This window comes from Plecotus auritus, assembly GCF_963455305.1.
Source record: "Plecotus auritus genome assembly, chromosome: 10".
Classification (NCBI taxonomy): Eukaryota; Metazoa; Chordata; class Mammalia; order Chiroptera; family Vespertilionidae; genus Plecotus; species Plecotus auritus.
This window is the reverse complement of record NC_137785.1, coordinates 13,719,469-13,789,151: the sequence shown is the minus strand read 5'-3', so window position 1 is coordinate 13,789,151 and position 69,683 is coordinate 13,719,469. Positions and strand designations below refer to the sequence as shown.

At 53.7% G+C, this 69,683-nt stretch overlaps 4 protein-coding genes across 5 annotated transcripts in view; 1 reads left to right on the top strand and 3 right to left on the bottom strand.

The window, feature by feature from the left end:
• Positions 1-24,200, bottom strand: part of LOC308235733 (uncharacterized protein) — a 27,087-nt gene extending 2,887 nt beyond the window's left edge. For both annotated transcript variants that reach the window (XM_080644786.1, XM_080644785.1), the window contains exons 1-4: positions 24,100-24,200; positions 11,314-11,386; positions 10,935-11,006; positions 3,476-3,692 (exon numbers count right to left, since the gene is read on the bottom strand). In XM_080644786.1, the coding sequence (XP_080500912.1) occupies positions 3,484-3,692; positions 10,935-11,006; positions 11,314-11,338 (306 nt within the window). In that variant the 5' untranslated portion in view covers positions 11,339-11,386; positions 24,100-24,200 and the 3' untranslated portion in view covers positions 3,476-3,483. The remainder of the gene's footprint in view (positions 1-3,475; positions 3,693-10,934; positions 11,007-11,313; positions 11,387-24,099) is intronic.
• Positions 24,201-40,706: 16,506 nt separating this feature from the next.
• On the top strand, positions 40,707-50,799 carry CALM3 (calmodulin 3). The gene is made up of 6 exons (XM_080643389.1): positions 40,707-41,056; positions 46,102-46,132; positions 48,327-48,470; positions 48,587-48,693; positions 48,908-49,043; positions 49,147-50,799. The coding sequence occupies exons 1-6, from the start codon at positions 41,054-41,056 to the stop codon at positions 49,173-49,175; spliced, it is 450 nt and encodes a 149-aa protein (XP_080499515.1). The 5' UTR covers positions 40,707-41,053; the 3' UTR covers positions 49,176-50,799.
• An 8,259-nt stretch (positions 50,800-59,058) lies between these two features.
• On the bottom strand, positions 59,059-61,190 carry PTGIR (prostaglandin I2 receptor; the record flags this gene model as incomplete). Its single annotated transcript, XM_080645430.1, has 2 exons — positions 60,397-61,190; positions 59,059-59,445 (listed from the first exon to the last, which is right to left on the bottom strand). Exons 1-2 carry the CDS (start codon positions 61,174-61,176, stop codon positions 59,059-59,061), a joined length of 1,167 nt encoding a protein of 388 aa, XP_080501556.1. The 5' UTR covers positions 61,177-61,190.
• A 7,163-nt stretch (positions 61,191-68,353) lies between these two features.
• Positions 68,354-68,898, bottom strand: GNG8 (G protein subunit gamma 8; the record flags this gene model as incomplete). The annotated part of the gene is made up of 2 exons (XM_080644205.1): positions 68,354-68,543; positions 68,815-68,898. 2 exons carry the CDS (start codon positions 68,896-68,898, stop codon positions 68,415-68,417), a joined length of 213 nt encoding a protein of 70 aa, XP_080500331.1. The 3' UTR covers positions 68,354-68,414.
• Between the last annotated feature and the right edge of the window lie 785 nt (positions 68,899-69,683).

Below are 69,683 nucleotides of genomic sequence, written 5' to 3'. Positions count from 1 at the left end.
CCCTCACCCCTGTCAGAATAACGATCAACACATCAACAAAAGACAAGTGCTGGCGAGGATGTGGAGAAGAGAAAACCCTAGTACACTGCTGGTGGGAATGCAGACTGGTGCAGCCATTATGGAAAACAGTATGGAGTATCCTCAAAAAATGAAATATGGAACTCCAATTTGACCCAATGATCCCACTTCTAGGAATATATCCCAAGAAACCCAAAATACCAATCAGAAAGAATGTATGCACCCCTATGTTCATAGCAGCACAACCTACAATAGCTAAGATCTGGAAACAGCCCAAGTGCCCATCAGTAGATGAGTGGATTAGAAAACTGTGGTACATTTACACGATGGAATACTATGGAGGAGTAAAAATGAAGGATCTCTTACCCTCTGAGACAGTATGGAGGGACCTGGAGAGTATTATGCTAAGCGAAATAAGCCAGTCAGAGAAAGAAAGACAAGTATCACATGATCTCACTCACATGTGGAATCTAATGAACAAAATAAACTGATGATGAAAAATAGACCCAGAGTCATAGAAGCATGAACCTCAGAGGGAAGGCAGGGGAGGGTGGGTGGGAAGAGATCAAACGAAGAACTTGTATGCATATATACCTAATACATGGACACAGACAATGCGGTGGTGAGGGCCTGGGGGGGAGGGGATGGGAGCGGGATGGAAGAGGTTAATGGGGGGAAAAGGAGGACCTCTGTAATACTTCCAACAATAAAGATTTTTTAAAGAATTAAAAAAATAATTACGTAATAAAAAATAGTTCAGATAAAATTTAATTAGAGCCTAATTTAATGGGATTTTAACCCAACACACTGGAAATGTATAGATGTCTCTTTAGTCATTAAATTGCATGGCCTCTGCTTAAACTCAGTCATAATTTAGAAAAATTATTTTGGCTTCTGAAAGACACCATGTTGTTTTGTTTTGGGTTTTTTGGTGGTTTTTTAAAAATGTTTTTTTTTCCATTAATGCCAGGGAAATATATTGAGCAGCTAAAATATTACTAATAAAAATAAATATGAACATTGTAAATGAAAAAAAAAAAAAAAAGATGCTCATGACCTGGCACTAGCACCAGCCTGATTTGCTTCACAGCTGGGCCTTGCCTGGGCACCTCCAAGCCCAATACAAATAACAAATAGCAGCTGTCTGCAGATCCCTCTGTATCTCCTGCCAGGTGACCCCAGGCAGTGGCTGACTTTCCACCTCCCTGGAGGCCCTAGAGCCAGTGCACCCAGTGGACAGGTTCAGACCATACGAGTTTACAACTTTACACATCCACAAGTGACACACTCAAGAGGCAGACTCAGTGAGCACCAAAGCCCCACTGAAGCAAGTCCTGCTCCATATGGGTGTCTTCTGCACAGCAGTTCTCCCACTGTAGTCATAGCTGGTCCTCACAACCAATTGGCCTGGACGACAACTCCTCCCAGTGACACCAACAACAATCAAGGCTCAACTACAATACTGTGCACACAGCCCATACAGGGGCACACCTAGAGTGCCCAGCTCAGGTGACTGGGGAGGCTGAGCCACTGGGCCCTACAGGAGACCTATTGCACAAGGCCACTCTATCAATTCCAGGAGACATAGCAGCTCTGCTTAATGTAGAAATTAACACAGGGAAGCAGCCAAAAAGCAGAAACAAAGAAACATGTTACAACTGAAAGAAATGGAAGCAAGCAAACTACTGGATACAGAGTTCAAAACCATATAAGGTTACTCAAGGATCTTTATGAGACCTTCAAGGATTTTAGTGAGAATGTCAAAGATGTGCAAAAGGACCAGTCAGAAATTAAGCATACACTAACTGAAGTAAAGAATAAGTTGCAGTAGAGTAGAGGATTCTGAGAATCAATTCAGCAATTTAGAATATGAAAAAGCAAAAAACATCCGAGCAGAAAGAAAAAAGAATTTAAAAATATGAAGATAGTGTAAGGAGCCTCTGGGACAACTTCAAATGTACCAACATACGAATTATGGGGGTGCCAGAAGAAGAAGAGAGAGAGTAAGATATTGAAAACCTATTTGAAGAAATAATGACAGAAAACTTCTCCTACCTGGTGAAAGAAATAGACTTACAAGTCCAGGAAGCACAGAGAGTTCCAAACAAGAGGAACTCAAAGAGGCCCACACCAAGCACATCATAATTAAAATGCCAAGGGTTAAAGACAAAGAATCTTAAAAGCAGCAAGAGAAAAGCAGTTAATCACCTACAAGGGAGCACCCATATGCCTGTTAGTTAATTTATCAATAGAAACTTTGCAAGCCAGAAGGTATTGGCAAGAAATAGTCAAAGAGATGAATAGTAAGCACCTACAATCAAGATTACTCTACCCAGCAAAGCTCTCATTTAGAATTGAGGGTCAGATAAAGATCTTCATAAACAAGAAAAAGCTAAAGAGTCCATCACTGCCCTAGCTGGTTTGGCTCAGTGGATAGAGTGTTGGCCTGTGGACTGAAGGGTCCCAGGTTCAATTCCAGTTAAGGGCACATGCCTGGGTTGCAGGCTTGATCCCCGGTGGAGGACACATGCAGGAGGCATCCGATCAATGATTCTCTCATCATTGATGTTCCTATCTCTCTCTCCTCCCTTCCTCTCTGAAATCAATAAAAATATATATTCAGAAAAATAAAGAGTTCATCACCACCAAACCAGTATTACATGAAATGTTGAAGGGTATTCTTTAAGAAGGGATAAAAATATGAACAATAAAATGGCAATAAATACATATCTATCAACAATTGAATCTAAAAATCAAAATAAACGAACAAGAAATGTAATGAACAAAATAAACCGGTGAATAAAGTAGAATCAGAGGCATGGAAACATGGAACAGACTGAAGAATGTCAGAGGGAAGAGGGGAGAGGGGACGGGAAGAGATTAACCAAAGATCTTACCTATGGACACAGACAGTAGGGTGGTGAAGGCCTGGAGTGGGGTGGGAACTGGGTGGAGGGGGCAATGTGAGGGAGGGGAACATCTGTAATACTCTCAACAATATATATATATATATATATATATATATATATATATATATATATATATATATATATATATTAAAGAACTATAGTTGAAGCTGTTGGCTGCAAGCTCCAAAAGTGATAATGGGGTCTGCTATCTGGGAATGTCTAGTCACATATCCATCGCTGGCTTTAAGGGAAGCTTGGAAATGTAGTTTTCAGCTGGACAGCTCTGGGAGAAATGAAAATGGGCTTTTGATGGATCAAAGGAGCAACCCTACTCCGCAGAGTCTTAAGCAATCAATTTCTGGTTACCGGAAAGCAGAAATGAAAGGTTTTCAGGTACCAGTAGTCCTAATCAGCACCTCCCCAGTGCCCTGTCAAGGGATTCTTCAAGATCTTGTGACCCTAAACTCCTTTACCCTCTTAATGACAAGAGTCCAAGGATGGCTGCAAGGGAGATGTTGTCAGGCCCTTTAAGAGGATGGAGGGTGTACCTGGGGCCTTAGGCGGTGTAGCTCCGGCAGTCCTCAGCCTCCGTCTTCCCTGGGTTCTTGTGGATGACAAAGAAGCCCGTCTTCGCAGAGCAGCACCACTGGGTGGGTCTGTGAAAGACCAGCTGTGACCCACAGCAACTTGCATCAGAGTTCTTGGAGTCCAGGGCCATCATTCCACAGACTCGCCATGTCTGGTATATGACGGTCATCATCGAACCTGGAAATGGGAACCGTCAGCCAGTGTGAGACCCTAGGGGCAAGCACCTGCTCTGGACGATCATGAGTCCTTTCTCACTCCCACTTCTTCCCTCGCTCGAATCCACACTCGTTACTGTGATCTACAAGCCCTGTATGTCTAGCTTCCGCATAGCAATCCAAACTGGGGACAGAAACTGCTTTCTGTTCATTAAAATTCATTCTCTTCTCCCTCCCTTAGTAACAGGATGCTCATGGTCGCCCAGTTAGAAACATCTGCCAGCCATGCCCTGGCCAGGCGGCTCAGTTGGTCGGAGCATCATTCCACACGCCAACAGGCTGCAGCTTCAATCCCAGGTCAGGGTGTATATGGGAGGCAACCAGCTGATGCTCCTCTCTCACATCAATGTTTCTTTTTCTCTGTCTCTCCCTTTCTCTATCTGAAATCAATAAAAACACATCCTCGGGCGAGTATTTTACAAAACAGAAAGCCCTGGCCAGCGTGGCTCCATGGTTAGAGTATCGACCCTTGCACTGAAGGGTCGTGGGCTCAATTCCCAGTCAAGGGCATGTACCTGGGTTGCAGGTTCAATCCCTGGTCCTGGTTGGGGCACATGTGGGAGGCAACCAATCAATGTGTCTCTCACATTGATGTTTCTTTCTTTCTCCTCTCTCTTTCTCTCTCTCTCTTCCCCCCTCCCTCCCTCCCTTCCGCTCTCTCTAAAAACAAGTGGGGGGAAATATTCTTGGGTGAGGATTAACAGAAAGAAAGGAAGGAAGGAAGGAAGGAAGGAAGGAAGGAAGGAAGGAAGGAAGGAAGGAAGGAAGGAAAGAAGGAAGGAAGGAAGGAGGGAGGGAGGGAGGGAGGGAGGGAGGGAGGGAGGGAGGGAGGGAGGAAGGGAGGAAGGAAGGAAGGAAGGAAGGAAGGAAGGAAGGAAGGAAGGAAGGAAGAAAGAAAGAAAGAAAGAAAGAAAGAAAGAAAGAAAGAAAGAAAGAAAGAAAGAAAGAAAGAAAGATCTTCCCACCTCCCTTCCAGAGCCATGAGGTGTGGTTGTGTGCCTAAGTCAGGCCTTCATCAACTCAAGTGATGTGTACAACTTTTTTTAAATGAAGATGCTGGTCCTTGATTTCTTCCTTCTTCCTTTCTCCTGGCTGATGAACAATGACAACAATGGCTCAGTGGTTGAGCATTGACCTATGAACCAGGAGGTGATAGTTTGATTCCTGGTCAAGGCACATGCCCAGGTTGCTGGTTCATTCTCCAGTGTGGGTTGTGCAGGAGGCAGCTGATCAATGACTCTCTTTCGTCACTGCTGTCTCTATCTCTCTATCCCTCTCCCTTCCTCTCTGAAATCTATTAAAAGAAAAGATAGAAGCCATTTGTTGAAGTTGTCAAAGCCAATTCAGTAAATTATCCCACAAAGAAAGGAGTCTACCCACTCAGACCAGCCACCTACTTTCGGACAAAGATAGAGGGGGGGAAAGCTTATCTTAGTTAAGCCACAACATTACTTTTTCTTTCCCGCCCACGCCCCTAAGGCCTTCACCACCCTGTTGTCTGTGTCCATGGGTTATGCATATATGCATACAAGATCTTTGGTTTATCTTTTCCCATCCACTCACCCTCCCCCGTGTTCCCTCTGAGATTCCGAAGTCTGTTCTATGCTTCAGTGTCTCTAGATCTATTTTGTTCATCCGTTTATTTTGTTCATTAGATTCCACATATGAGTGAGATCATGTGATATTTGTCTTTCTCTGACTGGCTTATTTTGCTTAGCATGATACTTTGCTGTCTCAAAGGGTAAGAGATCCTTCTTTTTTACCGCAGCATAGTATTCCATGGTATAAATGTACCACAGCTTTTCTATCCACTCCTCTGCTGATGGACATCTGGGCTCTTTCCAGATCTTAGCTATTGTAAATTGTGCTGCTCTGAACATAGAGGTGCATATATCCTTTCTGGTTGGTGCTTCAGGTTTCTTAGGATATATTCCTAGAAGTGGGATCACTGGGTCAATGGCAGTTCCATATTTAATTTTTTGAGGAAACTCCACACTGTTTCCCACAATGGCCGCACTAGTCTGCATTCCCACCAGCAGTGCACTAGGGTTCCTTTTTCTCTGCATCCTGGCCAGCACTTGTCATTTGTTGATGTGTTGATGGTAGCCATTCTGACAGGGGTGAGGTGATATCTCATTGTCGTTTTAATTTGCATCTCTTGGATGATCAGTGACTTTGAGGATTTTTTCATATGTCTCTTAGCCTTCTGTATGTCCACTTTGGAGAATTGTCTATTTAGGTCCTTTGCCCATTTTTTTAAACCCTTCATTGTTGAAAGTATTACCTCCTTTTACCCCATTGACCTTTTCCAGCTGCTCCAGAAGCAGACACTGTATTTTGAGGTCTTTTGGGTATTACTAACTTAACCTCTACCCTGATATCAAAGTCAGCACAGCTGTAACAAAAACCTAACATGTTTCAGGTTGACTTAATCAAGCAGCAGGCAATAAAACAAAACAAAAGAAAACAAAAAACAGAGATTGCACACTGCAAGGCAAATGATCCCTTTGAAGCTGTGTAAAACCATTTTGGAAAATAGTTCATGTGCTTATAAAGTTTGTGTTTAGAGGACCTTTTAGAAATATTTTTAATTGATTTTACAGAGAGAGAGGAAGAGGGGGAAATCGATTTGTTGTTCCACTTATTTATGCATTCAGTGGTTGATTCTTGTATGTACCCTGACCAGGGATTATACCCACAACCTTGGCGTATCAGGACAATTCCCTAACTAACTGAGTCACCCTGCCAGGGCAGAAATAGATCATGGTAATATATATATAGTAAAATGGTTAACATGGCAAATTTTACGTGTATAATTCAGTAGCATTAATTGCATTTACAATGTTGTATAATCATAACCACTAATTTTAGAACATTCTCATCACCCCCAAAATATACCTATTAGCAGTCACTCCCTGTTACCCCTCCTTCCAACCCCTGGCAACTACTAATGCATTTTCTGTTTCTGAGGATTTGGCTATTCTGGATATTTCATGAAAATAAAATCATATAATAAGTGACCTTTTGTATCTGGTTTCTTTCACTCGGTGTAATGTTTTCAAGGATTATGCGTGTTGTAGCATGGATCAGTGCTTCATTCATTTTTATACTGAACTATTTGTGCATGGGATGGGGGGGTCCCTCAGCCCGGCCTGCACCCTCTCACAATCCGGGACCCCTCTGGGGATGTTCAACTGCTGGTTTAGGCCCGATCTCCATAGGGCCTAAACTGGCAGTCAAACATCCCTCTCGCAATCCGGAACCATTGGCTCCTAACCACTCGCCTACCTGCCTGCCTGATCACCCCTAACTGCTTGCCTGCCGGATGCCCCTAACTGCTTGCCTGCCTGTCTGATCACCCCTAACCACCTCTACCTCCGCCTTCACTGCCACGGCTTCATCTGGAAGAATGTCTGGAAGATCGTTTGGCTGTCCAGTCTAATTAGCTTATTATGCTTTTATTATTATAGACTAGAGGCCCAGTGAACAAAATTTATGCATGGAGGCGGGGTGTCCCTCAGCCCAGCCTGCACGGTCTCCAATCTGGACCCCTTGAGGGATGTCTGACTGATGGCTCCCAACCACTCGCCTGCCTGCCTGCCTGATTGCCCCTAGCCGCTTCTACCTGCTAGCCTGATCACCCCCTAACCACTTCCCTGCCAGCCTGATCGATTCCTAACTGCTCCCCTGCTGACCCGATTGCCCCTAACTGCCCTCCCCTGCAGGCCTGGCCCCCCCAACTGCCCTCTCCTGTATGCCTGGTCACCCCCAACTGCCCTCCCCCAAAAATCCACTAAGTGTTTGAAAGAATCCTATCTAATAAAGAGGTCATATGCAAATTGACCATCACTCCAACACACAAGATGGCCGCCCCCATGTGGTCAAATATGGCTGCCCCCATGTGGACACAAGATGGCTGGCAGGGGAGGGCAGTTGTGGGCGATCAGGCCAGCAGGGGAGGGCAGTTGGGAGGGACCAGGCCTGCAAGTGAGGGCAGTTGGGGGCAATCAGGCCTGCAGGGGAGGGCAGTTGGGGGCAACCAGGCCAGCAGGGGAGGGCAGTTGCGGGGGACCAGGCCTGCAGGTGAGGGCAGTTAGGGGCAATTGGGCAAACAGGGGAGCCGTTAGGCATCAATCAGGCTGGCAGGGGAGTGGTTAGGGGCTGATCAGGTTAGCAGGCAGAAGGGTTAGGGGCAATCAGGCAGGCAGGCAGGTGAGCAGTTGGGAGCCAGCAGTCCTAGATTGTGAGAGGGATGTCCGACTGCCCATTTAGGCCTGGGTGGGATCGGGCCTAAACGGGCAGTTGGACATCCTTCAAGGGGTTCCAGATTGGAGAGGGTGCAGGCTGGGCTGAGGGGCACACACACACACAAATTTCGTGCACCGGGCCTCTAGTCTATATATATAAAAGGCTACGCGACTGTCTGACCAGTAGCTATGATGCAAAATGACCACCAAGGGCAGACACTCAATGCAGGAGCTGCCGAGCTGCGGTAACATGGCAGCGGCAGTTCTCGGGTGATGCACCCCGGAACCAGGGAGGAGGGAGCCTGATTCCGGGGTGCGTCACCTGAGAACCGCCCTCTCACAATCTGGGACCCCTTGGGGGATGTCGGAGAGCCGGTTTTGGCACGATCCCCGCAGGCCAGGCTGAGATCCCACTTGCAGGAGGGACTCTGCTCACTCCGCAGATGCCCTTCCAGCCGCAGCGCCACCCCAGGTGGGACCGCAGGAGGTTGGCTCCAGGGCGTGTCCGGCCCGTCTCGCCCAGTCCTGCCCCAGCGTCCACCTTCTAATTAATTTCCTTTCCATGTGCACAAATCCATGCATCGGGGCGCTAGTTTTATGATAAAAGGAACCACAAGCCTGGCCTATAGACGATTATAACTGCTTGGTATCTTAGAAAAGCAAGCTGACTTCTGCAGCTGCATTTACTTGGGGGCATTTGCTGATTCTGGGAATGAGCAGGAGGCCGAGAATCCAGGCTTTGCACCCACAGAGTCCCACCGCTGGGTGGCAGAGCTGGACTCAGACACTTCGGCGAGACTTGGGAGCCACTAGGACACAGTGTTTTCCCCTCAGGCTATTTACAAAACATGGGGTCTCTGTGTAGAGATGCAGATGGGAACAAAACCGACTCCATCCTCGTGTACCAGATTCTATTTCATTTTTAAATTTTAATGCTGTGATCTTTCACCAAACTCACTGTCCTGCCAGCGGATGTTTATCTGTGTCCCTTAAAATGTAGTCATACATACACGTATTGTTTTAGGAACAGCTGGAATGGCATGACAGCTATTACCAAATTGGTAATACAATCAATGATACACGATCATTCCTCAAAAGAGCATCAGGAGGGATGGCCCCCGGTGCTACCGCCATCTCTGTCCCTTTGTCTTGTCCAGCTCTACTACAGGAGTCACACCACTGTTAAAAGTACAGCATCAGGGGTTTGTTAGGGGAGAATAATTCGCACAGAACCTCTGGCCCTCTAACTTCACTTCCACTTTATTTTTTTTAAATATATTTTTATTGATTTCAGAGAGGAAGGGAGAGGGAGATAGAAACAGCAATGATGAGAGAGAATCGTTGATTGGCTGCCTCCTGCACATCCCAATCCCCAGGCATGTTGCCCTGGCTTGGAATCAAACTGCGACCTCCTGGTGCGTAGGTTGGTGCTCAGCCCCTGAGCCACACCGGCCGGGAGACCTTACTTCCGTGTTAGAAAATTACCCTATCACAAATTGTGTTACAGGCTGTGGCATCACCCACATCATTCTTTGGTCTGAGACACCTTCTCATTACAGCGCTCATCACACATCTGCCCCACCAGCAGGAGATGGAAAACCTAAGCAAAAGGCCTCTGGAAAGCAAAGTGGAACGCACCATGGCCTCACACGTGGCGATCCACCAGAGAAGAGCCCTGGAGTAGACACCAGACTCTCAGATAAAAATCTGGGAGGCCCATGGGTGAGCCAGAGGTAGACGAAGCACTGTCAGGACTGCAACTCAGCCTCGACTTATCACAGTTCCTGAGTGTACTAAGGTGAGCGCCCACAACTCAATTCGTATAGCGTAGGGAATACTGAACCTCTTCTGAAGGAAGAGAAATTATCTAAAATATCTACAATTTTTATGCCCAATGACCAGCACTCAACCAAGCGTTATGAAACACTAGAGGCCTGGTGCACGAAATTCGTGCACTGGGGGGCGGGGTCCCTCAGCCCGGACTGCACACTCTCGCAGTCTGGGACTCCCCAGGGGATGTCCGCCTGTCGGGGGGGATCGGGCCTAAGCCGGCAGTCAGACTCCCTCTCACAGTCCAGGGCTCTCGCAGTCCAGGACCCCTCGCTCCTTACCTAAAATAAATAAATATCCTAAAGGCAGAAAAAAATTACCTAGAAAAAAAAAATAGTTCTGTATCTTACTTACCAATCTTATTTCACCATCCTTTCCCATTGACTATATGAATTTCAGTCTCTCATATCCCCTTTGCATCAGTTTATCATATTCTCAGTCCTTCATGAATAAGTTCAATAAAATATTAAATACACTCATGATTCATTTGCATGATAAATATGCTTTCACACACACACACACACTTTTTAAAATTGATTTTAGAGAGAGAGGGAAACACTGGTTTTGTTGCTCTACTCTTTAAGGCATTCATTGGTTGTTTCTTGTATGTGCCCTCACCAGGGAACCCACAAACTTGGCATATCCGGACGATGCTCTAACCAACTGAGCTCCTCAGTCAGAGCCTGAGAACTATGCTTTTTAACAATTTGAAGGTTATGCTTGGAAAGCCATGGAGGTGGATGAGTGTGCATAGGGAAGAGGGCAGATAATAATACCAGACACCAGAGACCACCTACATCAGGTGAGGCAAGTGGGGTGTGGGAGCTCAAGAACGTGAGAAAACAGGATTGTCAGGAGGGTCAGGGTGATCTGTGATGAAGTACAGAGAGATACTAAAGCTAAAGCAAAGTGCCTGTGGAGAAGGGTATTTTATACATTTTTTAAAATCCAACAGACACTTAAGAAACTAGAAAAATCATGAGAAAAGAGCAAAAATCCCTATCCTCATGGAGTTAAATTCCAGTGGATTATGAAAATCTCTCACTCAACTTTCACAGCCCCTGGATCTTCACTCAGCTCTTTGCCATCCAGCATCCATCACCCCCAGAAAACCACCAGAACCTTACCTGTCTCCTTCTGGCTCTGGGAGTAGACATGCATTCGCCCAGAGAGCAGGGAAAACGGGAGGCAGAAGGCAACTGGAGGAGAGAAAGATGAAGACCTGAAGTCTGAGGCTGGGGTGAGGATAGGATGAAAGAAGGGCAAGTTAAGGACACGTGAGGGTCAGAGAATAGGGTTAGTGATGGGGATGAGCTGGGGATGGAGATACAGTTGGGTTGGCAATGGGGTTGGGTTTGGGGTTTGGGATGGGGATGGCGTTGGAAGCATAGATGAGCTGGGTTGGTGCAGATGGAGTGGAATGGGAGTTGGAAATGGGTGTAGGTTTAGGGTTTAGTGGTAGGTGCTGGGCCTGGGATGGGGAAGATGGGAACACAGACTACATACCAAGAAGGCACAGGACTTTGGCCATGAGCTGTGAGCTGGTGTCGCGCAGGGCCTGTGTTTCTTGAGAGTCTGGCTGTAGTGAGTACAGATCAGTATCCTTTAATAGGCAGAAATGACACACCCTGAAACCATTAATCAATGAGTCACTACATAATCACAACCAGATGATCGAAGTTCTCTGTATGTGACAAGACTTTTGCATCAACGGGGCTGGCATTCCTTCCACACCAAAGAATGAGTTTAGCATTCGTCATTCTTGGCCAGAGTGTCCCTAACCTAGGTATATGGGCTGAATAGTGTTCCCCCAAAAGTCATGCCTACCTGGAACCTAATAATGTGATCTGGTTTGGAAACAAGGTGTTTAAAGATGTAATCGGGTCCTGGTCCGGTAGCTCAGTTGTTCAGAGCATCATCCCGATACGCCAAGGTTGTGGGGTTAATCCCCAGTCAGGGCACATACTAGAATCAACCAATGAATGCATAAATACGTGGAACAACAAATCAATGTTTCTCTCTCTCTCTCTCTCTCTCTCTCTCTCTCCTCTTCTCTTCTCTCTAAAATCAATTTAAATTTTTTTAAATAAATAAAATAAAGATGTAACTACTTAAGACTCTCAAGATGAAATATTTCTAGACCTAGGGTAGACCCAAACCCAGTGGAGATTTGAAAACACATACAATCAGGACCCCACCCCACCCCCCTTTTTTTTTTTATATAGCAAAGGTAGAAATTTATTGAAGAACAAGCACAGACTCCCACGTGGGGAGGGGGAAAGAGTCCCACCAAGTCCCTTTTTCCATGGTTTATAAAGGCTGCAGTTTTTTGTGCCTCAATATCCCCTCTGATTGGTCACCATCCCCTTTGATTTGGTCACTATAGCAACTCCTGAGCTCAAGCCTGATGTGAGGTTCCCTCCTTCTTCTCCCTTATTGTTCTCCTACTCCCTCTGGGCTTTCTTCCTCCTGCTTCGAAGGGGGGGAGGGTCCTTTCCTTTATTCTGTAAATATATACCTTTTGCAGCTCCCAGCTCCCTTGTCTTATGGAAATGTACCCTTCTGCAGCTCTGTAGCCCTGTCCTTTTTTTTTCATGGAGAGAATCGTTGATTGGCTGCCTCCTGCACATCCCAATCCCCAGGCATGTTGCCCCGGCTTGGAATCAAACTGTGACCTCCTGGTGCGTAAGTTGGTGCTCAGCCCCTGAGCCACACCGGCCGGGAGACCTTACTTCCGTGTTAGAAAATTACCTTATCACAAATTGTGTTACAGACTGTGGCATCACCCCTGCCTATTTTTTAAAATTTCCTAAACCTGCCTATTTCACCCCTAAAAACTCGTTTCAGTCTTCACTCCGATTTGGAAACCCCAACTGCCATTGGGGACCGGGGATGCCAGTCTGTCTGACTACTTCCTGCTGGCAAAGGGGTCGTCGTTGGAGGCGGCAGTCAGGGTCCCATGGGAGGTGGGCGAACTAAGGGTCCACGGAAGATGGATGTAGCAGCCTCCATTTGCGGTTCCATGGGGCGGACCACTTGTAGCTTTAGGGCTTCTAAATGGGAGGGTGTGAAAAGGTTAAACAGGCAATGGTTAAAGTGAGTAATAATAAAAAACAGTATGAGCAAAGGTCTGAGAAGAGGAGCTAGCCAATAGGGATGGTATTATATCTTTAATTTGCGCCCAGACCTCTGAGGCAAGAGATTGTGAGGCCTTTCTTCAGCTAAGCTGCTTGCTGCAAGAAGTGTTATTCATGGCACAGACTTCGCCCTGTTCAGTCCAGGGCTTCTCTATGAATAAGGACCATGTGTGCTAAAAAGTCTATAGACTCCTGGATGTCCTTAAAATCCTGACCAGTATTCTCAGAGATTTGAGAAGTTGTCCTGATTTGATTGGTGGTAGTGGTAGCACAAGTTGTCCTATAGACTAAGATTCAGTACATTTTATTCTAAGAGGGATGTGGGAGATATATATTAGAGGCCTGGTGCATGAATTCATGCACAGGTGGGGTCCCTCAGGTTGGCCTGCGGAGATTGGGCCCCAGCTCGTACCCCCAGCCTCACAGCCCCAGCTCATGCTCCCAGCCTTACAGCCCTGCAGTCCCACCTGGCACCCCGCCTTGGCCTGGCGCTGCCCCCTCACCTGCTCCACCATCCCATCTGCGGGACGATTGATTGGGGCCAGGCCGTCCTCCCATCCCTGCCACTCCCCTCCCCCCAACCAGCTCCCTTAGAGCCTGGGAGCTGGGCAACGGCCCCACTCCCTGCCGCCACTGCTGGTCACCGTCTGCGGAGTGATCAGTGAGGCGATCGGGGGCCCCCCCGCTCACACCCCCCTTGACCTGGCGCCTCCCGCTTACCTGCTCCACCATCCCACCACGGTCCACTCTCATCAGGGCCCACTGGGGCCAGCAGCACCTCCACTGCCGCCCGCTGCCAGTGCCACATTGCTGATGCCCACCGTGTTCCACACTGCACCCTGGTGGTCAGCGCACGTCATAGTGAGCGGTTGAACTCCCGGTCAAACTCTCAGTCGAAGGACCGCCCGAGGAGACAATTTGCATATTAGGCTTTTATTATATAGGATATCCAATTGAGATGATCTGACCCTGAATTGGGCTGCTTATAACATATTCAGTAGTTAGGGATTTGGGGAGCCAGGACGGCTGAGAAGTGCTCTATACCAGGGATACAGAAAGGAGCTACCTATAAGTAGAAGCATCTTATGCTGTTTCTGGGTCCAGGACCCTTTTTTTACTCAAAAAAATTATCAAGTATTCCCAAAAACCTTTGCTGATGTGCATTATATTTATATTCTACTTATTTACATTTACCTATATACAAATATTTCATTTATATATTTGTTTATCATATATTTACCATGATATAAATTAAAACTGAGAAATTAGAAAATACGATAATTAATTCTCCTAAATGACAATGATAAATCCATTATATATTTAACACAAATCAGTGATTTTCAAATTTTATCATCTCATGGCACACGTAAGCTAATTACTAAAATTCTGAGGCACACCAAAAATATATTTGATGATCTGCCAAAAAATAGGTATAATTTTAATTGATTTACAAAACAACAACAATAATAATAATTACCTACCTTTTTGCTCCAAAGCGACTTTTTAAAAAATCAGGTGCCTATACCCCTAGCCAGTGTGGCTCAGTGGATAGAGCATCAACCTGCGGACTGAGGGGTCCTGGGTTTGATTCCGGTCAAGGGCACATGCCTGAGTTGCGGGCTCAATCCCCAGTAGGGGATGTGCAGGAGGCAGCCAGTCAATGATTCTCTCTCATCATTGATGTTTCTATCTCTCTCTCCCTCTCCCTTCCTCTCTGAAACCAATAAAAATATCTTTTAAAAAAATCAGATGCCTATACTTGTATATAAGGATTCTGGAACCAAAACATTAACCAATCAGAAATAACCTATTATGTGATGTGACCAATAAGATGCAACTCTATTGTATGACCTATATATTTAAGGTTCAAGACAGCTAGCTCATTCATACCCACAACTATTGAGTTGGCTGTTATCATTTTTATTATTTCCCAATCCAGGGGAAAATATGTCAGTGGCCCTGACTAAATAGTCAGGTATGGCATATTTCTTGTGGCATATGGTTGAAAATTGCTGGTATAGCCCAGCTGGGCTCAGTGGTTGAGCAACAACCTATGAACCAGGAGGTCAGGGTTCGATTCCCGGTCAGGGCACATACTTGATCCCCAGTGTGGGGCGTGTAGGAGGCAGACCATCTATGATTCTCTCTCATCATTGGTGTTTCCATCTCTCTCTCCCTCTCTCTTCCTCTCTGAAATCAATAAATATGTAAAGGCATTTTAAAAAAGGACAGATTTTCATATCTGCTTCTGCATTCAGTCTGTTACATAAATGAGAGAGAAAAGCACAAATAACATCTAAATATCACGAGTAAATGGATTTGATGTCGCAGACCACCCGAAAGTCTTGAGAACACCCAGGGTTCCTCAGAGCACACTTTGAGGACCACTCCCTAGCAATCCTCAGACAGCTGTGACTTGCTGCACTGTCACATCTGCTGGCTCCTTCCATGGGCTCAATCATTAGACAGAAACCCCGAGCTCAGATAGAATCCAGTTCATCACCATTTTGTCTTATGGATTACTAGAGGCCAAGTGCAATAATTTATGTACCAGGGGGGGTCCCTCAGCCTGGCCGGCAATCAGCGCCATCGGGCCATCTCGCCCAGTCCCAATGGGGGCCGTGGGGGCTGGCTGGCTGGGGAGGGACCGCGGGAGGGCTCCAGGGTGTGTCCGGCCCGACTCACCCAGTCCCAATTGGCCGGACCCCAGCTTCAAGCTAACCTACCGGTTGGAGAATCTGCCCCCCTGGGGGGTCAGTGCTCATCATAGCGACTGGTGGAACGGTCGAATGAATGGTGAAATGAATGGTCGGACACTTGATTATATAGGATGGTTTTGAGATGTGGATTAAAAAGTCCTTCTCATTTCAAAGGCAAAAGTATTTTCTCATATTTCTTCTATTCCTTTCAGTGTATTGCCTGTTCCATTGGTCTTTAATATATTAAGAGTAACCTCTGGAGATGTCCGGGAGGGAGTCCCCTCTCTCATCCCAGAGGCCAGTGTTCCACTCTAGGATTGGACGCCATTTCCTTGCTGTATAAAGTCCCCACGTACACACAGATCTGTCCCCGAGTGTGTTTCTCCAACAATTGCAATCGCAACATGATTTTTCCTCTCTACTAATGTGGGGGATTACACTGCCGGGTGTTCTGCCGTGAGGCCATGCCGGCACTTCCCGTCATCACCCAGCTGGTTCATAACATGGCTCTTCTGGTTGATACACCTTTAGGCTCCATCGCCTAACGCTTTCCTTCGGACACCTGCCTCTCTGGTGTGACGGCTCGTTTTCTGTGCCATTTTGGCTAAGTTACGGTGCCCAGTTGTCTGGTCAAACCCCAGTCTCGTATGTGTGACAGCACTGAAATCGGGTGACTAGGGGTCAGATAACTCTCCATAAGGTGGGTGGGCCTCGTCCAATCAGTTGAAAGCCTTCAGAGCAAACATTGAGATGTCTGGAGGATAAAGACATTCTCCTGCCTGGCATGGCTCAGCGGTTGAGCAGCGACCTATGAATCAGGAGGTCACGGTTTGATCCCTGATAGGGGCACATGCCCAGGTTGTGGGCTTGATCCCCAGTGGGGGGCGTGCAGGAGGCAGCCGATCCATGATTCTCTGTCATCATTGATGTTTCTTTTTTTTTTTTTCATAGAGGTATTTATTTGATAATTTTTGCAAACAGTTGTACACAGTAATTTCTTTTTTTTTAATTGTTTGAAGTATTACAAATAGTAGTACATATGTCTCCTTTTTTTTTTTTTCCTTCCCCATTGACCTTCCCCTGGCCTCCCCTTCCCCCCAGTACATGCCTTTACCTGCCCCCTTCCCCCAGTGTTTTTTATCCATTGGTTATGCTTAAATGCATGCGTACAAGTCCTTCGGTTGATCTCTTACAGCCGCCCCCCCAAACTCCTCTGCCTTCCCGCTGTAGTTTCACAGTCTGTTCCATCATTGATGTTTCTATCTCTCTCTCCCTCTCCTTTCCTCTCTGAACCCAATACAAATATATATTTTTTAAAAATGAAATTCTCCTTTTTGATTCTGTATTATTTAAATGTTTACGATAAGCACGTATTGCTTTAGTAGCATTGAATAAAGAAACAAAATACAGGTCCTTAATACAGTTTTGTTCATCTCAGAGAGTCAGGATGGGTATGAGGAATGGAGTTGAGGATGACAGGTGAATTAGTTTAGGGGGTTCCTGGGAAACTGGGGTCATCCGACACCAGTGTTTCAAGGAAGAGATGAAATCCACTGAAGGTCTGGTAATTGCCTCGGGGCCTCCGGAGCGCGGTCCTCACCTGCTGGAGATCGCTGGGTTCTCAAAGCCGAGCCCCGCGCTCCGATGTCTGGCCTCGCCCTGGGTTGGTGATGCATTTGACAACCATTTGGCGGAGCACCTAGGGAACCCCAGGCCCCTGCTGGGCGATGGGGACATTGTGATGACCAGGAGGCATCGGATGGGTTCCGTGGGCGTGTAGAATGCCTGTGAGCCTGCAGAGGCGGGCTGGCGACGTGGGAGCGGCATTCTTAGCCTCTGAGCCACAGGAGAGGTTTGACTAAAAGCCCAGGGCTGCACAGCTCACTGGCGGCTGAGATGGGTAGTTCCGGGCACCTTGGGGGGCTGAGCGGAGAGCTCTGTGGGTTCACTCAGTGCACAGTCAGACGACAGGCATCAGGTTTGTTTACAACGCCAAGGCCCCTGCAAACTCAGAAACCTGGGGAACAAACCCCGGATGCTCCAGATCTGGGGGGCTAAAAACACGCCCAGGACACACCAGGTCCAGGTATGCATTTGCCACGGCCCCTTCCTTCTGCTCTGATCCAGGAGGTCTTGGGACCCCGTCTCGCCCCGCCTGCTTCTTGCACCGTGGGCCCTGGGGGTGCTGCACCACGTGGCTAGTCCCAGACTCTGAGGACACTGACTGTCACTGGTGTTTCAGGGAGCCTAGGCGGGGTGGGGGCACACACTCATACAAGCCTGCAGAGCCCCTTTATGATTCCACAGCATCATGGGGTGCCCCTCTGCCTGCTTACCCACAGGCCCTGGAGACCCAGCCCTCACCAGGCGGAGTGTGGGCTCCGCTGGGACTTCCATTCCTCTGGGATCAGTGGACACAAAATAACTAACTAGAGACACAGTCCCTTCATGGAGCAAAGAAGAGCCGCAAAAAAGTCAAATGAAGTGGAGGGAAGCACGGGGGGTGGGGGGGGGGGTCTCCCGAGTGGGTGACACCCTGACAGAGGAGGAGGCAGAGGAAGTGGCCATGTGGCAGGCCCAAGCCCACAGAGGAAGGGAGCGGGCAGGAGGGTCCCTGGAAGGGGAGCTGTGGGCCTAAAATCTGCAAGTTCCGGTGTCACAGGCCAGCACGGTCTCGGCCACTTTGTCGGCCAGCACTTGACTCCTCTGCGTGGGCGCCTTTAGCTGCTGCCTGTCCCTCCCTCCCCCCGCCCCCCTGTCAGCTCCCTCTTCTGTACCCTGAGGCCCAGAAGCCTGGAACCCCCAGAGGGTCAGTCTGTGCGGGGCACAAGCCCCGCCGAAGGGGAGCCCCGGGTCCTGCCCCGCTGGTGGCTGAGGCGCAGCGTGTCCCAGAACCGCCCCCACGTAGCTCCCTGTCAGTGGGGGCCCGGGAAGCCTCGCGAGGGCATTGGGGAGGCAGAAGCCACAGCTTTCAGCTCCGCGGGTGCTGCTGGCTGGTGGTCCCGCCTCCTTCCTGAGGGGCAGCGGCCAGGCCCACAGCTTCTCCAGCTCCTGAGCCAGGAGCAGTCAACCTCACCGCCAAGGCCCGGGGCTCCCCCTGCAGGACGCTCTCTTCCGAGGAGCCCCGGAGGCCAGCAGACGCCCCCAGGCTTCCTTCCCGGGGCAGCCGGTCCTCACGGGATCGCAGGCTGTCCTGCCTGGGGTCCATCTTCCCTCCCGACAGCCGCCCCACTGATTCGGGCTCTACCGGCAGGTGCAGGGGGAGCCTTGCCAGGACTGTCCCCCAGCTCCTGCAACCGGGAGGGCCAGGTCCCCACAACACGGACTGTCCCCCAGCTCCTGCAACCGGGAGGGCCAGGTCCCCACAACACGGACTGTCCCCCCAGCTCCTGCAACCGGGAGGGCCAGGTCCCCACAACACAGACTGTCCCCCCAGCTCCTGCAACCGGGAGGGCCAGGTCCCCACAACATGGACTGTCCCCCCAGCTCCAGCAACCAGGAGGGCCAGGTCCCCACAACATGGACTGTCCCCCAGCTCCTGCAACCAGGAGGGCCAGGTCCCCACAACATGGACTGTCCCCCAGCTCCTGCAACCAGGAGGGAGGGCCAGGTCCCCACAACATGGACTGTCCCCCAGCTCCTGCAACCAGGAGGGAGGGCCAGGTCCCCACAACATGGACTGTCCCCCAGCTCCAGCAACCGGGAGGGCCAGGTCCCCACAACATGGACTGTCCCCCAGCTCCAGCAACCGGGAGGGCCAGGTCCCTACAACAAACCCTGAGGAAAGTGGGGGTCAGCTTATGTGTCGATTGGCTTGACGCTAGTCCCAAGTTCCACCCCCCTCTGCTCTAGGCACCTCTGTGAAGTGGTCTTGTTGCTGTTGTTGTTAATCCTCACCCGAGGATATTTTTCCATTGATTTTAGAAAGAGTGGAAGAGAGGGAAAGACAGAGAAATATCAATGTGAGAGAAACACATCGATTGGTTGCCTCCTGTATGTGCCCTGGGCCAGGGAGGAGCCTGCAACCCAGGTACATGCCCTTGACCGGCATCAAACCGGGACCCTTTGGTCCACAGGCCGACGCTCTATCCACTGAGCCAAACTGGCCAGGGCTCTGGGAAGTGGTCTGAGACGTGATTAACATCTGCAATCCGTGAACTCTAGGTAAAGAAGGTTTTCCTAAATACCCAGGGAGGACTGGCCCCTCATCTGAAAGCCTCAGGAGCAGCAGAACGGAGGTGTCCCTGAGAAAGAAGAGACTTGAACCACAGCCTCAGCTCCTGCCTGGGAGTTTCCCGTTGGCTCTATGGACGGTGGATGTGCCAGGAGGCCCCTAATGGCAGCAGCCAGTGCTGTGCAATAAAAAAATAAATACACTCACGCGGACACGCACATACATATAACATACATACGTGTGTGTGTGTGTGTGTGTGTGTGTGTGAGTGTGTGTGTGTGTGTGTCCCACGGGCTCTGTTCCCTGGTGTGTCCCTGGCTGAGATAGAGTTCTCGCTTCTGGCTGTTTGGTGGCCCTGGCTGAGCCTGTCCTGTCCTCGGGGAAACTAAAGCTAAAGTAAGCTCAGTGGTCTCCTAGGAAACCAGAGGCCGCGAGAATAACTTTCCCGGAGGAGGGGGGCTGTACATGCAGGATCAGAAGAGGGATTTTATTTGCCAGTGAATTATTTTCCCTCGTGCTCTTCTTGAGTGTCTGCATCTTTGAAAAGCAGATACTAGGACTAACGAGTGCTGTCCTTCACCCCTTCATTGTTCCACAAGCTTCTGAGCACCCGGCCCCGCAGGCTCTTGCTGGGCTGTGTCTGAGGACACGGAGGTGACATGACTGAGCAGTCCCTGCCCTCACAGGGGTCCTAGTCCAGTGTGGGGAGAGGAGACCGTAAACACGTGTATCGGTTACCCACTGCCACGTAACAAACAGCCCCCAAAGACTAGCAGCACAGAACAACCAACACTGACTATTCTCCATCGCCAACGTCAGCAGCCGCACCCCCAGCTGGGGGCCCTGGCTCTGGGCCCCTCAGGGGCTGCAGTCAGGGGGCACTGGCTGGGTTGGAGTCTTCTCGAGGCGGCAGATCCGCTTCCAAACCCACTCTCCTCGCTGTTGACGGCTGCTGGCTGTGGGGGGACACCAGTCCTTGGTTGTGGCCTCTCCTTCCAGCAGCTCACAACATGGCAGCGGCCCCCACAGAGCAAGGAGGGAGCGGGGAGGGCAGGGGAGACAGGGATGGGATTGTGACCGAATCCCATCCCTTTTGCTACGTAATTGTTAGAAGTAGCCACTAGGTGCTGATTTTGAATGCATTTGGGTTCCTTTCCTCTGAGGTGTGTCGTCGGATGTCCCCGAAGAGCTCTTTGGTGGACCTTGGCAAGGTAGGTCATCATGCCCTCTGGGAAGGGCGCCCGAGGTAGACATCATGACCCCACCCTCCTGCCACCGCTGTCTGTTCAATATCATCAGAAGGACCTGCCCATGACGTTTGGCGGCCTGGGCTATGACTCATCCCGCCCCATTGATGCTCAGAGGCGAAGGATGCAGCTCCCTCATTGCCACCTCCTCCTCCGCGGCCTCACAGGCATTCATGGAGTCACGTCTCTAAGATTTTTTCCATCTGATGACTCCTGGTCATCACAACGTCTCCATGGCCCAGCAGGGGACCTGGGATTCCCTACGCGCTCCGCCAATAGTTGTCAAACGCATCACCAAACCCATGAATGAAGGCAGGGCAAGCATCGGAGCGTGGGGCCCGGCCTTTAGATCTCAGAGAGCCCCAGACACAGGTGAGGATACCCTCCAGGTAAGATTCTGAACTGCGAAGCTCGAGGAAATCTCTCATTTGTGCATTGATGGGTTTCATCTCTTCCTTGAGACACTGTGGTCCGATGACCCGTTTCCCAGGCACCCCCTAACTTAGGTGTCATCCTCCACTCCATCCCTCTTATCCGTCCTGACTCTCTGAGATGAACAAAACTGTATGAAGGGCCTATAGTTTATTTCTCTATTAAATATTAAAGTGTTGCCCTAGCTGGTTTGGCTCAGTGGATAGAGCGTCGGCCTGCAGACTGAAGGGTCCCAGATTTGATTCCGGGTCAGGGGCACATGCCCAGGTTGCGGGCTCGATCCCCAGTGGGCATCTGATCAATGGTTCTCTCTCATCATTGACGTTTCTATCTCTCTCTCCTTCTCCCTTCCTCTCTGAAATCAATAAAAATACATATTTAAAAAATATTCAAGTGTTAAAACAAAACATGCTCATTGTAAATATTTAAATAATACGGAATCGAAAAAGAATTTCTTCATCTTCTGGAAATCTCAGTGTTTGCTCTGAAGGCCTTCAACTGATTGGAGGAGGACCCCCCACCTTGTGGAGCGTTATCTGCGTGACTCCCAGTCACCTATTTGCTGTCACACACAAAATACCTCCACAGCAACAGCGAGACTGGGGTTTGACCCCACAACTGGGCACCACATGTTTGCTAAGGTGGCACATAAAGTGAGCCATCACCCCAGAGAGGCAAATGTCCGAAAGGTTTACCAACCAGAAGAACCGTATTATGATCCAGTTGCGTTATGACAGGAAATGATGGCATGGCCTCACGGCAAAAAGTCTGTCGGCATCAGTAGACATTAGTCAAGAGGAAAAATCATGTTATTTCAACTGATGGCAAAAATCATACTCAGGGACAGATTCGTGTGTGTGTGTGTGTGTGTGTGTGTGTGTGTGTGGATTATATGCACACGGGGGGCAGCTCACCATTTAGAGTGATCACAGGGATATTTGCCTTGAAACGAGAAGGACTTCTAAATCCACATCTCAAAACCGTAGTCCATAGACGAAATGCAGATGAACTGGATTCTGTCTGAGTTCGGGGTTTCTGTCTAATGAATGGCCCCATGGAAGGATCCAGCAGATGTGACTGAGTACAAGTCACAGCTGCCTGAAGATTGCTACGGAGGAGAGTGGTTCTCAAAGTGTGCTCTGTGGAACCCTGGGTGTTCTCAAGACTTGCTGGTGCTCTTCAACATCAAAACCATTTCCTGCGCGGCCTGTGTGGCTTAGTGGTTGGGCGCTGTTCCATGTACCAGGAGGCCCAGTTCAATTCTGGGACAGGGGCACATGTCCGGGTTGAGGGTGCAATCCCCAGTAGGAGGCGTGCAGGAGGCTGCCAATCAATGTTTTTTTCTCATCTCTCTCTGAAAACAATAAAAACATATTTTAAAATTTTCTAAGGACAGCTAGATGTTATTTGTCTTTTTCTCTCTCATTTATGTTACAGATTGAATGCAGAAACAGATGTGAGAAATATCTTCTATTAAGCCAGACGTTTTTGCAAAAATGTGAAACAGTGCCACTCCTCTCTCACAGTTGTTTGTGTGTGTGTGTGTGTGTTTTTTTTTGGGGGGGGGGAATCTATTATTTATGCTAATATGTAGTGGATTTATCATTATGACACTTAGGAGAATTAATACGCGTATTTTACAGATTTCTCAGTTTTAATTTCTGGCATGGCAAATACAAGATGAATAGATATATAAATAAAATATTTCTCTAAGTTCTATGTAAGTGTAATGTGTAGAAGCAAAAGCTCTTTGGGTCTCCAATAATTTCTAAGAGCAGAAGGGGCTCCTGAATATATGTGTGTCCACACCTCCTCCCTTCTCTCCCAGAGACAGCAGTGGTTGCGTTTGGGCCTACCGTGAAGCCAGAATGATCCCATGTAGGGCCATGAGCTAATCACACCTTCAAATGCCTTCTTGCTGAACAAGCTGATGTCCTGGGTGGACGTGAACTTGGGAGAAGACTGCTGAGCCCAGTGTACCCAAGGCTCAGACACTCTGGCCCAGAATGATGAACGCTGTCCTCAGTCCTTCCTGTGGCTGGGGGGTGGGGGGGTGGGGCCGTGTGGATACAAAACTCCTCCTCTAGCCCTAACCGGTTTGGCTCAGTGGATAGTGCGTCGGCCTGCGGTTCGATTCCGGTCAAGGGCATGTACCTTGGTGGTGGGGGGTGTGCAGGAGGCAGCTGATCGATGTTTCTCTCTCATCGATGTTTCTAACTCTCTATCTCTCTCCCTTCCTCTCTGTAAAAAATCAATAAAATATATTAAAAAAAAAAAACTCCTCGTCTAATAATGAGGACTTTGATCTCCTGGGTTCGATTCAACAACTGGCCGGTTTTGTGTGAGATAAATACAGTGCGTGTGACTGCATACTCTGTGTGTGCCGTCATCTGAAAGGCCTCGGGAGCAGCAGAACGGAGGTGTTCCTGAGGAAGAAGAGACGTGGCCCTTGAACCACAGCCTCAGCTCCTGCCTGGGAGTTTCCCATTGGCTCTAGGGACTTTGAGGTGCCAGCCCCCCAAATGGCAGAAGCCAAGGCACTGCGGTAAGTAAATACGTACACATACACGCATACGTACATACATGTATGTTTGTGTGTATACCTGTGTGCGTGTCCTAGGGGCTCTGCTCCCTGGTGTGTCCCTGGCTGAGGTCCATTTCTGGCTCCTGGCTGCGTGGTGGCCCTGACGGAGGCTGGCCTGGCCTCTGGGAAACTGAAATGGAAATGAGCTCGGCGGTCTCCTAGGAAACCCGGGGTGGTGATCACGTTCCCAGCAGGAGCGGACGCTGTGCGTGCGCAGAGCTGAAACCGGGCCCAGATGCGGCTCCTGTCCCAGTGAGAACCCAGCTGGTGAGGCAGATGCTGCATCTGGAGGAGACGGGGGCCTTTCCCAGGCCTCCAAGCCCACCCCCGCTTCAGTGCAGGCAGAGTCTGCGTGAGGAGGGAGGGGACGCAGAACGAAGAGATGGGGGGGAGGGTGGACATGCCATGTCCTTGCTGAGCCGCGTATGGATTTTCATGGTCAGTGTCCTTGATTGGGCCATCTGGTTTTTCGTTTATTTTTTTAATCTTTATTTTTATTTATTTTTTTTCAGAGAGGAAAGGAGAGAGAGAGAGAAGCATCAATGATGAGAGAGAACCATTGATAGGTTGATTCCTGCATGCCCTCCCTGCCCCCCACTGGGGATCAAGCCCCCAACCCGGGCATGTGCCCTGACCTGGAATCAAACCGTGACCTCTTGATTCATAGGTCAACGCTCAACCACTGAGCCTCGCTGGCCGGGCCATCTGTGTGGGTTTTTTAATCAGCAAATTCCTGTGTCAGGGTGGCTGGCGTTAGCCCGGGCCTAGAAGGTCAGGCTGCTCCTTGGGTTCCCACAGGGACTGAAACTGCTGGACTTGTGAAGTAAGCCAGAGTACTTTCCCTGGCCCGTGCGGCTCGGATGGTTGAACATCGTCCCAATCACCTAAAGGTCGCCGGTTCGATTCCTGATCAGGGCACATACCCAGGTAGCAAGTTGGATACCTGGTTGCGGGGCATACAGGAGGCAGCTGATGGATGTTTCTCTCTCATGTCAACGTTTCTAGCCCTCTCCCTTCCTCTCTCTCTAAAACCAATAAAAACATATATTTTTTTAAAAACCCTTTAACGTGTAAGCTCTAGTTTTGAGAGAAAAATCAGGTTAGAGTAACGAGCTGAGTTTAACATTTACTAAGATTAATATGGGGAGCTTTGTGTATAGCATATTCATTCCCTGTTACAGAACCAGGAGATTTTATTTGCCAACTAGAGGCCCGGTGCACGAATTCGTGCACCAGTGGGGTCCCTCAGCCTGGCCTGCAGGATCGGGCTGAAACCGGCTCTCCGACATCTCCCAAGGGAGATGCAACAGGTGTTCCTCAACACCTGGATTGCAAGGGGGCCAGGGAGGGACGCAGGAGGTTGGCCAGCCGGGGAGGGGCCACGGGAGGGCTCCTGGGTGTGTCTGGCCCATCTCACTCAGTCCTGATCTGCTGGACCCAAGCAGCAAGCTCACCTACTGGTCAGAGCATCTTTCCCCTAGTGGTCAGTGCATGTCATAGAGACTAGTCAACCAGTTTACTGTCTGCCCCCTGGTGGTCAGTGCACATCATAGCAAGCAGTTGAGTGGCCTTAGCATATATTACTCTTTGATTGGTTGAATGGCTGACCAGCCAACCAGCCACTTAGCATATTAGGCTTTTATTATATAGGATAAATTATTTTCCCACGTGTTCATGTGTGTCTAGCAGATACTAGAACTAACAAGTGCTGTCCTTCACCCCTTCATTGTTCCACAAGCTTTTCTGAGCACCCGGCCCCGGGGGCCCTTGCTGGGCTGTGTCTGAGGACATAGAGGTGACACGACTGAGCTGTCCCTGCCCTCACAGGCGTCCTAGTCCAGTGTGGGGGAAGGAGACCATAAACACGTGTATCAGTTACCCACTGCCACGTAACAAACAGCCCCCAAAGCCTAGCAGCACAGAACAACCAACACTGACTATTCTCCATCGCCAGCGTCAGCAGCCACATGTCCCAGCTGGGGGCCCTGGCTCTGGGTCCTCGGCGGCTGCCGTCAGGGGAGACACACAGAGCCTTTTTGTAACCTCATCTTAGAAGCAACCCCTCAACCCTTCGGCTGTACTTCATTTGTTTTAAGCAAGTCACTATGTCCCAGGTCCCGAAAGGCCGTGACTGCCAGGTGGGGGTCCCTGGAGGCCGTCCTGGAGGCTGCCTTTAGGAGGCCACGAGGTAAAGTGATGATGAATGTGACCACAGCTCCATCTGGTGGGAAAGGGTGGCAAACAATGGAGAATGTGACAAGGTGGGAGTTTTCCTTGTAATAGTTTTTTAAAAAAATATATTTTTATTGATTTCAGAGAGGAAGGGAGAGGGAGAGAGAGAGAGAGAGAGAGAGAGAGAGAGAAACTCAATGATGAGAGAGAATCATTGATTGGCTGCCTCCCGCACACCCCACTCTGGGGATCAAGCCCAAAACCCCTTGAACAGAATTGAACCCAGAACCCTTCAGTCCTCAGGCCAGTGCTCTATCCACTGAGCCAAACTGGCTGGGGCCCACTTGTAATAGTTTTGACTCCATGGTGTGTGGCCAGAAAACAACACAGGACACCCAGTTAAATGTGCAAACTTGAATTTCAGAAAAACAACCAATACTTTTTTAGGATAAGGAAGTCATGCAACAGTTAGGACACACTTATGCTAAAACTAGAAGCCCAATGCACAAAGATTTGTGCTAGAATGGGCTTTCCTTTCCCTGGCTGCCGGCACCGCCTGTCCACTCTGGCCCAGCCCCTTTCCGCCGGGAGCCCCTGTCACTCAGCTCCTGTGTATGCAAATTAACCACCATCTTTGTTGGGTTAATTTGCGTGTCACTCCTGATTGGCTGGTGGCGTAGCAGAGGTACGGTCAATTTACATGTTTGTCTATTATTAGGTAAGATTAACTCATTGAACGCCTTGGAGGGGCCACCCAGGAGGCCATGGCTCCCAGGCCTGAGCTCAGCAGAGGGCTGGTGTGGCCAGTGAGTAATGGGCCCCCAAGACATCCTGATCCCCGAGCCTGTGGGCGTGTGGCGCTGCCTGGCAAAAGGGAATGGGCTCCTGTGACTACGTGAAGGCTGCTGAGATGGAGAGCGTGTTCTGGATGAGCAGGTGGGCCCTTTGTGCACACAATGGTCTTTATAGCGTAATGGGTGGAACTGTGTTTCCCAAAAAGACATGTTGAAGTCCTATCCCCCAGACCTCAGAATGTGGCCTGATTTGGAAAAGGGGTTGTTGCAGATTTAATTAGTTAAATTAAAATGAGGTTCTTGCCCTGGCTGGTTGCTCAGTGGTTAGAGCATTGGCCCGAGGACTGAAGGGTCTCGGGTTCGATGCCCAGCCCTGGTCAGGGCCTGTGCAGGAGGCAAACAATCGATGTGTTTCTCTCACATTGATGTTTCTCTCTCTCTCTCTCTCTCTCTCTCTCATTCTTTCTCTCTCCCTTCCTCCCTTCCATTCTCTCTAAAAAAAAGCAATGGAAAAAGTATCCTCAGGTGAGGATTAACCAAAATAAAAATAAAGTAAAATGAGGTGCTACTGGAGCAGGGCGGGTTCTTAATCCAAGAACTGGTGTCCTTATAAGGAGATACAAGGGCAAGACATCATACGAGGCGGCAGGCGGTACAGTCCCGCAGCCGTGAGCCACGCAAGGCCACGGCCACTGCCAGAAGCGGGAGGAGGCCGGCAAGGTGCCTTCGGGCTTCAGGCCGAGCGCGGGCCTCTCGGCACCTTGATGTTGGACTTCTCTCCGGCACCATGAGACCACACGTTTCTGTTGTTACCAGCCACCCAGTTTGTGGTGCTTTGTTACAGCCGCTCCAGCAACTCTAGAAGACTAATACAGTAAGACAAAGAGAGATGTCAGAGAGAGAGTGAGAGCAAGATCGAGAGCAAGAGAGAGAGAGAGGTGAAGATGCCACACTGCTGGCTCTGCACAGGCCCGGAAGGCAGGCGGCCCCTGGGAGCTGGGAAAGGTTGGGAAACGCATTCTCCCCAGAGCTTCCTGGGGAGCACAGCCCTGCCAGCACCTCATTTCAGCCCCATGGGACCGGGCAGACTCCTTGCTCCAGAACTGGGAGATCATACACACCTGTTATTTTTTTAAATATGTTTTTATTGATTTCAGAGAGGAAGGGAGAGGGAGAGAGAGATAGAAACATCAATGATGAGAGAGAATCATTGATCAGCCACCTCCTGCACACCCCACACTGGGGATGGAGCCCGCAACCAGGGCATGTGCCCTGACTGGGAATCGAACCATGACCTCCTGGTTCATAAGTCGATGCTCAACCACTGAGCCACGCCGGCTGAGCCACACATGTTATTTTAAGCCACTGGAGATTTGTTAGAGCAGCAACCAGAAATGAACACAGTGGGCTGAGGACCGAAGTGCAGACAAGGAGGGGAAGGAATGAGAGATGGAAGCAGGGAATGAATGAGATGCGGGCGGAAGGGTGATGATGTCATCAGGGCCTGGGCCCAGGGCAGCTGTGCGCCATGCGCAGACCATGGGAGAGGAGGTCCCAAGGGAGGCTGAGAAGAAGAGATCAGAGAGATGACAGGAGCTGACAGCTGTCACTCATGCAGGCAGTGTGGCGTTCCCACTTCCCAGGGAAGGTCCCAACGTCACCTCTGTGCTGATGGCTTCCCCGGACGGCTGTCCTGCCCTGATGCCGGAGTCCCATTTGGCCTTGGTTGCAATTCTGTGAAGATCATGGGTTGCAACTTGCAAAGGTATATATGGGAAGCTTGCATGGGGAGATGGGGGACAGTGTTTCCCAGGGAGGGGTGCCCAACGGGCTGGCTCAGCTATAAAAATGGAGATGACCATCTCCCTTTCCTGCAGCTACGCACAGAGATACTGTTTTGCACACTCAAGCCCATCTAAACAACCGACCCATCGCAAACAGAACACGGGCAAGAACCTCATCGTGTTTTCCTGGGCGGCTGGAGACCCCATCACCAACCTGCTCTGTTGATAATTTGAACAGAAGAGTCTTGTGAGAGTCCCCCAGAAATTGTTGCCATAGCTTGAGAACAATAACCTCCGGGAGAAGCCTGCCATTCTGATTGGTTGTCTTTCTTGATCATGTGTTGCCATGGTGATAACATCATATCTCTCTCTTATTAAAAGGAATGAGTGCTTGTCGGTTTTCTCTCCCTCTCTTAATCGGAAGAGGATCGTTGGCACTTTTCTCCCACAAACATAATCGAAATAAAAGCCTGTGACTGCTAGATTTCGTATTTGAACAAGGACATGGAAAGTCCTGTCTCATTTAAATGAAGCAATGCGCTCAGCCCGGTGGACCAATGGTCACTGTAATGACGGTGATGTGCAATCTTAACTTCACAGGGCGCCCTCTGGTGGGAAATGAGAGAACAACAGGGCTGTAGCAGCCGGGAGTCCCTCTCCCCTCCCCTCCTCTCTGGAGCGCTCACCGCCACCACCACCCACCCGGCTAGGCTTGCGGTGGAGGGCGGAGCCAGGACAGAGATCTCCGGAGATTCTGCAGTGGGTGGGAGGGTATACCCTCCCTCTCTCAGCGCACGCGTGGACACCTACTGTGTGCCAGGCACTGGGCGCTATGCCCTTTACACTGTCCATCCTCTCTGCAGCCTCTTACAGAGCGACTTATGCCTTCTCCCACTTTCTGCAGATGAAGACTCTAAAATCAAAGAGGTTAAGTCTCTTTCCCCAGGCCACACAGCCAGAAACTGGAGGAGCCATGAATTATTTTTTAATACATTTTTATTGATTTCAGAGAGGAAGGGAGAGGAAGAGAGAGAGAGAAACATCCATGATGAGAGAGAATCATTGATTGGTTGCCTCCTGCATGTCCCTCACTGGGGCTCAAGCCCACAACAGGGCATGTGCCCTGACCGGAATTGAACTGTGACCTCCTGGTTCATAGGTCGATCCTCAATCACTGAGCCACGCCGGCCGGGCAAGCCATGAATTATTGAAACCCAGACCTCTCTGACTCCAGGCAGAGAACTACTTCAGTGTAGAAGTGTGTCAGGACCCGAAAGGGCTCCTAATCTATCCAGCCCTGGCCGGTGTGGCTCAGTGCCTGTGGTTAGAGCTTGGGCCTGTGCACCTGAAGGTCCGTGTTCGATTCCCTGTAAAGGTTGTGTACTTGTGCTCAGAAGGCAACCAATCAATGTTTCTCTCTCTCCATCCCCCCTTCCACTCTCCCTAAAAAAATCAATGGGAAAAAATCCTCAGGTGAGGATTAACTAATAATAATAATAATAATAATAATAATCCTATCTAATAAAAGAGTAATATGCAGATTGACCATCACTCCAACACACAAGATGGCTGCCCCCATGTGGTCAAAGATCCTGCCCTCATGTGGACACAAGATGGCCAGCAGGGGAGGGCAGTTGGGAGGGACCAGGCCTGAAAGGGAGGGCAGTTGTGGGCAATCAGGCCAGCAGGGGAGGGCAGTTGGGAGGGATCAGGCCTGCAGGGGAGAGCAGTTGGGGGGGACGAGGCCTGCAGGGGAGGGCAGTTAGGGGTGACCAGGCCTGCAGGGGAGGGCAGTTAGGGGTGACCAGGCCTACAGGGGAGAGCAGTTAGGGGTGACCAGGCCTGCAGGGGAGGGCAGTTAGGGGCAAATAGGCTGGCAGGGGAGTGGTTAGGGGGTGATCAGGCTGGCAGGCAGAAGCGGTTAGGGGCAATCAGGAAGGCAGGCAGGCGAGCAGTTGGGAGCCAGCAGTCCTGGATTGTGAGAGGGATGTCCGACTGCCCGTTTAAGCCCGATCCCAGTGGAGAGGGTGCAGGCTGGGCTGAGGGACACCCCCCTCCCCCATGCACGAGTTTCGTGCACCGGGCCTCTAGTCTATATTATAAAAAGCCTGTGGCTGTCACACCCTAATGTGGAACAACCAAACAACTGGTCACAGGAGGTCCTGGAGCATCTCTTGGTTCCTCCCCCTGGCCCAGGAGCCACTCAAGGTTCACGCTGCACAGTGGGCTCCCACGGGGCTGGCGGGACTTGCGAGGGGCTGGCGGGGCTCCCGTGGGACTGGCGGCTCTCTCGGCTCTCGCAGGGCGGGTCTGGGTCTCGCACGATTTCGCGCACTGGGCCTCTAGGAAGAAATAAGAGACTATCCAGTACCAATTGGGTTTGTCAGCCCCAGGCTCACCAAAGTCATGGTAAATCTGAGCTCTTGTTATGTGTTGTTCTTGGTTAGGCACTTTTGATGTGTAATCTCACTAGGTCCTCCTGGAGAACATTTATTCTTGTGCCTGTTTCACAGAGGAAGAGACCGAGGTTCTGAGAGCCCGTTAAATTACCCAAGGTCACCACACAAGTGGCAAGTGCTGGGACCAGGCTTACGCACTCACACCTGCTTGCCTCCAAAGCTTCACTCTTCTCCATTACACGATCCAGGACAAAAGATAGGCTTTGGATGTGAGTGTGGGCCTGATTCTGTACAGAAAGTGGTTTCTGGGCCCAGATAACAGCCCATTAGCTGCTTCTGCTTCTTTTTTGTTCCCGTTATCTATTGTGGAGTAACAAATCACGCCCAAAGCCTGGGAGCTTTAAACAATTATTTCTCTTGCTCACAAACCCACACCATGGAGAAGGCTCCACATCGTGTCTGCTGGATAGCGTCTGAATCTACTTGCAGGACAGCACACTCCACACGCTGTCTTCCCCGAGCTCAGCTGGCGCTGAGGGCGTGAGGCCTCATTTCCCCTCCACGTGGGGCTTTCCTCTGGCTGCTTGAGCTTCCTCACAGCATGGCGGCTGGCATCTGAGAACAAGCGTCCCAGGAGAGCAACAAGGAAGTGTGGGACATTTTTCACTTCCGCTCTGTTCACCAAGGCTGTCACTTGCATTCCAGAGAAGGGGACACAGACTCCACCCCTTGACGCAGGAGTGGCAAGGCTCTAGAAGACCACGTGGGATGCGAGCCATTGTGTGGCCATTTTGGGACATGAAGCCTGCCGTACTCCTCCAGGCAGGGTAGGGTAGAGTGGGATGTCCCTCTGGGCCTGCCTCTCCTGGCCCACTGTCTGGGAGGAGGGGGGTGTTACTAGGGGACGATGGGAGGTGGAAGACCCTGCATAGCCTTGGCCTTGAAGCTCTAAGAAGCCAAGAATCTAAGAATTGTTTTGAAGACAAAAAAGTGTCATTTGGGCAAAGAGTATCTCTTTGGGGGGATGTTTAAGGATCCAGGGGGTCTGAACCTGCGTTTTGTTGAATGATTTACCGAAGTCCCCAGATAACCCAGTGGGTCATTCTGGAGGCAAATAGCAGCAAGGTCAAGATCCCCGCCTGTGGGGCCCGGCAGCTGCTGAACCCTAGCTTGCCCACTCTGTGCACCCCTGTCCATTGCAACCTCATTTGTTTTGTTTTATTTTGTTTTGTTTGTTTTTTAATATATTTTTATTGAATTCAGAGAGGAAGGGAGAGGGAGAGAGAGAAACATCAATGATGAGAGAGAATCACGGATCGGCTGCCTCCTGCACGCCCTCGACTGGGGATGGAGCCCCACAACCTGACCATGTGCCCTGACTGGAATCAAACCGCCACCTCCTGGTTCATAGGTCCATGCTCAACCACTGAGCCACCCCAGCCATTTCCTCATTTGTAAAATGGGCATCAGTGGGGGTCAGGTGAGGCCTGAGGCGCCAGGTGATGGGCCAGAGCAGGATCCAGAGCAAGAACCAGTGTCCGTGTTGCTGGTGGGCGCCGCAGGCCGCTGTGGCCGGCATCCATGTCCACCCGCACGGAGCTTCCACCTGGCCCTGTGGGGACACGAGCCGCTACACCTGGCTCAGACAGGCTCACAGCCCCTGTGCCCATCAGAACCATCCACCAGCCGGGCTGTCACCAGGCGAGTGGGACAAACCACATCCGTGCATCCCAGCACGACACCCGCAAGGAGCCCTCTGAGCACAAAGCCACCCCCTCGAGGGGGCTGGCGTCTGTGACCCCCTCTCCAGGAGGGAGAAGCAGCAGCAGCAGAAGCCCCGTGCACCACGGTCTCATGGCCACAGACACGAATGGGGACCGGCGGAAGGGTCTTTGCTAAATGTGGTCCCTGCCATTGCTGTGGGGGGACAGGGCCAGTGACAGGCTTGAGGTTAGGCTGTCCTCCCTTTCCGGGGGGAAAGATACGATGGGGGTTATGATTTGTATAAAGACAGAAAGGCATTGGGGACAGCCCCCTCCTCTGAAGAGCTCCATGCCCCTGCCCGGCCCGCGTGGCTCCTGGTTGAGCATCAACCTGTGATGCAGGAGGTCACGTTAGATTCCCCGTCAGGGCACAGGCCCGGGTTGCGGGCTCAGTCCCTGGGGGGGGGGGGGGGGGTGGTGCGTACAGGAGATGGCAAATCTCTGCTTCTCTCTCATCTTTGATGTTTCTATCTCTCTCCCCTCTCCCTTCCTCTCTGAAATCAATAAAAAATATATTTAAAAGCCGAAACCGGTTTGGCTCAGTGGATAGAGCGTCGGCCTGCAGACTGAAAGGTCCTGGGTTCGATTCCGGTCAAGGGCATGTACCTTGGTTGCGGGCATGTCCCCAGTAGGGGGTATGCAAGAGGCAGCCGATGGATGTTTCTCTCTCATCGATGTTTCTAACTCTCTATCCCTCTCCCTTCCTCTCTGTAAAAAATCAATAAAATATATTTTATTTATATATATATATATACATATATATATATATATATATATGTATATATATATATATATATATATTTAAAAAAAAATCTGCTCATCTAAAAAAAAAAGAGTTCAGACCGGATGGTTCTGGTGGCAATCTGTGCGAAAATGAAGTCCAAAGCAAGCGGGTGAAGGTCTGGTGAGAACTGACATTCACCTGGTGTCGGAGTGTCTTCCCACCAATGACTTATTCATTTCAGAGTGGAAAAGCATCATTTACAACGCCAAGCCTCTCCATCGCCGCGAATGGGACAAACTGCCTATCTGCCTTCTGATGAGCTGCAGGAAGACACAGAATTCCTGCTGTGACATCACCTTTTTAAAGTTAAAAAGGTACAACCAGAATCTAGTCACAAGAAAACGTCAGACAAACCCAACTTGACATTGTACAAATAGCTGACATGAAATTTCCCAAGATGTCCTTGTGGTCGAACAGAAGAAAGACAGAACTAACACAATAGGACCACGAAAATGTGATCCTGACTGGGTGGCAAAGCAAACATAGCCCTAACCAGTTTGCCTCAGTGGATAGAGCGTTGGCCTGTGGACCAAAGGGTCCCAGGTTTGATTCTGGTCAAAGACACATGCCCAGGGTTATGGGCTCCATTCCCAGTAGGGGGCATGCAGGAGGCAGCCAATCAATGATTCTCTCTCATCATTGATGTTTCTATTCCTCTCCCTCTCCTTTCCTCTCTGAAATCAATAAAAATATATTTATTTTTTTAAAAAATAAGCCCTAACCGTTTTGTCTCAGTGGATAGAGCGTCAGCCTGCGGACTGAAGGGTCCCAGGTTCGATTCCGGTCAAGGGCATGTACCTTGGTTGTGGGCACATCCCCAGTGGGGAGTGTGCAGAAGGCAGCTGATCGATGTTTCTCTCTCATCGATGTTTCTAACTCTCTATCCCTCTCCCTTCCTCTCTGTAAAAAAATCAATAAAATATATATTTTTTAAAACATAACATTTTTTTGTTGCTGTTTGCTGTAGAGCAGTGGTCGGCAAACTCATTAGTCAACAGAGCCAAATATCAACAGTATGATTGAAATTTCTTTTGAGAGCCAAATTTTTTAAACTTAAACTTCTTCTAACGCCACTTTCTTCAAAATAGACTCGCCCAGGCCGTGGTATTTTGTGGAAGAGCCACACTCAAGGGGCCAAAGAGCCGCATGTGGCTCACGAGCCGCGGTTTGCCGACCACTGCTGTAGAGGACATGATTGGAACAATTGGCAAACTTTGATGACATCCGTAGATTAAATAATTGTGTCAGTGCTAAATGCCCTGATGTTGATCATTGTACCATGAGTTCCTAGGTGAGGGCCTTCGTTCTAATCTAGGAAATTCACAATGAAGCCTAGAAGTTGAGTGGCATGTGGTCTGAGCTGATTCTCAAGAGATTCAGAAAAGAAATATATATATAAACATAGAGCCCTGGCCAGTTTGGCTCGGTGGATAGAGCGTCGGCCTGCGGACTGAAGGGTCCCGGGTTCGATTCCGGTCAAGGGCACATGCCCAGGTTGCGGGCTCGACCCCCAGTAGGGGCATGCAGGAGGCAGCCGATCCATGATTCTCTCTCATCATTGATGTTTCTCTCTCTCTCTCCCTCTCCCTTCCTCTCTGAAATCAATACAAAAATAAATAAAACACAGATATGGGGAGTGATGCGTGGTCACCCTGTTCTCAGAGACTCCTTTCAGCGTGTCTGAAAGCAGACTTCCTCTTTAACCGCTGCCGGCAACCCGCATGTGCCATTGGCTGGCCAAGTGCTTCAAGACGTGTGCAGTGGGTGACGACGGCTCCAAAGAAATCCTGGAGACAGAAACAGAGCACCTTTAAAAAGTGTTGCGTCACCGCAGCACGCAGAATGGCATCTTGAAAAGCAACAACTCAGCCTGGCCGGGTGGCTCAGTTGGTTGGCTCATTGTCCTCTACACCAGAAGGTGGCGGGTTCAATCCCCGGTTGGAGGCAACCAACCAATGTTTCTCTCTCATACCAATGCAACCAATCAATGTTCCTCTCTCATACCAATGCAACCAATCAATGTTTCTCTCTCATACCAATGCAACCAATCAATGTTCCTCTCTCATACCAATGCAACCAACCAATGTTTCTCTCTCATACCAATGTTTCTCTCTCTCTCTCTCTCCCTCTCTCTAAATAGCAATTTTAAATGTTTTAATAAAGTAAAGGTACATAGAACAATCACTACAATATAATGCAAAGTAGAGTTAAAAAATCAGTCATCAATAGCAATGAGCACACTCGGAGCCCACGGCTTAGTTTCTTTAAAAAAAAACAACAACAAACTTTTATTGATTTCAGAAAGGACGGGAGAGGGAGATAGAAACACCCACGATGAGAGAGAATCATTGATTGGCTGCCTCCTGCACACCCCCTCCTGGGGATCAAGCCCGAAACCCAGACATATGCCCTTGACCAGAATCGAACTGGGGACCCTTCAGTCCGCAGGCCGACGCTCTATCCACTGAGCCAAACCGGCTGGGCCAGTGCTTAGTTTCTAACATCATTCTCCAACAAATGGAGCCAGGGCTCCTTGGAGAAATGACTGTTCTAGGAACGGAGCAGGAAATATACAAGATGTGTCTGGGACGTCTTATAGAGCTGGAAAAATAAGAAAGTGCTAAACCACACACACACACACACACACACACACACACACACACACACACGATGAGGTGTGTCCAATGACACAGGAGCCAACTGAAAGAGTATCCCACGGTCAAAGCCAGACAATTTGAGCAACAAAATAAACACTGTGCATTGGATTATAAGCCATAGCATAAAATAAACACCCACAAGTCCACACTGATTAAAAACGTTAGAGTGATTGAGAGATAAACAAATGGGGGAGAACAGACAGATTTCCTGTGCTGAGGATTTCCAAACAACTGATGCAAACAGCACTCTCTCAAGGAGAGGAAGCCAAACGCTCCCTCCGTCGCGGGGAGGGGGGGGGGTGAAATTTACACTGAAGAAGTCTGATAAATACATGATCAAGGTGAACACTATGGGGTAAGTCACACTGATGGTATGTACCCTTCATATCATGGAATGAGAATGACACGTTATCTTTGTCTTCCCCTGAAAACCATAATCCCAGTCTAATCAGGAGAAAAACGTCAGACGGACACCACATGGGAGACATTCTACAACACGCATGACAAACTCAAAGGCTAACACGGGCCAAATAAACAAGGTGGAAGTTTGTGTGGGCCGCAAAAACACAAAAACTTCAATCTTCATAGAAACGTAGGTTTATTTCGACAGAGACATGCAGAATACAAAGGGCTGAAATAAATGAGTCATCGTTAACATAAAATAATCGCTACCGACACAAATAATCAATTTGAACCACGCTTTGATTGTGAAACGACCAGAATGGGCCAGCAGACACGGCAAAGTAATTTTGCTTCATGATGACACACCATCACACGCTTCAAAACCAGTTAAAGACATGTTGAAAGATCTTGCCTGGGAAGTATGAACCCACCCGCCGTATTCAACAGACCTTGCTCCTTCAGATGACCACTTGTTCCGATCGATGGCACGCGCACTTTCTGAACAGCACTTCAAAATATACAAAGAGGTGGAAAATTGGGTCTCTGAATGGTTTGCCTCAAAACGAGAAAAGTTCTACTGGGACGGTATCCACAAATTACCTGAAAGATGGGGAAATGTGTAGCTAGCGATAGACATTACTTTGAATAAAGCACTTTTGATGTTTCTCTTGAAATTATCGTGTTTTCTTTTAATACAAAATCCGCATTATTAACCGGTACACCTGGTAATCACCGCTAACTGCAGAAAGGTCGGGAAATGTAGTTTTCATTCGCGGTGGCAATGTGCCCAGCGCAGTGTCTGGAAGAGAGGGAGAGTGGACAATGGCAGACAAATACAATCTCTGCCACAGGCAGCGTAGTGGTGTTGAAGAGTGTGGGGTTTTCCGCCAGATTGCTTGGGTTCAAATCCTGATTCTACCTCCTATTGTGTGAGCAAGCCACTTCACTTTTCTGTTCAAGAGCAGAAAAGCCTGCCCTCGCAGCTGTAGCTCAGTTGGTTGGAGCATCGTCCCAAGCACCGAAAGTGGTGGTTTCAGCCAAAACCGGTTTGGCTCAGTGGATAGAGCGTCAGCCTGCGGACTGAAAGGTCCCGGGTTCGATTCCGGTCAAGGGCATGTAACTTGGTTGCGGGCACATCCCCAGTAGGAGGTGTGCAAGAGGCAGCTGATCGATGTTTCTCTCTCATCGATGTTTCTGACTATCTATCCTTCTTCTTTCCTCTCTGTAAAAAATCAATAAAATATATTTAAAAAAAGAAAGTGGTGGTTTCAATTCCTGGTCACTGCACATACCCAGGAATCAGGTTCGAACCCTGGTTGGAGCACGTATAGGAGGCAGCCGATCAATGTTTCTCTTTCTTCTCTCTCTCCCCGCCCCCCCCAAAAAAATCAATTAAAAAAAAAAAGAGAACCATGTCAGGCCGGTGTGGGTCAGTGGTTGAGCGTGGACCTATGAACCAGGAAGGACGTCACAGTTCGATTCCCTTCTATTCTAAATAAGGGGGGAGGGCACATTTCTGAGCTCCAATAAACAAATTGTCTTGGCTAACCTTGCACATGCCCAGATTGGGGTTCGATTCCCAGTATAGAGCGTGCAGGAGGCAGCCGATCAATGATTCTCATCATTGATGTTTCTATCTCTCTCTCTCCCTCTCCCTTCTTCTCAAATCAATAAAAATATTTTTAAGAGGATCATTTCTGCCTATCTTTAAAAACAAACAGACAACAACCACAACAACAAAAAACACAACAGAAAAGTCTTTCACCTGTTTGGTCTGATCTAATTCCAGTGGCAATAAAACTGTTTCATCGGGTGGAACATGGAAGTAATAGGCCCATAGGAGGTCGTGAGAATTAAATGAGCTAATGCGTGCAAAGGGCTTGAAACAGAGGAAGTGCTCAAAGGCCTTAGTAGTCATAGAGGTATCATTTCATAGCCCTAATTCAGATCTGCCTGGGGATGCTGAGGGGAGAGAGAGAGAGACAGAGAGAGAGACAGAGACAGAGAGAGAGAGAGAGAGACAGAGACAGAGACAGAGACAGAGACAGAGAAGAGGGAGAGAGACAGAGACAGAGACAGAGACAGAGACAGAGAAGAGGGAGAGAGACAGAGACAGAGACAGAGACAGAGACAGAGACAGAGAAGAGGGAGAGAGACAGAGACAGAGACAGAGAAGAGGGAGAGAGCCGGAGCCTGCCTTCCTTTGCTTATTTGCTCAGCAAATGTCGGCTGGGTCCTTGGCCTTCTCCGTTTCAGGGCCAGTGCTGATGACCAAGACAGAGTTTATCCCTCAGGAAGTCTTTGGTTGCAGGTGACAAATTCAACTCAAACAAGATGAAAGAGCACTTTCAACGGCTCGTGTACTCAAGATTCTGGCATGCTGGGGTGCAGGCGTCCTCAAGAGCACTGGAACCAGGGAAGTGAATAGCAACAGGACTTTCTCACGCCATCCCTTCTTTGCTTCCCCCCGGGTCAGTTTTATTCTCTCCTCCGGGGCGGGACCACCGCCACAGAGAGCTCTGGACTTATTCCTTCACAGCCTCACCACCACCCAAAAGCAAAAGGCTTCCTGCGCCCAAAATCTAGATCCAAAAACTGAGGAAAAGACTCTCATTGACTGTGAGTGGGACATAATGATTGGCCCAGCTTAACTCACTTGTCCATCCCTCAGCCAATCACGGTGAGGAGAGGAGGGGCATGGCAGCTTTATTCTAAACTAGAGGCCCGGTGCACGAAATCTGTGCTGGGGGGGAGGGTCCCTCAGCCCAGCCTGCACCCTCTTCATTCTGGGACCCCTCAGGGATCGGGCCTAAACTGGCAGTCGGACATCCTCTCATAATCTGGGACCCCGCTGGCTCCTAACTGCTCACCTATCTGTCTGCCTGGTCACCCCTAACTGCCCTCCCCTGCCGGCCTGGTAGCCCCTAACTGCCCTTCCCTGCTGACCTGATCACCCCCAACTACCCTCCCCTGCTGGTCTGGTCGCCCCAACAGCCTCTGCCTCAGCCCCCACCACCGTGGCTTTTTCCGGAAGGATGTCCAGGACATATCTGGTCTCATTAGCATATTACCCTTTTATTAGTATAAATAAGGAGGGTGTCATTTCTGAGCTCAAATAAACAAATTGTCTTGGCTAACCTTATCATTATTTCTCCTCTTATTGCTGGAACTTTGGAACAAGGAATGAAAGAGACAGGAAAGTGGTTGGAAAGTATGGTCTCCAAAGCCCAGCTAAGCACAGGCCCCTGCATACAGCAGGCGCCCAACTCATGCTTAGTGAATGATCAGCTGAATTAATTCCCTGTTCCTAAAGCCTGTTTTGGGACGGCCCCAATTTCATAGATCAGGAGCGAAGCGGGGAAAGGGGTCCCGCCACCATGGAGTGCATCTCAGGACACAGACACCCGCCCGCGGAGTGGGATGGGGAGGGGAAGACAAAACCTTGAAGACCCCTCCACCTCCCAGGGCCCAGTTGGGGGCGGGGTTTCAGGCCACAGCGTTTTGGATTGCACCATCTTCCACCTGCTAGAGGGGAGATCCGAGAAGTTCCTAGCACCTTCCACCGGTCGCTTACCACCCCAGCCACAAAGACTACGTATTTGTTTCTCTAGCAGCCATGCGGTTTCACCCTTAATCTCGTTCCGTCTCAACCGCACCAAGCGGCCACACATTTCAGGTTTTCCCTCGCCACCACGCAGTGGCTCTTCCCAGTTTGACGCATTGCAGGGAAGGTCGGACCAATCGCCGCTACGCTCTCATTTCCGCCGTGGCCCGGGCCCAATAGTGGCGCGGCTCTCACAGGGACGCGTAATGCGCAGCCCACAGTGCCCCTCCGCCGGGAAGGAGTGGTGAGAAACAGGGGGCGGGGCGCGCGGCGACGGAAAGTAGTCCCACGGCGGGTGCGCGCGCGCGCGCGGCTGGTGGCAAACCCCGGCCTGTGAGGGGTAGAAGCGGCAAATTCGCGGGCCCCGCGGCTCCGAGAGGGGCGCGGAGGGATCTGCGGGAGTCGCAGTGCGACAGCACGTGGGTCAGGCGGGGCGGGGCCGGGTGGGGCGGGGCGCGCGCGGCAGCCGTTGGGGGACCGTTGGGGCGGGCGGCGGCGCGCGCTGCGGGCAGTGAGTGGGGAGGCGCGGACGCGCGGTGGAGCTCGAGCTGCTGCAGCTGCTGCCGCCGCCGGAGGAACCTTGATCCCCGCGCTCCGGACACCCCGGCCTCGCCATGGTGAGTAAGGAGAGGGCGCTGCACAGGCAGGGGGCTCTGAGACGATCCCCGCGGAGCGAGACCCCTCAGAGGGCGACTGGACCCGGACTGGGGGACCCCCGGGCCCCGGCGGTCGCCTCTGGTCCCTTTTCTGCTTCCCCATCGGGAGCATTGGAACCCAGAGCGGTATGTTTGGGTTGTTGAGACCCCAAAATGAGCATCTGAGCTCTCTGTGGGAGCATTTGAACCCAGGATGGAACATCTGGACCCTCAGAGGGGACGTTTGGATCCCCCAAAGGGCTTCTGAACCCAGGAGGAGGCGTTTGGTCTCTGAGATGGGGTGTTGGGCCCCAGGGAGTCGAGATAAGAATCACTGGCTGGGAAGGAGGTTATTTGGGCCCTGAGGAAGGCTTTGGGTCCTGAGAGGATGCAGGAAGAGGCTAGGCTCCTGGGGAGCTCCCCCAGAAGGCGCGGGGATAGCTGGGCCTGGGTGGGGATGGGGGTGACTTCAGCAGATCAAACCCTGGAGGATAGAGTGGGGGTTCTCCGAGGACCGGCATTGCAGAGGATGGAGGAGGAGGGCACAGCTTAGGGGAGGCAGGGCCCGGGGTGGGTGGCAGTGGAGGTTAAAAGATGCTCTTGGGCCTGCGGGGACTGGTAAGGATTGCGGTTGGGGGGTGGTTGAAGGGGGATGATGGCAAGACCTGCTTGCTAGTGCTGGGGCGGCGCGGGGCCGCATGAGTGATTTGGGGGGCAGCCAGAAAAGGTTCTGGGGTAACTAGTGGGTTGAGGCTGTTGATCTAGGAAGGGGGGTTGGGTTGGGGGGAAGGGAGGAGCATCGGGTTTGGGTCCCAGGAGTAGGAGCTTTCCTCAGTGAGAGGTGGGGGCGAGGTGGAAGGAGGCCTGGGCGGGGTGGTGGGAGGAGGAGATGAATGACAGCCAAGGTGGGTCTGGGTTTGGAGGCAGATAGGGAGTCTCCAGGGAAAAGCTGGTACAAAGACTATTGGGTCTGGGTGGGGAGTGGGCTGCACAGTCGGTAGGGAGGGGCTCTGCGGCCCCCCCTCCCAGGAACACGGGGCTGGTGAAGGCCCCCATTGCGCACTGAAGCCACGTGAAGTGGGGGTGGGGGATCAGAGTTGAGGGTGCATCACATGAACCAGCTTTTGAAGCCCCGAGCCTCGCCCCTCACTGCCGCTTGCAGACCAGCAGAGCTGCCTTTGCCAGCAGGAGGCTGGTTTCTGGGCTCCAGCTCCGCGCCTGCTCCGCATCCCTCGCCTGTACCAAATGACAGTGCAGTGCAGTGTGGCGTCGCCTGCCTGTTCCCGTAGCCTCAGGGCGGGAGGACCTCCAGAGGCACCCTTCCTCAGCCCGCGGCCCTCACGGAGTGCTTCTGTTCTGTTCGTTCACACCACTGGGCCCTGAGAGAACCAGCAGACTGGTTCTTCCCTACTCCCTGCCACCCACAGCACCCAGCCTCCCCAGCTCAGCCTCCCCAGCTCAGCCTCGGACCGGGCGCAGACCTCCTCCCTGGCAAGGCTGGGAGGCCGTGGATCAGATCTCATACTTGCTGACACAGACTGGATGGCTCCTGTCGCTGCGCCCCCACTTCCCCCAGCAGAACCTTGCTGAAGGGGCGCTGAAGCACTGGCAGGTGCCAAGAGGCCCCCCACCTCCCAAACTTTGGCCCCCACTAGTTTCTCTTTCCGTTTGTAATCAGCAAGGTGTGGGTGGGACAAGTCACTGTGAACTGGCTTGGGCGGACTTTGGCCTGAGAGCTGTGGCTCCTCCTTGGCCGGGTGAGGGGCCCTGGCCTTGGTTTCTGATCTCATCTAACACTGCTCTCTGGCATTGACTGGGGGCTGGGCAAGGCAGAGATAAAATACCCTCTTCCCTCCCCGCCCCACGATTTTTTTCTTGTCCAGCCTCGTGCTGGAGCCCAAGATGAGGAATAAGGAAGCAGGAGACCAGCTGGGTTATTTTGAAAGCAGTTTTGGTAAAAGCTTAAAATCTTCAGTTCTGGAAAGGGAAGCAGCCCTGAGAACGGTCTCCCCAGCGACGATCGCTTCTCAGGTGATCGGTTTTCTAGGCAGCAGCCAGGCCTCGTGATCCGCAGCTCTGACCTGGGAGCCTTCCTGCACCCAGCAGGGGAGAGGGTCCCCTGGCCTGGAGGGAGCGGCCTGACAGGCCACCAGGCAGAGCCACGCCTATTTGCAGCAACCCTGGAGCAGGGTGGCAGTGCCTCATCTGTGCCTTCAGCGCCTCTGTGGTGGGGAGTGGCGGACGCCGGCCTTCACCTTCTATAACCTGCCCCAGCCTCAGCCCCGACAGACAGCACTTCCCCGCTGGTGCGTGGGGCTGCAGGGCCCCTGGCTGGGCTGGCTTCTCCATCTCGGCCAGAGGAGAGGATGGAAGCAGGTGGCATGGCGGCCCTCTTCCCAGGCTGCCACTCTGTTCTCCGGTCTTCCTCTCCCCCTCCCCCGGCATTGCCTGGCCTTGGTAACCAGAGCCCATCCTCCCTTCTCACTTTCCCCCAGCAGCTTCCTCAGGTGGCAGGATCTGGGGGATCAGCCCCGGCTTCTTTCTTTCCCTTCAGAGCCAGGGGAAGAGGGTAGACAGAGCAAGGGACCCCTGGGCCTGGGGCAGTTAAGAACCCAGCAGCCTGAGTCTTTTTTCTTAATCCTCACCTGAGGGTACTTTTTCCATTGCTTTTTCAGAGAGAGAGGAGGGAGGGGGGGAGGAACATTGATGTGAGAGAGCCCCATCAACTGGTTGCCTCCCTCATGTGCCCCAATCGGGGGTGGGGAGCGAACCCACAATCCAGGTATGTGCCCTTGTCAGGAACCGAACCCGAGACCCTTTGGTCTGAGGGCTGACGCTCTAACCACTGAGGAACACTAGCCAGGGCCCAAGTTTTTTATATGTGTTTTGGGGGGGAAGGGATCCTCACCCGAAGATATTTTCCCATTGATTTTTAGGGAGAGTGGAAGAGAGAGGGAAAGACAGAGAGAAACATCAATGTGAGAGAAACATCGATTGGTTGCCTCCTGCACAAACCCCAACCAGGGCCTGGGCCAGGGAGGAGCCTGCAACCAAGGTACGTGCCCTTGACCGGAATTGAAACTGGGATCCTTTGGTCCGCAGGCCGACGCTCTATCCACTGAGCCAAACCGGCCAGGGCGAGAGTCTTTTTTAAGGCAATGCAGAGGTGTCTCCATTTGGCCTCTGAACCTCTGTTTAGACTTTGGACTTTTCTAGAATGTGCATGTGTGATACTTTTCCTTCTTCCCCCTCCCTTAGCCATCGTTCCTCTGTCACCACCTCTTTGATTTCCTCTCCTATTTTGTCTATTTGGGGCTTGGCCTCAAATTCCTCTTCCCTTAGATTTAAAAAAAAAAAGAGAGAGAGAGAACATTTTAGACCAGTTTTAAGAAATGTGACCATTTCTTAGTATTTAGAATGGGGTCAGGGTTTGGGGGCAGTTTCTAGCTTCCATGGAAGTCTGGAACCTCTCTGTAGCATCATGCAAATGCAATAGTTTGCATCGGTTTGGGGGACTCTCAGAAGAACCCTGCTGTAGACCTAGAGCCACCTTCTAATTGTGGAAGGAAGCCAAGGAGGGGAGCAGTCGGTCTGGACCCACAGTGGTCTGGGGAGGTGGTGCCTTCTTGGCACCATTCACAGAAGCCAAGGAAAATGTATCTTTTTGCTGCCTAAATGGAGCTAAGTATTGGGATCAGCCCCCCACCTGAGTCCTCCCACAGAGGATCCCTGTACCTGGCTGGTTCCCAGCACACCAGCGCAAGAAGAGCTAGTCTTGGCCTCTCCTCTACCCCGCCCCCAAACCCCGCATGCAGCAAGAGCTGCCTGCCACCCACTGGCCGCTTCCCAGAGCAGCCAGGCCTGGAAAGGGTTAAAAACTGCAGCGCAGCTGGGGAAGCTGACTTTAGTCCGATAGCCTCTGCCACCTCTGCTGCTGCCTGCTGCAGTCCCTTCCTGACATTTGCCCCTCCTCCCCGACATTTGCCCCTCCTCCCCAAAAGAAACAGAGCAGAGTGATGCCCTGTGCCATCCCTGTGTGCCAGGGAGAGGAGCAGCTGCCTCCAGCCTGACCAGGGTTCTTGCAGGCGCTCAGAGCAACTCAGAGCCACCGCTTAGGGGAATTTTTGCCAGTTGGGTGCGCTGTGCTTGACTTAGCACCTCTCAGTAGCTGACACGGAAACTAGCAAAGAGCCCCAGACACCGTCCTGCTGCCCTGCCCAAGGACTGGCCTGTTTCAGTTGGAGCCTTCTAGAGCCACTTGATTAAGCTCTAAGGCAGTGGTTCTCAACCTTTCTAACGCCGCGACCCTTTAATACAGGTCCTCACGTTGTGGTGACCCCCAACCATAAAATTATTTTCATTGCTGCTTCATAACTGTAATTTTGCTACTGTTATGAATCGTAATGTAAATATCTGTGTTTTCCGATGGTCTTAGGCGACCCTGCTAGCGGTTCTCAACCTGTGGGAACCGCTGCTGTAGAGCCCAAGACCATCGGAAAACACAGATATTTACATTACGATTCATAACAGTAGCAAAATTACAGTTATGAAGCAGCAATGAAAATAATTTTATGGTTGGGGGTCACCACAACGTGAGGAACTGTATTAAAGGGTCGCGGCATTAGAAAGGTTGAGAACCACTGGGCTAGGGAAACTGCTCCCTTCACTCAGCCGGCGCTCCCAGCGGCAGCACTGACACAGACGCAGACCTGTGCTGTGCCAGGGAGGAGCGGCACTTCTCCCGCCCACTGGGTCAGAATCTGGAGCCCTTGGAGCTGGCATCTTATCGGGCCCTGTGTTAGGCCAGCCTGGGTGTCCTGCCCACCTGAGTCCCCGGCTTCTTGAATCACCAGACTTTATGCCAGGCCCTGGCTCTGCCTCAGACCTAACTCTGATGTGCCCCTCCCGTGCCCAGGTGCTCCCACGCCACGTAGAGCTGGCCTCTCCAGGGGGACTGGGCAGAGCAAGGGGGGTAGCCGTGATGGCCACCAGTCCGGCGGCTGACTTTCTCCTTCCTGCTTTTCCAGGCTGACCAGCTGACTGAGGAGCAGATCGCAGGTGAGCGTGCCTCCCCCACCCCGCATCCTGCCTCAGGAAGGCCTCTGCGTCCCCAGCCAGATCTTCCTCTGGCCAGGAGTGACACTTGACAGATAAACCTGTGTCCCCTCCATCACCTGGTGCTATGCCTTGTGCTTACAGGGTTGCTAACTGGCATAGAAGACCACCCCAGTGCGCCGGTAACACCATACCCCCCGGTCCTGAGACAGGCACTAACCAGACAGCAAAAGCTGCGATCCCCTCCCGGCTGCAAGTCATCCGGGGCCTTTTAATCAGTGGCTGCCGGGTGGACCCAGCTGCCTGTCCCGGCTCCTGCAGGGGGGCTCAGCAGGTGGGCTCCCTGCCTCCCTGTCCCACGTCAGGACCGCCCAGGAGCTGGCCTGTGCCTCCCACCTCTGCTCTTCCCTGCACGCAGCACTCACCAGAAACGTGGTCCCCGTTCTCTGCCTGGGCAGCAGCTTCTCCTCCACCTCCAGTCTCCATTCACAAGTCACCTCAGAAAGGCCTGCCCTCACTGCCTCTGAAACAGCCTTCCCTTACTCCTGTCCGGTCCCTGTTTACTTCCCTTGGAGCCTTTCTCACTGTCGGGCATTATTCTATGATGCCCTGACCTGCTGTGCCTCCGTCCCTGGACGCGCGTTCCTGGAGCTGGGCTTTGTTTCTGTTGGTCCCTGGGGACCTTCAGTGCCTAGAGCCTAGCAGGTACTCCGTACGTTTCTGTAGGCTGAACAGATGGACAAGGGCACCGTCACATATCTCCCAGTAACCAAGAAATCCCTGGAGCCCATCTAACGTTTTTGTAGTGTGTCCTCCTCTCCCCCGCAAAAGGCCAGAAAGGTCACAGCCGCAGGAACTATGGTGTGACTGAGTGGGTTTCCGGTCCTACTCTTCCCCACGCTGAGCTGCCTGAGGACAGAGACCAGCTCCGGGCCTCTCTGCGTAGCCACGGGCCAGCACAGAGGCAGGAGAGGGTGCAGAGAAGGGGCCCTCGGGCCGCAGCTACCCACCCCGCAGCCCGCTGTCCGGTTCACTGGGCTGTGACAAGTACGGGACGCCCTGCTTCTGAGGTGGGAGAAGTCCACTCCTACCCCTTCCCCAGCACACACAGCCACACTTCCAGCTTCTACGCTTTAGCCCCAGTGGCTGCGGAGGCCCACTGAGGCAAGCCAGAGGACTACCTTGTTCAGTGATCATGAGCTCAGGGCGCACACATGACCCACTCACGGCCCCCTTTGCCCCCAAGAACAACGAGGGAGGTCCAGCATCCCCAAGGAGACTTATTGTCTCCCCAGGGCCCAGGGGGTCCCACTGCACCTGACACCCACACCCCAGCTCTGACCTTGAGCAACACAAACACCCCATTCCCCACCCTGTTCCCATTAGCACACTGTCCCCCCACCTCACCCCAGCCCACGCCCTCTGGGAATAGGCTGCTGGGCATCTGCTCTCGGAGGGTTTGGGGGTAGAGAGTGCCAGGTGCCAAAACGGGCCCAGTGGGAGGGCAGGCGCCACGTGCTCCTCTCCCGCTCCTGACGCGTCCCCAGCTGTGGCCTTCCCACTCAGTGCCACTAGCTCCTCATCCTCCTGACTTGGCAGCCGTCCCCTTCCTTCCATCCCCCACCCACCCCACGCACCGTCCGTCAGCTGAGCTCTGCTGCCCGCCACCCCACACTCCAGCACGCAGCCGCTCACTCGCTCCTCCGGAAGCTGGTAGCACCGGCCCCAGGGAACGGGCTGGCAGTACCAGGCGAGGGACACAGTGCCAACCGAAGGCGTCTGCAGCTTCCCCTCCCCTGCCGTCCCCTCCCTTTCCCAGCCAGTTGACCTTGGCTGGCACACTTTAGATGGAGACTCCTCCTGGCTCTCATCCACTCCATGACATTGGTCCATTTCATCATTTGAGGGAGGGGCCGAATCCAGAGGCCATAAAGAAACGTGGAATCATCTAAGGACAGTCGGTCCCTTTGCCCTCTGTCCTCTCTGAGCTAGCTTGGCACAAGAGGTCCCTGTGCGTGCGGGGGGCGTTGCTCAGTAAGTGTTGACTGAAGGAAGGAAGGGGCTTGGACTGGAACTGCAGTCGGTTCTGGTGTCTTTAGGTGGGACACAGCCTCAGCCTCCTCCAGGGAGTCAGCATCCCAACATCAGGGTTTCCCCACAGCCCTCCAGCTCTGACTCGTTTCCTTTCGTCCCCCAGAGTTCAAGGAGGCCTTCTCCCTTTTTGACAAGGATGGAGATGGTACTATCACCACCAAGGAGCTGGGGACGGTGATGAGGTCCCTGGGACAGAACCCCACCGAAGCAGAGCTACAGGACATGATCAACGAGGTGGACGCGGATGGTGAGCCCCACTCCCGACCCCCCCGCCCCGCGAGCACAGGGACCTTCCTCGGGGCAGGGGATGTGGTCTTCCAGGGCCCAGGCCAAGGGTGTTCCCAACGCCTTTTCCACCTTCAGGGAACGGGACCATTGACTTCCCGGAGTTCCTGACCATGATGGCCAGAAAGATGAAGGATACCGACAGCGAGGAGGAGATCCGAGAGGCCTTCCGTGTCTTTGACAAGGTGAGCGGCCCTTTTCCAGAGTAGCTCCGGGACTCGGGCTGAGGGGCAGAGCAGGCGGGGCCACAAGATGCACAGCACAACTTAGAGCCTCTGAGCCACCCGCTCCAGGAACCCTGGGGCACTCCGCAGTCCCACCCCTGCTGCCCCCCACTGCCCCCGGGGAAGACCAGGTGCCTGCCTCACGCTCAAAGCCTTTACCTGTGCCCAACGCCAGGATGGCAATGGCTACATTAGCGCGGCAGAGCTGCGTCACGTGATGACGAACCTGGGTGAGAAGCTGACCGATGAGGAAGTGGATGAGATGATCAGAGAGGCTGACATCGACGGAGATGGCCAGGTCAATTATGAAGGTGAGCTGGCGCTGGGCTCGGTCTCCTGGGTCCCTCCTGTCAGGGAGGGCCACTCAGCTGTCCCCACTCCCCTGCTGACCTCTCTCTCCCGCTTTCCTTGCAGAGTTTGTACAGATGATGACCGCAAAGTGAAGGCCCGGGCAGCTGGCAATGCCCATTCTCTTGATCTCTCTTCTCGCGCTCTCTCTTCAACACTCCCCTGCGTTCCAGTTCTAGCAAACACCAATCGATTGACTGAGAATCTGATAAAGCAACAAAAGATTTGTCCCAAGCTGCATGACTGCTCTTTCTCCTTCCTCCCTGAGTCTCCTTCCATGCCCCTCATCTCTTCCTTTGCCCTCCCTCTCCCATCGACCTCTGCCAGGGCCTGATGCATTTATAAGGTGAATTCCCCGAACTCCTGGGGGAGCCTCTGCCCTCCTCCTCCAGCCCGGGTGGCTCTCCTCTGTTTTGGTTTGTTTCCTTCCGTTTGTCATCTTATTTTGGGTGCTGGGGTGGCTTCCAGTCCTGTCCTGGGACCTGCTAGGGAGGGGACGAGGCCCGCACCCAGGCAGAAGAGCTCGCCTTTGTCTGTTGCATGCAACCAGTCCTGTGATCCGTGTGCAAATCCCAGCAGCCTTTGGGACAGTGGTGCTGAGAGGCGTTCCAGGAGGACAGGGGTTGTGGGGTGTGGATGTGGCTCCGGAGGGGGTTGAGGGGCAAGGGAGTCTTAGTCTTGGAAGCTGGCATTCTTTTACCACTTGAGGGGCCAACTCATAGAAAGGGACGGACCGAGGGGACAGCACTCAGACCCCACTGGCTGATATTCCAAAACCGTCTGATTGGCTTGCTGACGCTGGTCTGGGTGGGACTGCTCAATTGGCCACTCTGCAAACAGTACCTGCCCAGGCCTGCCGTGTTCCCACCGCGATCGCCAGCTGTTCTGTAAATACCTGGTGCTAACACCCACGCCCTCCCCCCTGCCGCACCCGCCCACCCACATTGAGGTCCCCTCGTGGGAACTGAGGTGGGGATGGTCGCTTTGTAATGTGCTGGTTATACTGTTGTTTCTTTATGCCCCTGAAAACTTTAAGTTTTATCAAAAAACCATGCCGGGCTAGCTGAAGGGTGGGGAGAGGGAAGATGCACCCCACCACGCTCTCAAGAAAGAACACCTGCAATAAACCAACCTGTGGGCCAGCTGCCGGGAGCGCCAGCAGCCCCGCCAGGGCTCTGCTTCCTGGTCAGCGGCCCCTCCCGCTTCTCCGTGGTGACGTGGCTGGCTCCCTCACATGTGCGCTGCCTCTGTGCCCTCTCCTGCCTCCCCTCGCCCACCTGCCTGCCCCACACGCCCCCAGCGGAGAGCATGATCCGTGACCTTGCTTCTGACTTTCACCTCTGGGACAAGTAAGTCAATGTGGGCAGTTCGGTCGTCTGGATTGGTTTGGTTTTGTTGTCCCTTTTTCTGTTCATTTCATGGGCCCCTGCCCCCAGGTCGATCAAGTGGCTTTTTCTGGGACCTGCCCGGCTGTGAGAATCTCTTCTCATCCACCCTCTGACACCCAGCCTCTGGGGACGGGAGGGGGGGACGGGGCATAGCGGGAGACCCGGCCAAGAGCTGAGGGAAAGGGCAGGTAGGCGTGAAGCTGTGGACATTTCGGAGTGTTTGGGTTTTGGTTTTGTTTTGTTTTTTTAAACCGGGCAATATTGTGTTCAGTTCAAGCTGTGAAGAAAAATATATATCAATGTTTTCCAATAAAATACAGTGACTACCTGATTGGCTCTGGCCCTCATCTTGGCTTCTGGGCCTGGGGCCCCACAACCCTGGCCTGGAAGAGCCTTCGCTCCCTGCTCGCTCAGAAGACTTGGCCTGGCCACTGCAGCCAAGCAGGAACCTCCGAGTTCAGATCCCAGCTAGATCGCAAGTCGTTGAAGGCCGGTCAGCCTTGAGTGATCGCCACAGGCCAGCCAGCACAGCGTGTGCCCCTGGGCCAGAGACCAGCCCACCCTTGGGGTGGGGGACATAGGACATCAGACTGCAAGACAAGAGCTGAGGAGTGTCAGACCCTGACGGGGCGGTTCTCTGGTCCTCTGGGGAAGGGGTGGCGTCCACTGAGGGAGCCGATGGCAGGCAGGAGCCTGGGTGTGCTCAGTGGTCCTGAGCTGGAGAGGGCGCAGGACTTCGGGAGCTGTGAAACCAAAAGCCCAGAGCAACTGCAAATACAGACGGCCCCTTAGCATCCCTGAGGTAAGGGGGACAAAGGGAGAGCTGCGCCCCAGCCGGTGTGGCTCAGTGGATAGAATGGACTGCAGGGTCCCAGGTTCAATTCCTGGTCAGAGCACATGCCCAGGTTGCGAGCTCAGTCCCCAGTCGGGGATTGCAGGAGGCAGCCGATCAATGATTCTCTCATCATTGATGTTTCTATCTCCCTTTCTCTCTGAAATAAAAAAATATTTTTTATCCAAATAAAGGCCTGCAGTCCAGCCATGCTCTAGACCAGTGGTCAGCAAACTCATTAGTCAACAGAGCCAAATATCAACAGTACAACAATTGAAATTTCTTTTGAGAGCCAAATTTTTTAAACTTAAACTTCTTCTAACGCCACTTCTTCAAAATAGACTCGCCCAGGCCGTGGTATTTTGTGGAAGAGCCACACTCAAGGGGCCAAAGAGCCGCATGTGGCTCGTGAGCCGCTGTTTGCCGACCACGGCCCCAGGGGAGGGATGTAACAATCTCCAGGGCTTTTCCCACATACATGCACCCTGCCTCCTGCCGCAAATCCTGCCGCTCGTGTTCATACTTGACCACAGGCTGGGCAGGAGGCAAGCAGAGACGGAGCTGAGTGGTAAAGGGACTCCCTTCTGCTCATCTTCGCCGGGCCTTGGGAGTATGGGGAAGCCTGGCAGGGCCCAACCTCAGGGGCCTTCCTGGTGTGGGCCAGTCACCGGGGCCCCAGCTGCTTTGCCCCCTTTTTAAGTGTTTTAGATATATTTTTATTGATTTCGGAGAGGAAGGGAGAGAGAGAGAAACATCAATGATGAGAGAGAATTAGTGATCAGCCGCCTCCTGCACGCCACACACTGGGGATCGAACTTACAACCTGTGCATGTGCCCTGACCGGGAATTGAACCCTGACCTCCTGGTTCATGGGTCGATGTTCAACCACTGAACCAACTGGCTGGGCAGCTGGCCGGTTTTAGAGTAAATGGTCATTTTAAAACAAAGATGACCTCAGGCGGGCCAGGGACAGCGAGTGGGAAGGCTGGGGTCACCTGATGGGTCTGAGATGGCAGCTGCCTTCTTAGTAGCCAGACCTGTGGGAAAGTCTGGCCTAGTCGCGGAGAGAAGGCAGGCTTTCGTGACCCACAGAACTGGGTTCCGGGCCCGTGGTGCTCACTAAGCCTTGGGCCACTTCTGCCACCTCCTACCTGATAACCTTGGAGCGGTGACTTCACTTCTCTGGCCTCAGTTTGCAAAATGAAGAATAGCCCTGGCTGGTGTGGCTCAGTGGATAGAGCACCGGCCTGCAGACTGAAGGGGTCCTGGGTTCAATTCCGGTCAAAGGCACATGACTGGGTTGTGGGTTCGATCCCCAGTAGGGGGTGTGCAGGAGGCAGCCAATCAATGATTCTCATCATTGATGTTTCTATCTCTCCCTTCCTCTCTGAAATCAATAAAAATATATTTTAAAAATATCTACCTAAAAAAAAAAATCCACCTCAGCCGAGGCGGTTTGGCTCAGTGGGTAGAGTGTCAGCCCGCAGACTGAGGGGTCTTGGGTTCGATTCTGCTCAAGGGCACGTACCTTGCTTGCAGGCTCGATTCCTTTCCCTGGTTGGGGCTTGTGTGGGATGCAACCAATCGATGTGTATCTCACATCAATGTTTCTCTGTCTCTCCCACTTTCTAAAAATCAGTGGGAAAATATACTCTGCTGAGGATTAACAAAGTTTTACATATATATACACCTCAGAGGGTTGTGCAAACACTTTCTGGGTATCTCATTTCTCACCCGGGCCAGATTGAATCCCAATAAAACAATGCTGTGGGCATATAGGCGTGAGGCAGCGCAGGAGGGAGGGCCCAGGCAGGGGAAGGCTCTTGCACCGCCCTTCCTGGAAATGGCTGAGCTGGGTCTCAAATCCCCAGATCCTTCAGACCCCAATGCCCACGCTTCCACCCACCGCCTCCCGGTGCCCACATGCCTCTACTGCCTATCATCCACCCCTGGGCCCTGTGTGTTGAAAAACTTTCACTTCCAGACAGGCCATGTTATTAAATAATCATGACTTCCCTATCCCATTCTTTATTAATCAAAGACAGACAGCACTCGGAGCTTCTAATGGGCTCGGGGAGCTGACTCAAGCCCAAAGCAGAGATGCAGGGGGAACCATTTCCAGTTCAGGCCCACAGACCTGCGGGCCCAGCCCACAGCCTGTCCTGACAATGTGACTAGACGAGGGGACACACCACGAGGGGACACACCACGAGGTGCCTAACCAGTGCCCAAGCGAGGGAAATCAGGCTTCACTCACCTCCCTGAGGGTAGTGGCCGGCTAGAACAGTGGCTCTGGGGCCACTTCTAGATGTCATTCCCAGTGTGACCAGCAGGTGGGGCAATGACTGCAGAAGGCCCCCTGAGCTGCAACTGCAGGGGGGCAGCCAGGGGCCAGGCTGTGCTGCGTGTTGTGCTTAAGTCCCATCTGTGGACCAGGCCCCAAGCTAGGAAGACAATGACTAAAGAAATGACCTTAAAAATGAACAAAATCTCCAAGGGAGAAAGATCCATTCCTAGCGTGTCACTTCCTGACCCCCAGCCCAGACTAGCACCTGGAGTGTGTTCTCACGGATCCATGCAGTGTGCTCTCTCAGTACATGTCTCCGCTTGCAGCTTTGTCTTTTTGCTGCTTGTGAGTGTTAAAGGGTCACCCCACTGCGTCATGTGCGAGGGAGGGCCACGGCCGTGTCAGCCACTGCTACGTCCCCAGCAGGCACACAGTAGCCTCGTGCCCAGAGCAGGCTCAAGGGGATTTATATTGAATCAGTGAGTGAGTGAGAGGCTAAAGAAAGGAGGCATTCGCCCGGCCGATGTGGCTCAGTGGGTTGGCATTGTTCCATGAACCAAAAGGTCACTGTTTTGATTCCCAGTCAGGGTACATGACCAGGTTGCAGGCTTGATTCCCAGTAGGGGGCTTGCAAGAAGCAGTCAATTCATGTTTCTATCTCCCTCTCCCTTCGTCTCTAAAAAAAATCAATAAAGCCCAGTCAGGTGTCGCTCAGAGGTTGAGCGTCGACCCAGGAACCAAGAGGTCACCGGTTCGATTCCCGGTCTGGGCACATGCCTGGGTTGCGGGCTTGATCCCCAGTGGGGTGTGTGCAGGAGGCAGCCAATCAATGATGCTCTCTCATCATTGATGTTTCTATCTCTCCCTCTCTCTTCCTCTCTGAAATTAATAAAAATGTTTTTTAAAAAAATCAATAAAAACATTTTTTAAAAAAAGAAGGAAGGCCAATGTCAGAGCTGTGATCAACAGAAACCCTCCTCTTGGCTCACTGTCTTCCAGTCCTCATGTCTCTGCTCAGCCACCCCCTCCCAGAAGCCCTCACTGATGTCCCCCAGGAGGGCAGGGCAGGGCTGTCTGTCACTGCATCAGGGAAGTCGGCCCTCCACGAGAGCCTGCTGAGGGAGCAAGTGTCTGGCCAGGCAGGCTGCAGCGAGAGCCACCCTGGAGCCCAAAAGTGCCAGCGTGCCTGCAAGCAGTGATGAAGTCTTCAAGGAGGAGGAGGAGGAGTTTAAGCAGGACCTTAAAGGGCCTAGTGCTTTCAACGGATGGAGAAGGGGAAACACTGTTCCAGGAAGGATGAGCTCAATAAGCAAAGACGTGGAGGCCCGAAAGGTCACGGGCTCTTTGGGGAAACCTCGGTTGTCTGCTGTGGCTGAGCAGAGTGAGTGGGGGTTAGCCCTTGGCCTCCAGGCCGTGGGAGCCCTTGAACCTGGCAAGCAGGGGAGTGTCCGCTCAGACAGGACTTTCCGGACAGGACCTTGGCAGCTAGCAGAGGCTCCACGGACAGTGAGGTCAGGACACCAGCTGGGGGACAAGTCATCCCTGAGGCCCACGGTGGCCGGGTTGGGAGTTGTTTGAAACCCCTGACCTGGCAGACAGGGTAGCATCCAGTGTGGACATCTAGGCCAGAGGTGGTGGATGGTGTCGAGGAGGGCGGACTCTGATGTTAGGCCGGTGGTAAGAGGCAGCAGGAAATTGGCTTCAACACTTCATCCTCCCCTCCCCTTAAACAGCATCTGGAAGCTGGGTGTGATAATAGCACCCGCCTCAGGCCAGGATGCTGTGGGTCACATGCCCAGCCCTACGCTGGCCTTCATTTTTATTAAATGCACTAGGGGTCCAGTGCACAAATTTGTGCACCATAAAAGGAACTGGGCCACAAGGCTGCAGTGGGCATAGGGGCGGGTCTCAGCCCATCCTTTGCACCCCCGCCCGGCCCCTCCCACCACACCCCCAGGCCCCTGTCTGCCCACAGCCCCACCACTGCTCCCACATGCTGATGGCACTGGCCCCAATCACTCAGTGCCTGCTGTCAGCGGGTGTGAGCAGTGACTGCTGCCCCGATTGCTCCTCAGGAGCAGGGGAAGGTGCGTGCAGAAGCCCTCAGGGGCAATCGGGGCCAGGTGCCACGTGATCGAGGCTAGCACTGGGCGTCGGCAGCAAGTGCAAGCAGCGATTCCGGTACCAGCTGCAGGTGTGAGCGGGGCTGGCATTGGCAGTGGGTGCGAGCAGGGCCATCGCCAGCAGTGGGTACGAGAGGCAGTTGCTGGCCCCCATCACCCCTCAGGAGCAGGGGGAGGTGGAGAAGCCCTGAGGGGTGATCGGGGTCGGCAGCCACTGACAGCACCAAGGGATTGGGGCCGGCACCAGGTGCCGGCCGGGACAACGGCACGCGGGAGCAAAGAATTTTCAGTAACCACCAGAGGCTCACCCCATGACAGCAACCGGCGCCCCACCTTGGTCTGGCACCCCCGCTCACCTGCTCCACCATCCCGCCGCGGCCGACGCTTGCCATGTTCTGCACATGCCCCCTGGTGGTCAGCACACGTCATAGCGACTGGTTGTTCGGTTGTTCCACCGTTCAGTCTATTGGCATATTAGCCTTTTATTATATAGGATTTTAATTGATTTCAGACAGGAAGGGAGAGGGAGAGAGAAATGGAAACATCAATGATGAGAGAGAATCAATGATGAGAGAGAATCATTGATCGGCTGCCTCCTGCACACCCCACACTAGGGATCAAACCTGCAATCTGGGCATGTGCCCTGACCAGGAATTGAACTGTGACCTCCAGGTTCATAGGTCAATGCTCAACCACTGGGCCACGCTGGCCACCCTAAGCCTGGGTGGAAAGCATTGGCCCACCTTCAGGGCAGCACAGAGACTGGAGGGAGCGGCCCCCTGGATGGCAGGCCCCTCTCTCTGCTCCCGCCCTCTGCAGCCCCTCCACCCTACCCTTTCCCCACCCTCTAGGGGTCCCTGTGGGTGAGTCCCCACTGAGTCTGGGCCATGTTTGGTGACAAAGACTGGACTCCACCAGAAGTTTCTTCACCTGTTTTTGTACAATTCAACTTCATTATGAAATTCAACATCATCTATAATAATAAAAGCGTAATATGCTAATTAGACTGGACGTCCTTTTGGACGAAGCCGGGGCTGTGAGGGAAGCCCGGAATCGGGGTGCCAGAGGGGAGCCGGTGCCGGCAGCTGGGGGAAGGAAGGCCTACTCTTGCACGAATTTCGTGCACTGGGCCTCTAGTATATAATAAAAAACTAATTTTCAAATCGACCCAACAGCAGAACGACTGGTTGCTATTATGTGCACTGACCACCAGGGGGCAGATACTCAACGCAGAAGCTGTGCCCTGGTGGTCAGTGGCTCGCACAGGGGGAGCCCCGCTCAGCCAGAAGCCGGGCTCACGGCTGGCAAGCGCAGTGGGAGTGGCGGGAGCCTCTCCCGCCTCCGTGGAAGCGCTAAGGATGTCCGACTGCCAGCGTAGGCCCACTCCCCACGCCCGGGCCTAAGCCGGCAGTCGGACATCCCCCAAGGGCTCCCGGACTGCGAGAGGGTGCAGGCTGGGCTGAAGGACACCCCCCAGTGCACAAATTTTGTGCATCAAGCCTCTAGTATATTATATTACTTTGTCAAGGCTGCTGTAAAAATTTCTACACACTCAATTTTTTCATTACATTTCTTTTATTGTGGTAAAATACCCATAACATAAAACTTATCATTTTTACCATTTTAAAGTGTACAATTCAGAGACATTTGGTACATTCACCATGTTATGCAACCACAACTCTCTAGTTCCAGAACACTTTCATCACCCCAAAAGGAAACCCCAAACCCATTAAGCAGCCATCCTGACCTGTGTTTAACTCTCCCAAACACCCCTGTTCTTCTTCAATATGATTAGAGACACAGTGACGGGGGAAAATGTCAAAACAACGGAGCAGGCATTGCTTTGTTGTCAAACCACATTTGCCTGGAGAGCCAAAGCCCACAGCCGCAATGCCAACAGCAACCGCAGGCCGCTTCCTGCCGTGCACTCCAGGCCTGTGCTCACTGGGGAGGGCGGGGGGGGGGGGGGCCGGTTCGCCCTCAGCACAACCCTTCAGTGCAGCACGGGTTACGATCACCTTCTATGCAAAAGGAAGCCAAGGTACCGAGGGGCAATGTCCCTGGCCCAACACGGGAGCTGGGCTCCAGAGATAGACCAGCTCCGCCCACATGCTGGCTTCCTGCTTGCTGTGTGGCCTCGGCTGGTTAACTGCCCGCTCTGGGCCTGGGTTCTGGCCCCGGTGAAAGCTCCAATAGCGGGCGGGAGTGAGAGGGTACCGCTCACACGGAGGAGGACTCGCTGATGTTAGCTGCTATGGAAGGCTCTTGCCTTGCCTACCCCACCCTCCCCCCAGGTTCAGGTTCACTGTTTTAGCCCAGGAGCAAGTGAGAAAGGGGGACTGAGGTGGGCGGGGATCAGGGAGTGGGGGGCGCTTTCCCATTAACCCCACCACCACCCTAAGCACACGTCCTTTTAACTTTTCAGCCCCTGGCTCACTCCTGGGCACCCGTGATTCTGGGCCGCGCTGAGGGCAGGGGGTGGCAGCAAGAAGGGGCAGGGGTATGAGTCTGAGATCTCCCAGCAGAGTCCAGGGTGGGGCAGAGACTGGTCTGTGTCCCCAGCACCCGGCAGAGTCAGCGCCCACTACTTGTTGAATGAAGAATGAATGAATGAATGAATGAATGAATGCCATTTTTGTGAGGCTCTAGGACACGTCTGGAGGCAGCTATTTAGTTGGGCGCAGGCACAGGACTTAGGTCTGTGTTCTTGGGCCGTCCCTGGGATTCACACGCCACACCCGTGCCCCCCCAGTCCAAGTCTTATAACTACCGAGCCACACCAAGTTTCCTGGGCACACGCCCAGCAGTGTCACCCACACCAGCATCTCCCCTTCCTCGTGCCTCTCCTGGGGGGATGGGGAGCTCCGAGTTAGGTGGGGAACGAGAATCAGAAGTGAGGAGAGGCAGAGAGGGCGTGGCTCTGGGAGAGGCCCGGGAGAGGGCAGGACCCCCCCCCCGGGGTCGGGGGCACCCTGAAGTGGGGGGTCGGCAGGAACACTGACCCTAACAGACTCAGAGCACAGAAGCTCTGGGAACTCTTCCGCCTTCCAAATATTTAGACAGTGAGATGGATGGGCGGCCGGGACCAAACCCGCCAGCCATCGGTCATTTGGAGAGAACTGCTCTTGTGCTCCCTCTCCTCCCAGAGCTGGGGTGGCCACCCTGGAGGAGAACAGCAGCTGATCCCCCTCGGCCCCCCCCCGCCCCCGATTCAGGGGTCAAGGCCCCGGCAGGCCAGGACTCCAGGGTTCATCACTCTGCTTGTCCACCAGCAGCTGCCGGCCTTCCCCTGACTGTCCGGCTCCTGTCCCGGGAGACGGGGCAGGAGGTCACCGGATGCCCCAGATGTCAGCAGAGCGAGCAGGCTGCCGTGGACTCCACTTTGGCCAGCGTTCCCACGGCGCTGCCCGACCGCTGGGCCGGAGGCAGGCGTGCCCCCTGCGCCTCGCCCCAGGCTGGCAAAGGCACCCAGTTCCCCTCCTTCCCCCCGGGAGTGGCGGGGGCCCTGGGGTCCTTCCCCCGGGAGGTGGGCTGGGAGAGGGGGTGCTGCGAGCGGCCGTGGGCAGGCCTGGGGCAGAGGCAGCAGAGCCAGAGCTTGAGGCGCTGGAAGACGGCCTTGCGGAAAAGGATGAAGACCCAGGGGTCCAGGATGGGGTTGAAGGCATTGAACCGGAAGGCGAGGAGGTCCCCCATCTCACTGCTGTCCGGGGCGATGGCCTGGGTGAAGCCGCGGATCTGCGGGAGGGTGAGGGTGTCAGCAAGCGCCCACCTACCGCCCACCTACCACCCACCCACCCTCCTCACCCTCCCCCACCCACTTGTTCGCCCCGGGAGTAGGGAGGGAGGAGTGGCCTGGCAGAAGGGGAAGGAAATAAGACGAAAACTAAGAAATGGAACGCATCCGGGGAGCAGAGAGATAGGAAGCCCCAGGAAACAGCAGCAGAGGCCCAGAGGGAGAGAGATGGACTGTGTGGGCGGGTCCCGCCCGGCCCGCGTCATCCGTAAACCCCCTAAAGTTTTGATGATTCTCCAGTTTAGTTCAGCCTTGAGTTCTACAGAAAAAGAACGAGGCCCAGAGTACAGATGGGGTGACCAGGTGCCACAGAACGGGGTCTGCCCTGCTTTAATCCGGGAGAGGCTGGGCGGGCATGGAGGAAGGGGGGGGAGCCCACGGCAGACAGAGGGTGGCACTGGGGGGAGGGAGCCTGGGTGTCTGGGCAGGGGGCAAGGGGGTGGGGGGCCTCACTCTGGAACCAAAGGACCCTGGGGTCCAGACCCGACTCTTTGCCATCGTGGGCAAAAGCCATCGCCCCTCATGTGTGAAAATGGTGACCCCTTGCCCCTCATGTGTGAAAATGGTGACCCCTTGCCCCTCATGTGTGAAAATGGTGACAAGCGGGGAACTCTGACCTGTTTCTTGTAAATGCTTGCAGAGTGGTCAACCACAGAGCAAGTGCTCCATGAATGGGGGTCTTATCTTCACTAGGGCCAGGGGAGGTCGGGGAGCCTCTGAGTGTGTGGGGACAGGAGATCCGGAAGGGGGGGGGGTCCCAGGGGTCAGGAGGAGGCCAATGGGAGAGACTTCTCCAGGAAGCCGGCAGTTGTTGGACAGCTGCCCGAGTGTCCCCATCCGTGAAATGGGCACAAACAATGGAGGCCAGAGCTGGGCGCTGCCGGGGGACTCACCGTGAGAGGCAGGGAGCACACGGCCATGATGCCCGTCATGAGGCCCAGCAGGATCAGGTGGTCAACCTCGTCCTCGCGTGCCCGCGCCCCGGGGCCCGGGGCCAGCGCGCCCTGGTGGCGCCTCTGCTGGCGGTACATGCGGCAGAGGCTGAGGGTGACCGAGCCGTTGCAGAGGACGATGGCGGCCACCAGCAGGGCCACGAGGCTGGCGTAGGCCAGGGAGTAGGCGCAGCCGCCCAGCTCGGGGGCGCGCAGGCGGATGAAGCACCAGCTGCCCGGGCAGTACTGCTGGTGCTGGCCCAGGCCCAGCAGGGGCAGCGAGCAGAAGAGGGTGCAGAAGGCGTAGACGGCGGGCAGCGCCAGGCGGGCGCAGCGGGGCCCGTCCAGCTGGGCGTACAGGTAGGGGTGGCTGAGCGCCAGGCAGCGCTCCACGGCCATGGCGCAGAGGATGAGCGTGGAGGCCAGGCCGAAGAAGGTCATGGCGAAGGCGAAGGCGTCGCACAGCACCGGCTGGCCGCGCGCCAGGCCCAGCAGCGAGCTGTTGCGGGCATAGGCCACGAACACGGCGGGGCTCAGGAAGCACGTGCCCAGCAGGTCGGTGACCGCCAGCCCGGTGACCAGCACGGCGAAGGCCGAGGGGCGTGACCGGGACCGCCGCCGCGCCCCCAGGATGCCCAGCGCCAGCCCGTTGCCCACCACGCCGGCCACGAACATCAGGGTGCTGGTGGCCGGGCCCACCGAGTCCCGCACGTAGGTGAGGTTCCGGCAGGAGTCTGCCATCCCGGCCAGCTGCGGCCGCCGGGGCTGCGGGGCCCCCAAGGGTGGGAGGCGGCGGGGCGGGAGCCGGTGCAGCCGCTCAGCAATCCTCCGCCTGCCTCCCCATGGGCCTCCCCGCGGCGGGGTCTCCCAGTCACCCCCAGTCTTCCTTGGGGGCCCAGCTGTCTTTACTCTGTCTTTGCTCTGTCTTCTCCAGTCTCTCTCCCTCTCTCTCCCCCCTCTCTGCTGTCTCTTTCCTTCTCTATCTGTTCCCTCTTTTCCCCTCCTCTTTCCCTCTGTCTCTGTCTCTCTGTGTCTTGCTGTCTGTCTCTGTCCCCTCCCTTGCCCACACCCTCTGCCTCGCCCTCCTTCTCTCCCTCCTTCTCTCCCCCCAACCCTGCACTGCTCTCTACCCCCTTCTCTGCATTTCTGCTCTTGCAGCCCCTCCTCACCGCACCTCTGCCGGCTCTCTCTGTCCCTCCTCTGTCCCCTCACTCGGGCCTGGGATCGCTGTCTGTGAGTTCTCTGTGTGTGTCAGCTTCTCCCTACTGTCCTCCCTCCTCCCTCCCTCCCTCCTCATCATCGTGCCTGCTCGCCCCAGCTTTTTCATTTCCTCTCGCTGCCCCGCCTTCCCTCCCCCTGCTTTCTCCAGAGGCCCCCTGGGCTCCCTCCCTCCCGCCCTGGCATGCTCCCTCCGTCCCCTCTGCCCAGCACATCCATCCCCCGCCCTGCCCTCCCCCACCCCCCGCCCCGTGTCCTCTCCTGGTCCCCATCACCTAGCCACCTGCCACCACTGCCCGCAGGTCGCTGCCCTCCTCCCTTCCCCAGCATCGCCCAGTGGCCTGGGGCGGGGATCACTGAGTGGTGACACATGGAGTTTGGACTCACCGGGGGACCAGGACGGGCCCTGAGGAGCACAGCTGGCCAGTGCGCAAGGCTGTCTGGGGTGGCCCCTGGGATCTATTCTGGGCTCCGGGGTTAGGATTGAGAAATGACCAGGAAATTCCTCCCTGATGCAGTGTTTTCCAGGCACTTCTGAGCTCTCTATTCCCTGGATACAATCCCTTCGCTCCTTCCAGAAGGAGCCGAGAAAAATGCCGGTCCCTGGAGCCGGTCCTCGGGCTGGGCTCCTGCACTCACTCAGGCCCAGAGCCCTGGGAAGTGGAGAGGACACGCCCTCCTGTCCTCCTGCTCCTCACCTGAGCGCTGTCAGGCCCCAGGCCAAGCTCTGGCGACCTTGACCTCCAGGGATAACATTTTGGCCACAGACAGCCGCCCAAGGCTCCAGCTTCGCTGTCACACTGATCTCTCCCGCCCCTCCACAAACTCAGCCTAGGATGCTCCCCGCCCCTCCCCGCACCCCCCCTCCCAGCGGCAGCACAGCAGCCACCTGTCCTGCTCCCACTGAGCCAGCGCTCCCAGGCTGCCTCCCCCTGCCCCCCACAGGGCCAGATGGGACCTGGGAGATGCTCTCAGAGACCCCTTATCTTTCAGGGGGCAGTTTCAGGATAGAGATTCCTAACTCAGGGTCTCACTCCATTTGTCTCGAGTTTCTGTCCCAATGTGACCACCTCCTTGCTTTGTGATGGTCTCGGGCAAGGATGGGAGCCGGTGTACCTCAGTTTCCTCATCTGTACAATGGGTAACAGCAGCTTCACGGCCCATCCCAGAGCCTCTGTACCAAGGGGAGAGCCTGTGTGGCGTGTCCATCCCCGGCCAGGAGCGATGCCCCTGACTCCGAGGCAGCAGACTTCCCCTCTGGTCCCATGTCCCCCGATAACCGTGGCCCCCTATCACCGTGCCCAGCTGGCACCCCCCGCTTCCTGCAGGATGGATGCCCCGGCTCCAGCCACCCCAGGGCCTGCAGGAGCGGCCACACAGCCCTGCCCTTGGGGTGCCTGTGTGCGCGCGTAATCAGACCTCCGGCCATGTGGTCCTTCCCGGCTTATGCCCTGCCGTCGCCAGGCAGAGCCGAGGGAACTCAGGAAGTTTTATCATATTAATGAAGGGTGACGCCTGGCAGGCTAGCATCCGGCCTTGGCATCTGGGGAGTGGGGGGGGGGGGGGAGGGGGGAGCTCTGGTTCCCGGAGCCTCCCTCTCACTGGCTTCCTGTCCCCGCCAGGGACCACTGCGCTCTCAGGGGCTCCCGTGTGTTTCCCTGCCCAGTGGGACCTCAGACAAGCCCTGCCCTCCTCCAGGCCTCAGTTTCCCCCTCTGCGCCAAGGGGGCTGGAACCCTTGCCACCCGGCATCAGTTCTGTGCTGGGGGAGCAGGTAGGGGTGGCCATGGCTGGAACTCATTCCTCGTGAGAGGACTGAGGGTCCCTAGGGTCCGTGCCCCGCCCTGCCGGACACACCTTCTGGGGGCCCAGGGCCTCCTGCCCAGCTGTGACCACGGCCGCCCACAGCAAGGGCAACTAGGGTTCCTCTTTCCTCCAGGTGCCTGTCGGGGAGAGGTCACCGCGCTGGGCAGGGTGGGGGAGGGGAAGGGGATGGTTTCCGGGGCAGGGAGGGGCCGACTGTGGAAAGGAACTGCTCCGGTGGGTGAGTCAGCAGCTCCCCTCACCCTCACCCCTGCTAGGGGCAGGGGCCGCCCCCAGGGACCCAGGGCAGTGGGGCAGCGAATGGGCAGGAGGACAGCAGGGACCACTGGAAGTGGACACACAGCGGGGGCGGGGGCGCCCAGAGGCGTGTGCTAGGGACCGTAGCATGTGAATGGCATGTGTGGGAGGGCGTAATCCTCGCTAAGGCCCATTTGTGTGTCTCTGTGTCTGTGAGCGTCTTTCTTGCAGGCTCATACGTTGATGGCTGTGTCTACCGTGTGTGTGTGTGTGTGTGTGTGTGTGTGTGTGTGTGAAGCTCGCATCCACCACCTGCCACGGTGTGAGGCTGGAAGTGACTTCCCCTGGCTGGGCCTTGGTGTTGTCATCAGATGGCAGCTTGCCCTTGTCAGGCTGCTGTGAAGGCTGCTGTGTGAAGACTAGAGATGGAACCCCCCTCCCGCCTCCAGGAGGGCCCCCAAAGCCACCGGCGCTGTTATTCACTCAACACACGCTCACCGCCTCCTGTGTGCCGAGGCCTGGGACGCAGAGGCTCCGAGGACACCCTCTGATGGGGCGCGTTCCCAAATGGCGAGGGGCAGCGACAGAGAGGAAGGCTAGAGCGGGGCCTGGCTGGCCGGCCCTCAGCTGCGTCCCCCACACCGAGCGGGACTCACATCTGGACCAGCGTCCTTGAGGGCAAGTGCCACGCAGGCCCGGAAGTGAGCTGCGCGGGCCCCACCCAGCCTGCTGGCCGGGCGGCCTCTGCTGTGCTGCTGATGGGGCTCCCCCGCTGCCTGAGGAGCTGCTAGGTCCACCCTGACCTGTCCCTCCTTGGCAGGTCCCGGCACCTGCAGCCGGAGGCTGCTTTCCTAGCCCACCACCTTTTCTCCATCCCACTGGGTCCTTGCGCATCTGTCTGCTCCTGTTCCAGGGGCTTCTGCTCTCTGTGTCCTGGGCCGTCCCCTCACCAGGGACCCCTCCCTTCGTCCTTCAGGCTCCCCCACACCTCCTCCAGGCCCTCCTGGGCACAGCCCTCGCTCCCACTGCACCTCAAGCCCCAACTGGCCCGGTGACGTCCCCTCTCCGTGCCTGTTGGCCTGATGAAAAGTAGGACGAACAGAGTCCCTTCGGGAGCTTTCGGAGAACTGAGTGAGATGGAGCCTTGAAACAGGGCTCCCAGGAGGCGATGGCCACGAGGGTGGCTCCCCTGGCTCTGGGCTTTGGCCCCCGGCGCCCCTTGGCGGGGGGCGGGGCCAAACACTGCTCTGAGCACTCGGGGTGCAGGAGGAGAGGCAGCCTGGGAGGGGCAGCCAGCAGCCCTCGGGTTTGGAGCCGCGTGGGAGGGTCCTTCTGAGAGCAGGCACTTCCCCAGGCGTTCACCTCCCTGCCCTTGGCCAGGCCCTGACCCCGGAGCTGACCTCCCAGCTGGGGTGGCAGGAAAGAGCAGCGGCGGCCAGAAGTGGCTGTCGCAGCGTCATACCCGCTAACAAGATTATCCGGGTTTGCGCGCATGCAGGCTGGTCACCAGGGAGCTACCCTGTCCCTCTGGCTTCTCCCTCCAGCCTCAGTCCTGACCGTCTGGACTCATCCCCCTCCCCGCCCCCTCCCTTCCTGCTCCAAGGGGACCTCTCCTTCCTTCCCCACCCCAGGTCAGCCAGCCCTGCTCGCTCCTCCTCAGCTTCCCTTTCCCAACACCCAGAATTTGAAACAGAAAGCTCCCAGATCCCAGGGCCCAGAAGGTTAAGTCCCAACAGTCTAGGTGCAAAGAATGCTTACACTCCTGAAGTGCTGGACAGGAGCCGGGACCCCAAAATCCTGACGCCACAGGATGGGGAGACTCGAGAATTCCAGCCCTCCAGAGTCCTGGGATGATAGATTCCTGTGCATTTCCGGTTTTAAGATGCAAGGATGCTAGACCTGAGAGATTCCGGAATCCTTCTGGCAACTTCCGTCCCAGCATCCCTCCCAGCCCCACCCCACCCCCAGCTCATCCTTGGCTCTCCTGTCCCCTGCGTCCCCCGGGGCTCCCACAGACATGATGCAACCAGCTGAGAGGTGGGAGGCAGGAGGAGATGTAATTACAGCCTCTCCTGCCTCCATTCAACAGGAAGCTCAGAGTTGGGGCCCAGGGGACCCTAATCCGATGTGAATAATGAAACACTTGCTAGATACATGCACGGCCCCCCTCTGGGAGGGGAGGCCAGTGAGCTATCCATCTCCATCCAGATCCAGGGGTTCAACCTCACTCTGGGGAGCAGAGGTTGCAGTGGGGCCCACGGTTGTGTTCAAGAGGGGCTGGAGGAGTTGTGGGGGGCCTGGAGGGCAGAAGGCAGGGGATCCCAGGTGAGGGGCACAGCCCACACAGAGCAGAAGGTCCTGGGACAGTGGTGAGAAGCAGAGAGATGCTCCAAGACCCATTTGGGGTGGCGGAGAGGAGGTGGGGTGAGGAGGGGGGAGGGGGTCTTGGGCCAACCAGGTAAAATAATTAACCAAACCCACAGCTCACCTGCATTTCCTCATTTTCAACAGATATTTCCCCTTTCTCTTCATCCCACGGTAAGAAGCCCCTGACACGGGCTCCATGTCAAAGTGCAACTGGACCTCGACCTCCTCGACCAAGAGACAAAAGGGCAGGGTGTGGGCTTATTGAGCCGGAAAGCCCCCTCCCAGCTCACAGCCTATGGTCTCCCTGGAGGGTTGTGTAGTTCTGAGGTCACCAGATCTTCCAGCTCCGAAGAAGGGACTCTTATGCGAGTACTCTATTTTTCAATTTGGCAATCAAGTCAAGAACATTTTATAGATTTTTTTTAAGAGAGAGAAAAAGGGAAAGGGAGACAGAACAGCGATGTGAGAGCCAAATATTGATCGGCTGCCTCCTGTATGCCTCCTACCGAGGATCAAGCCCCGAACCCGAGCATGTGCCCTAACTGGGAATTGAACCTGCAACCTTTTGGTGCACTGGACAATGCCCAGCCAACTGAGCCACACAGGCCGGGGCAAGAACATGTAAAACATTAAGTAGGCCAGCCCTAGCCGGTTCGGCTAAGTGGATAGAGCATCGGCCTGCGGACTGACTGGTCCCAGGTTTGATTCCGGTCAAAGGCACATGCTCTAGCTAGGGGCTCGATCCCCATGCAGGAGGAAGCCGATCAATGATTCTCTCTCACCATTCATTGATGTTTCTATCTCTCTCTCTCCCTCTCCTTTCCTCTCTGAAATCAATACAAAAAAATATTTAAAAAAAATAAACATTAGGCCCTAGTCGGTTTGGCTCAGTGGATAGAGTGTCGGCCTGCGAACTGAAAGGTCCCAGGTTTAATTCCGGTCAAGGGCACATGCCCAGGTTGTGGGCTCGATCCCCAGTAGGGGGTATGCAGGAGGCAGCCAATCCACCATGTTTCTCTCTCATCATGGATGTTTCTATCTCTCTCTCCCTCTTCCTTCCTCTCTGAAATCAATTTTTTAAAAAATACTTTATTGATTTTTACAGAGAGGAAGGGAGAGGGATAGAGAGTTAGAAACATTGATGAGAGAGAAACATCAATCAGCTGCCTCCTACACACCCCCTACTGGGGATGTCCCCGCAACCAAGGTACATGCCCTTGACCAGAATCGAACCTGGGACCCTTGAGTCTGCAGGCTGACGCTCTATCCACTGGGCCAAACCGGTTAGGGCTCTGAAATCAATTTAAAAAAAATAAAAAATAAACATTATGTAGGCCAAAAGTAGAAAAGCCAAAAAATATATAACTGCCGGCTATATATGTCCTGCGGGCAACCAATATGTGAAGTGGGAAACAGGCAGACACCAGAATTGTCACGCCACCCTGTGTCCCCGGAACAAAGAAGATGACTGTTGAAGGAAGGGATGTACACGTTAGTGTGTCTCCTCTCTCTCGCCACACTTCTCTCTTCCCTGGGTCCCAAGTGTTATTACCGCCATGTCCCAGCTTCCTCCTCCAGGAAGCCCTCCCGGACCCCCAAGCTGAGTCAGGGGCTCCCTCTCACTCCCTCACCCCAGCCCTGCCCACTTGGGTTGCCACTACTGGGGACAGGTCTGTCTCACCCACTGGATTCTGAGCCCCAGGAGGCAGGGCCATGTCCCCAGCTTCACCCAGCACAGGGCCAGTCACAGAGCAGGTACTCAGGGAGTGTTTGGAAGAATGAACGAGTGAATGAATGAATGAAAGAATGGACAGAGTTCAGTGCTTAAGGACAGAGATAGGCCTGGGGCGGGAAGTAGCCAAATGTGAAGAAAAAGGGTGAAACTATTCAGGGGTGAGAAAGGTGGGACGGGCGCAGGGACTCCTCAGGATCTGCAACCCAGGAGGGAGGAGGGGAGGAGGCCAGCTGTGGGCGCAGGGAGCCTGGAGTCCAGTCTGCACCCCATTACCTCCCAGCTGTGTGCCTCTGAGTAAGGGACTGCCTTTGGCTCCGTTTCCTCATCTGTAAAGAAGGTGGTATACTAGCAGCCAGCTGCCTCCGGGACTGTTGGGACGATTAAATAAATTCAGGGGTAGAGGAGGCTCCTTTCCTCCGAGGCGCCCTCCGCACCCACACACCCGCCTATGGTATCCTCACCCCCACCCCCACACTCCGGACGTGAGAAGGGATCGGATTTCCCCACGGTGGCCCAAGCTCAGCGAGTGCCTCAGGTACCCCCATCACCACGTTTATTGGGTTCAGACTTCGGCAAACAGAGTAAGCCGTCGGGAAGGCTCAGAGCAGGACGCAAAAGAGGCGCTTGTCGCGGAAGGGGTTCTCGGCGGCGGGGACCGGCGTTACCATCGGGTCGTCCTTGGCGTGCGTCTCGCAGAAGGCCAGGAGCTCGGCCGCCGCCTGCGACACCTGCGGGCACGCGGTGAAGTCCACGCCCGGGCCCCGCCCCTCTCGGGCCCCGCCTCTGACCCGCCCCGTCCTTCAGGCCCCGCCCCTTGTCTAAGGTCCCTCCCCTCAGGCCCCGCCCCGCCCCTCAGGCCCCGCCCCTTACCCGAGCCCCTCCTCGGTCCAGCTCAGTTCAGAACGGGATCTTACCCCCAACCCCGGGCTCCTTGCCCCACCCCCAACAGAGCAAACGCATCCCGGCAGCCCCCGCCTGCCTCTACCCCAGACCCCGCACCTTCATGCGGTCGATGTTCACTTCCAGCTTCAGCTGTTCCACCGCCTTGCGGGCTTCCGCGATCTTGGCCATGTTGTTGGACATGGCTGCGGCGGGCAAGGAGTTAAAAGCCGGGTGGGAATGGGGGCGAAGGGGTAGGCTAGGGCGCGTCTGAGGCCCGGGTAAGGGTGGCGATGTGGTGGGACCCAGCAACTGGGGCGTGGGTGGAAGAGCGCGCGAGGGTACCCAGAGGCGGTCGGAGGGACAGGAAGGCAGGGTAAGTGGAGAGAAGAGGAGCCGCTCGGATGGGGACCGAGAGACAGGTGGAGGAAGGGACAGAGAGGAAGGCAGCAGGGGAGCACAGATGCAAGGCCGAGGCAGGTGGAGGGAGGGACAGAAGGACAGGGCCACAGGTGCTGGAGCACGACCCAGGTGTCCTCAGCCCCCAGGGACAGAGCGAGCCAGGAGGGGGCCTCCCCAGGCCAATTAGCAGTGGTTCCAGGGAGAACAAGGAATTAAGATCTCGGCGGGAGGGGCGCAGAGGGGGCCTCATTAGGGCCTCGGACGCAGCTGCCCCCTCCGCTCCCCTCGGGAGCTCCCCCACCCAGCCTTCTACCTCAAAGGCTCCCCTGCTCATTAGCCCTTGGAGAAAGGGGGAGGAGGGGAGGACAATCCAGACATGACTGGGAGAGGGGCAGAGGGAGAGACAAAGTGACGGAGGGAGAGACTGAGGCACAGGAGAAATAAAGAGACTGAGCGGGGGGGAGAAAGAGATGGAGACGGGGAAGGATGGAGTGATGGACGGAGTTGGGGGGACAAATAGAGGAGTAAAGAAAGGGATAGAGTGACCCGGGGGGCGGGGGAGAGGGGTTAGAGAAGGGAGGTGGAGT

Excerpts from the sequence above, each read along its gene's own strand:
- CALM3 (XM_080643389.1), top strand. Across the intron at positions 46,133-48,326 it reads GACTGAGGAGCAGATCGCAG|AGTTCAAGGAGGCCTTCTCC; the intron begins GTGAGCGTGCCT and ends TTCGTCCCCCAG. Across the intron at positions 48,471-48,586 it reads CAACGAGGTGGACGCGGATG|GGAACGGGACCATTGACTTC; the intron begins GTGAGCCCCACT and ends TTCCACCTTCAG.